A 68,087-nucleotide genomic window follows, 5' to 3' on the forward strand; every position below is an offset into this window, starting at 1 on the left:
TGGGTTACTCAAATAAAAAATTATGACACAGAAACAAACACCCAATTACTACAAAGCATGACTTATACATGCAAATGATGCATGCTTTGACTAAACTGGATTAATATCTAGTGCTTGGGTACAATATTAGCTAATGAATCTTGCTAGGTAGTGAGAAATTGGTTCACATCCAATTAACAAAAGTCAAGTGAGTAATCATAATAAGAACAATAATTGTCAACTTTGGACACTTCAGTTTTTCAAAAGCTAAATTAATTATACGAGCGACATAAGCGATGCTGGAGTCCCTTTCAGCTCGCAAATTATTTAGACTTGGTGCTTAGCAAGTCATACGCAATTGGAATATATGTATATAACTAGCTTCAACACAAACTTGAAACTATTTTTGGCATTTAACTTGGATTGATTGATGTAAAAAATTGGACAGCAAAGCTTCTTGCACCCTGCCTTTGATCTTCCTGTTTTTCTTTATTTGTTTTTTATTTATTAAAAAGGTGGGTTTTGAACGTAAATATTCTTTATGTTTAATAATAAATATTTAAATTCACGTTCTCCTGTATTTTGCCTGCCACCCAATTCCATAAAAAAAATCCTCAGGTTCAGCAGAACTTTGATGGGTTAGGGTTCAATTTGCATCATGTAACTGGGCTAGCCTGAATTAAAAGGAATTGGGCCAACACTTACAAAATTTTGTTTATTGTTTATGATTTGTGGGTCAAATAATTTATTCCTCATTTTTTCTGAGCTATTAATTTGTGGGTCAAATACTTTATACCTCATTTTATTTAGCTTACTTTCCAGGCTCTTAGCAACAAAAACCAGCCCAATAAATACCCAAGTCTTGTGGGCAACCTTTAAGGGCCGAATTTAGACTATAGGCCACAAATAATTAGCCCATTCATTTTCCCAGATAATCTCCTCCTGTTCCACGGTTTGCTTTTAATACCTAGGAAGTCTCCGTTTTTCTTAAAACAATACAATCAAATATTTTTTTTCCTTTTTATAAATATTACATTTAATAGTTCATTCCCGAAATTATACATTGATTTTATTAATTATTTATTTTATATTAAAAAATCCTCTCGATTAAAAGACTTAACCTATTAAATAATATCTTATAAATGATTTTATATTATTTTTTAATAATAAATAATGACGGGTGTTTTAACTATTTGGAATTAGCCCAACAGAAAAAAAAAACTGCTACAGAAAAGGTTAGAGTCAAGGTTGTAAATGCTTAGGATAGTGATTTGATTTTAGAATTATGAATAGAATTTAAGGTTATAATAAAATCTCATAACTTTGAAAACAAGTTTGTAATATGGGCAATTACGCTCAAGGGAGGCAATCGCATATCAAATTTAGAGAAATTTTATGTTTAAATCTTGAAGTTTTAATTTTTTTAATTATATTCTTTAAATTAAAGTTGATTTCATATGAAATATATATTTTGTTCTCCTAGAAATTTATATGGATGTGTTGTTCATAGACTTCATCAAAGACAAAATTAATTTTGATATATTAAGTTTTTTTCTCGGTGAAATCAAGAATACATATAAAATAAAATAAAAATTTAATTAGTATACAAACAGAGTTTTAGCTACATAGAATGTAGTTTAGGTATCAATTTAATTACATGGAAAAAAAACAAGGAAACATAAAACTTTACTAATAAAGTAAACAATATAAAAACCATACGAAATCAAAACTTAAACAAATTAAGTTGAAATATATTCATGATTTTTATATAGATCCATATCAAAATAAAAAGTTTAAATATTTGATTCAGCCTATAGCAAAGTAAAATAAATGCTATAAAATCACTTGCTCGATCAAAAGGAAAAAATTAAAATAACATCATGGTCCGATTGAGCTTTCTACATGCCTCTTTTTATTTTTCCAATCAAAAGTACTTTTTGTCTCTCTATTAAAAATTAATAATGTGTGGCAAGGTTGTTAAAATCGTGATTTTAACACGGCACGGAAAGCCGCACGCAAACTCGGATCGTAAAAACGGATCGTAAAATCGTAAAAAAATCGTAAGGAATTTTAAAATACATTAAAAAAAAATCATGTTTCAAATAAAAATTCATACATAGTTCAAGCACCTTGAAAATTTAGCAGAGAGAAGAAAAATAACTGCTTCAAAAGAACAATTGCTAATCTGATAAATCTTTTTGCAATTATGCCAAACATATATGCGGCACCGGATTTATTAAGATCATTTCCTACAAATGATTCCCTTACCATCACTATTGTCATGGTCCTTGTCATCAGTGCCCTCTGGAATCTCATTGTTGCCTCCATAGTTATCTTTATTAGGGCTAACTTCCTCAACTTGGTGTTCAGTTTTTTCTCCTGTCCAACGCGAAGCAACAAGGCGCTTTAGGCACTAAACAAGTCTCCTATCTAATTCAAACTAATCCAATCTCCTACCAGTCAAGACTTCTAAATCCAAGCAAGATACGCACAACACACATGAATTTAGACTAAAATAATTTTACATAAGAATGATGGTTTTCTCATTGCTGAAAAGATCTGAGAATGTAGATCGAAGTTCAGCATCCACGAAATAAAAGTAAAAATTCTCTAAAATCCCTAAAAAGAAACCACCAGAAAAAGAAACACCTCCTGAATCTCTAGACATTGTTCCTATCTTCTATTAATTGCTTCTTCCTGCTTACAAAGTAATAAGGATTTTTCCACATGGTTTTGTCGAGATTTAACAAAATTATTTGCCATTAAAATGAGCAAGGGAAGAAATTGTTATGCATGTTATAAGAAATCAAAATCACTTATTACTTTGACTCCTCGGCTCCCCCCTAATTAGTTTCCCAACTAATAAAACTAATTCAGAACTCAAAAGCTCCATATACCAAAGCCACCGTTTTTTCAAGAATACAAGTTGCAATTTCAAGAAAATATCATCTTGTGAAGTCAGATTCTGGACTAAGAAAAGCCTCAGCATTGCCTCTCTGAATAAACTAAAAACAACCAATTTTGGAAGTAAAAGCTCAGTAATACAAGCAAGATGCAAAGGCATGTAATCAAACTCACAGAGTATTGCAAATGAAATGGGTAATAGGCATCATTGAAAAGAAGACTCTTCAACATAGGCTTCTTACGAAGCGTTAAAAAAGTAGGATAGGATATTACCTGAGTCTGCAAAATCGCTTGCAGATCCGGTTTCTTCTTGGCTTCACCCTTCTCTTTCATCTCCCTTGAACCCACCGCAGCTGGTATCTCATCCCAATTCTTCCTACTACTCTTTGCAGACCCAACCAGCGCTTCCGAAACTTTTGAAATCCCAGCGACAATATTTGCAATCTTCTTCTTTCCAGCAGAGTTCGAGACAGCAGGTGAAAGCTTCACTCCAGAAAGCCTCTTCCCTGGAGAAAGCGAAGCCCTTTAGGGATTTAATGTTCAGAGTTCAGACGTTGTTCTCATTATGTCACTGAAGAGAAGACTGATTCGGTGAGTCACAGACTCACAGTTACTTTGCCTTTGATCTGTTCAATCCAATAGGCGGGTGACACGTGGCAACTACACTGAATTTTGTTCTCCTGCGGGCAAACTCGTTCAATCGGTGGTGAAATCGCGATTTTAGACGATTTCACCCGATTTTAACGATTTTAACTGTTTTTGACCCGATTTTACTCATTTTCGATTTTTATAAACGATTTAGCACGTAAAGTCTATATTAACTCGTAAAATCGTACGATTTTACGACTTAAATCGCGATTTTAACAACCATGATGTGTGGTAAGTGGATATGTAATGCTGCTTGTAAAAAAAAGGGTGTGATTAACAAAATATTATCTATTAAAATAGTGTTTTGTGTTTTATTTTATTAATTTTTTTTAATTTAATCCTTTAATAATCCAATTGTTTTTTGATTTTTTTTTATTTTCATATTTCAATATTATGATGTTTTAAAATTGTGCTTAGTTTTTTCATAATGGGTTATATATCAATATTATAGATTTAATTTTTTTTTCTTGATTTCAATATTAGATCTGTTGAAAACGAGATTTTATAATTTTTTTGATTTGATTTCTTTAAATTCATCCAAACTTATAATATTAGTTTTTCTTGATTGAGATTTTCTTTTCTCTATGAAATTATCTCAATCTCAAAACATTAAAAAGTGTGGCTACATCATTGTAACCAAACCCACAAAACACTATTAATTAGAATAATTTTTTTTAATTTAACCCTTTAACAACCCAATTTTTTTTAATTTTTTTTTAATTTTATCATTCAATATTAGGTTATTGTGAAAATTTTGTTTTGTAATTTTATTTTTTAATTCATGTATATTGGTTATATACCAGTCTCATGGATTTAGTTTGTTTTTCTATTTCAACATTAAATCTGTTGGAAGTGGAGCTTCATAGTCTTTTTTAATTTTTTCCTATGAATTTATTCTTACTCATGATTTAGGTTGTTGGTTTAACAAGTTATCTCAGATTGAATCGGGTCATTTTTTTGCCACTTTTTCTATTTTTTTTTCAATTTTATCTTTTAACATTGAGTTGGTTGAAAATTAAGCTTTGTATTTTTTATTTGCTTTCTATGAAATTATCCCGATCTTATGACTCGAATCACGAGTTTGGTAAGTAAACCTGGGTTGATTCTATTTATTTTTTTTAATTGAATATTTTTTTATTAGGTTTCATAATTTTTTTTTTAATCTTCATTCTATAAGATTATCCTAATCATGATACATGTTGCGGGTTTTACAGGTTGACCCTATTTTTTTTTTTTGGATTTTTTTAATTGGGCTTTAATTTTTTTTTTGATTTGCTTTCTATGAGGTTATCTTGATCTTATCATCTAAGTTATGTATTTGATTATATCTTATAAGCATGATCATCCGACTTCACTTTTTTTAATGAGGCCAAACAAAATATTAAATAAAATTACTGCTTTCTGCTTCTCGAAAAGCCGCCCTACCTGGTTATCACCTTCCTATGTAGGAGGAGATGAGCAATACTACTGTTGATGTTGAGACCTATAAGGAGACAGAAGCAACCGAAAGAGACCTGATAAAAGGTCTATGATTCAAGAGTCGATTCGAGTCATTAAGCTGTAAGTACCAAACCGTAGTCCCCTCTGTTGTGACTTCTTCGTATTATTATTGAGGTTGACTTGAGTTGTCTTGGTTCATTTATTTTATCCTTTTTCACACACACACACACATTTTACCATCTAACAACTCAATCTTTTTCTTTGTTTTTTTTTTCAATTTTATTTGTTATGATTGGCCTCAACGCTTGGTTGAGCCCAAAAAACACTGAGTCTAATAGCTTTATTAGACAAATGTATGTTTGGGCTCGACACTTGGCTGAGCCCAAAGACGTTGGGTCTAGTTGTCAGACCCATGTATGATTGGTTGATTTTATCATAGAAAAATATACCTAACTTTATAAAAGGAAAATCAGAGCTTGGTTGAGCCTATAGACATTAGGTCTGATGACCTTGTCAGATCAATGTATGATTGGGCTTAGTGTGTGGCTTAACCTAGAGATGTTGGGTTTGGTAGTAGTCTTGCTAGACCCATTTATAATTGAGTTTGGTAGCCTTGCTAAACACATGCGTCCAAGGTTTGTTTGGACCATCTACCTGATCCCTAATTCTTCTAAACGAGGATTCAGGTAAAAAAATATATATGAAAAATATTGACCCATAAAAAAACATGGTTAATTTGGTTTGTTTTTATGTAATAAAAGTAAAAAAATACCCTTATTATATTAATTTTGTTTTCTTATCATTTTTCTTTAACATTTATTCTTTTATTTTTAATAAAAATCATCAAATAAAGAATTAATTCATTGTGATTAATTTTCAAACTTTTATTCCTTCATGGTTTGAAACAAAATTAATTATAATTTAAAATCAATGTTTTGTCATAAAGAAAAAAATTAGAAAAAATAGGAGTACAAATCTTTCAATAGAAAACAAAAATATATACAATCACTCAAATTTTAAAAAATATCAGTACAAATATTTTAATAAAAATAAAAAAATGAAAACAAGCACCCTAACAGGAAAAAAAATCAATAAATATAAGCACCGATTGGATCAGTAATTATTTTTATAATTACATAAATGGGATATAATGAGGTGTCGAACACAGTGCTATGTGTTCACTAATTAACAACCACAATCAATTTTTAACAAAAAGATAATTGAAGTACTCGATTGATAAAAACAAAACATCCATACCTTTCAATACAAAAAAATAAAAATACAAGCAGTTAATTTTATTTTATTTTTAAATACCAACACAAGTACTAATTTTATAATTAAGTAATATATGTAACGGTCAAAAGAAGCCCACCCTAAGGAGGTGGTGCTCAGAATCTATTTGGGATTTATGTTCCATTTTAAATGCCAGGTCGAATGACTTTAAAACCAAGTTAACCATTTTCAGATTTCTAAGCTTTACTGAAAAGGTTACTTTTATAAGAAAATGATTTTGAACGCAAATAGATGTAACTACACGAAGATACTCCAACAAATACGAGGAAGAAAATAAACAAGTTTTTAGGAGTGCGGTAGATGTGTGTATTTTACTTTTAAAAAATATTATATATATACCACAATATCAAATATACACATATAGCATGATAATACAGGAGGATTAGAAACGGGTACAATTCTCAATTGCCAACAATCATAATTAAAAAAAAAATGTTAATTTGTTCAATTCAAACCTTGTGCTGCCATGAAGCCAATTTGTCTAGCTGAAATTAGAGTACTTTAGCTTGCAAAATTCATTCATTGCTCCTTCCCTTCCCCCTTTACCTAGTAAAAGCAAATGTCGTGTACCAATGCGAACGAAATTAACAAATATGAAAATGTACTATATAATTCCTAGAGGTGTACAAGTTTGGAACAATAAGGTCCTCGAATTGATGACTTGAATTAATAATATAAGCATAGAAAACTAGAAAAATGTACGAAACCATAACTTGGAATTGGGAATCACGTGATGCCATTAAGACAAAACCCCCCGATCAATTGATTAATTAACTTAAGTTGATGAGTGAAGAGAGATGATGAGATATTGAGAGCGAGAACATTTTGAACGTGAAGGATTCAGTCCAAATATCCAAGTAAAACTAATTAAAATTTTAGTAGTAATAAATAAATTTTTTTGTTTTAATTTATTTTCCTAACATAAAGGAGATCGATGAGGAATGCCTTTTCTCCTACTCATGCTCGAAGCAATGTCCTCATCAGAAACCTTATTCATCGATCTTGCACATACGTATAATCCACTTCTCTTCTTCCGTACAATCTCACTGCTGGCCATGCTCATGTTTTCGGAGCCCGATGAACTCGAAGACCAGCTCATTGGCTCATCGGAGTCCACGATTGTTGAATGAGGTGTCTCATTGGTCATCTCATCATCTGCTAAATCTTGGGGGATAAAGAAGTCAGGCCCAAGAGTTAATGTGTTGCATCTCCTCAAGTATGGAGAAAGATCCTTGTAATGTTTCAGCACGAAGTCCACCTACAATAAACGTAGAAGGAAACTTTTTAATGTTATATATTAATTGTCATATAGCTAGGTTATTAAGAATGAATGATCATAATTAAGACTTCCCTCTAGAAATTTGGTTTGTCCTAGAACACGCACGCACACATGTATAGTTCTTTATCTCCTTAATTATATATCATTTAAGTTGAATTAACTTGTATTATTAGTGTATGCCACATTTTCTATCTCGTTTGAAGATGATCTATGGAAATTTGATCATAATTGAGTGCAACTTTATTATGATATGCTCTTTAATTAAAAGGGGTAGTAAAAGGAATATATATTTCACCAATGGTGGAAAAACCCTAATTGGGATTTAGCATGAAAATTGAGTGGTGGAGTACCTTGCAGCCAAGAGAGCAATGGGTAAAGGGTTCTTGAAGGCTTCTGTCACAGGAAGTACAATAGTTTCCGGCCCCTTTGAATTGCCTGTTCTGAGGTCTCTTCTTGATAAACACCACTTTAGCACTATTTATAGTATAGGCCTACAGGCAATGCTAATAAATTAATATCTAGCAAACTACGTACTGAATTTTGCTAGAGCAACATATCAAGACAGAAAATTAAGATTGTTTAGACTACTGACCTGAACATTTGAGCAATCTATGAGCTTTTCGATGTCTTCTAATCGGACAACATCATGATAAACATAACGACGAACTTGAAGGAGCCTATGGAAGCGATGAGATGGTATACAATGAGGGCAAATACTAATGCAACAATCCAAACAACACACGTTCTTTTCATTCTTCTTCGCAGTTTCATGATAAGAGCACCCCACAAAGAACTTCTGTGCGTAAAGAGCTTCCAACCATGCAGGCTTTTGAGTTCCCTAAAAACACACCATGTTCACAAAAATTAACAAGAATTAAGCAAAAGAGACACTTAAAAATTCAGTACATGAATCAAAATTCAAGAGAATTTTGCTATAGATCATAGAGATCAAGAACCAGAGAGAGAGATCAGTGACACACACCATGATCACAAAAACCAACAAAAAAAGACGAGCCCTCTTGAGCTGATATCAAGATAGTGGTGTAACAAGAGAGGAGAGAGAGAGATTAGGGTGAGCAGATAAGAGTATTTATGGAGTTTCACAAGAGATGAAAGGGTATATATTTATTCCTTGGAGAAATAGACAACATTTTGTCAATTGGAAGGGCTTGTACTTATATGTGTGAGTGTGTGAGGGGAGGGGGAGGGGGAGGGGGAGGGGGGGAGAGAGAGAGGGAGGGAGGAGGGAAAGGAAGTATTATTAAATAAAGAAAGTAAGATATGAGGAGAACGTGGGAGCTGTTTCTGTGTCTCCCATTCTCTACCATCCCTTTAAACTATTTTTTCTCTCATCTTCTTGGCTCAAGAGCTCTAATGCTAAACTAACTAAACTCTTCTTGGAGCAGCTGCCCTAGCATATTTTTTTTTTGCCCGTTTCTTTCTTTCTTCAATTATCAATATCTTTTAGATGAGCTACACACTTGAATTTGGACCTGGAGATGGGAGAGATGCAGCAATTTGTTCAATATATATACTGTAATAGGTTATAAATGTATGGTTTACTTTGTTTACAAATGGTCATTTCTGAGTTGTTGATAGCTAGCAATCATAGAAAATTGTTTGATATATGTCATTAGAATAGTTCTTTTAATCTTATAAAAAGATTCTTCCCCAAATAGTGTTTCGCAAAATTAATTTCAACTATTGAATTTATAAGATTTATTCATTCATTTTTTAGAAAGTTATTTTCGAAAGAATATTCTGTAAAATTGACATAAATCTCTTCATATAAGAACAATTTACGTACTATTCATTTATCAGCCTAAGATCATTTTAAAATAGGGCTATAATTATTTCCTTCTATGCATATCTAAATCAAGTAGCCGGCAAAAAGTTAATTAGTTGAAGTTAAGAGCACAACTTAAAGTGGGATTCACTATAAAATTGCACCTTTTCCATAGAACTTCCTTTTGCCTTAAATATTGCCTTTTGTCACATGTTTTTCATCGAGTCTAATATTACACAATTTCTCTCATTCTTTTATTTCAAATCTACTCCAAAAGCATGCAGTAAAATCATATAACAAGCAGCTGGGTGGCAATATCAACAGCATAAATTTAATTTATAAGAAATCTTGTAATTAATTAATTAAACCTTAATGATGACCTGAACTTATAAAAGTATGGCATGCCCACATTCTGTCTGAATGCACGATCCTCACACGAGTGCTTGACTTGCTGGGTTCCCAACTGTATACACGAGTGCTAAGGGACTGACTATATATATACAAGTGGTTCTAGTTCTAAAAATAATCATATATTGATTAATTCTTTTAAAAAAATGTATATTCTTAGAACTATTTAAAAAGAGATAATTTAATCTTAATTAACATACAAGTTATTCAAAAAACAAATATATCCCTTATCATTAAAAAAATAAACATATATGACTTTTGCTATATCAGCAGATCGATCAGAAAATCTACTTGTCAAGGTAATTATTACTTCTATGTATCTGGTCGGTATTTACGAATTTAACATTACAAAATATATATCAATTGGACTTTGAACTGATGATACAAAGCTAAGAACCAGACATGTACGAGGAAACCCGGTTTTTCTGGAATCAAACATGGCAACATTAAGCAACCAACCACTCCACTAGTGAGCTAGCTAGAAGCTGTGGTTTGAACAATAATTTGTGGTCTTGTAACAAACACCAGACAGACAAACACAACTCATTGAGCACTTGCTAGTAAGATTTATTAGGCTTATTAATTTGCCCTTTTACTAATTTTGAGAGAACTTTTCTTTGCCTTTAGGCTCTCGCCAAGAGCTAATCTTGGGTTTTGCCACTCTTTGTATCATTCCCCTTATGCCCTTCTAGTTTATCCCTAGCTAGACCATATATATTAAATCTTTCGGTTGTCAATCATAGCATGCCATATTACAGCACCGATGGCTCTTCTTTTGGTAAACATATTTACTCAAAAACAGGAGAAGGTTTGATTATATATTACTTTACTTCTGTAGAAAAAATCAACTCTCGTTAAGAACTAGTTATATGCCTAGGCTTTGAGTCGGCGTTGGACAAGAACTGATAGCAAATTTGACAATTCCTTGGCCATATCTCTTTTACAAGAATAATTAATCGCTTGACATTTGCTGTAAAGGACATTAATAATTACAACAAGCATAATCAGATTCTTGAAGGCAAAATCTCAGGAATAGTAGCACTCAATGTCATTTATTTGCTAAAGTACCATAACAAATCTCAAGGTGATCTGTGTAATTTATCCTGAATTAAGCTGTTTAGACTTGGATTTTTTTCATTTTCTGTACACAAAGTGGCTCGAATCTGAACATTATTAAGAGTAGACAACATGTAAATTGAACTTATTGGCTAATGATCATTTCCTATACATAAACCATCAATTGATTTTATGACTTCCTTTTTTGTAAAGTCTGTCCTAGTGAGATTCATACCGTTCACAGCTTGCCATGTTGTTACTCGTGTTACACTGTGAGCAACCAAAAAAAAAGTATGAGAGTGAAAAACATTTGTCAAGAGATCACATATTTGTTTTACAAAGGTAAGAAAAAAAAAATCATGATTTAGGTCATAGGCTTGGCTGGGTCGAATAAACATGTCTTGTATAATAATATCAGATGCATCGAACTAAGAAAAAAATGACTAATTATGATAAAAGAAAACTATTAAAAAAAATCGATGAAGATATATTTCAATCTAATTGGGAGTATTACAAATAAATTCAAAAATAATAATAAAAAAATGATCCAAGTAAATCCAAGCGCACTTGCCGACATGCGACCCATGCATGAGACCGTTACAATTTTTCAAGAATATAAAGTGTCGAAGGATAAGGTTAAAAAAGAAAATCAGTTAAAAGAGGAAAAAAAAGATCAATATCACTTGGGTTAACTTTTAAAACTCGTTACCTCAATCATAAGTCCGATGTAACCCAATCGGAGAAAACCACAACCCTCAATTTTCAACCAACCTAATTTAGAGGAAAAATTAAAAAAAAAACTAAATTTGAAAAAAAAAAGTTACATAAAATAATGAGAACCAAATGCCAAAAAAAAAGAGGGAGGAAATAACATTAATTGATTTGAGGGTGAAGTTAAGGAAAAATCAAATATTTTACAAAAGAAATCAAAACAAAAACAAAAAAAGAGGATCAACTTTAAAACCAAAACAAAAATAAGAGGAAAATTAACATTTTAATATTAGAGGATTAAATTGAAAATATATTCAATTTGACAAAGGCCAAAAAAATAAAAATAATAAAAGAATAAGGATCAAATGTCAAATAATGAAACAAAGGGGGAATAATATCCATTGATTTAAGGGAAATTGAAAATATTAAAACATTTTACAAAAAAAATAAAAATAAAAACTCAAACTCAAAAGAATGAATATCAAATCTGAAATCAAAATAAAATAAGAGGGCAATAGAATTTCAATCAACAGTGAAATCAAAAACAAATTTTAAATTTACAAAAGAAATCAAGATAAAAAATAAAAAGAGGACTGAATCAGATATCCCAGGAAAATAAGATGACAGTGTTTTTTTTTGTTTGGGCAACACTTTTTTCTAAGCAAAGAGATAGAAAAAAAGAAAGAAAGAAAGAAAACGTCGTCGGAGTCAAACTGCCACACGTAGCACTACACACGCCACCAAATATAGATGGGGATGCCGTGAGATTTCGAACACTGTTGGGATTGCAAAATTTCCACCTCATAACGTTGTCGCATGCTCTACATTAATCATGCGGAGGCGTCCCAAACGCTGGCGCGAGCTGCACACGAGTCGACAACTTTTCTGTTGAATAAAATTTATGATTCTAGGGGTAACCAAGTAAATTCACTTTGCATTTATTCCTAAAATATTAATATCTCTCTTTAAAATATGGAATGACCCCTGCATTTATGCCACTACTACAAAATAACCACATTAGCTTATTAGACCCAAGTTTAAAAATTTCTGATTCAAGATGTAACCAAGTAAATTGAATATGGGCCCTTGTACAATTACAAAACTACCCCCGAAGCCTAGCAGATGAGTTTTTTTTAAAAAAATTTAATATGTGTTCTTTTTTGAATGCTGTATTCCACAGAGAAAATCTGTATTAGATGATTGCAAGAAGGAAAATATCCAGTCTTGACTGCATAAGATATTTACCCTCTGCTAGTAGAAAATCTGTCTAATACACACTCACACTCGACCTTTTCGAAGAAAGTATATTTCCTAATCACTGCTTGACTTCATGTACAATTCCTACTTAAAAACTCGATCAAGGACGACTGTTAGGAGATATTCCTTGCAACTTGCAAGAGGAGAGATCAGCCCTGGGTGCTTTAGAGTTAAAATATATAATAATAAAAAGATATTTGGGACTAAAACTAAACCATTTTTTTATATATATTACTTCTTAAAATATCCATCACACCAAGTGGATTCCATCGATGATAATTGTGATTTTGAGGGGGTGATTAGGGAAAGATCTTCGATTGGAAGGAACATGACGAGTAAGAATTTGAAGCAAAATAAATAAATACATAAAATGCTAAAGGGATACCGACCCCCACGTGCCATGGAAAGCAAAATGGGATTACAGTAGGAAAGAAGGTCACGTGCAAGGGATCCAATGGCCTGAGCCTGACTTCGAAAAATAAACCAAGGGAAACCCTAATAGGTACTTGTTCTTGGACTGGCCAAATATTCCTCTTTATTTTTCTTTTGTAGCTGTGCATTTTGTTGGCTGGTCAAAGGTCAAAGATACAGAAGATAACAGAGATTATATGATGGGTTCCTTTAGGGCAAAGAGCATAGTAGAAGAACAAACAGAAAGCTGGTCAGCTTGTGAGCCGCACGAGGGGTTCTCTCTGGCCATTTTTTAGACTTCACAGACCCACTTTGCCTTGTTTAAAAGGGCTTCTTTATTGGTCGAACCACTTCCTCGTGGACTATTTTATTCGCTTTTGCCCTTATTTTCAAGGACGGGGTCATGTGCGAACCCTTTCCACTAGACCCTGACTTAATCATTTAATAACCTCACATCATGTGAGTTCATGAGTCATGCCTGCATGGATTATATGTTACAAATATCAGTCCAAAACCATTAGTCCATTTCATCAGTCACAAGAATTGTATTGCAGATTGATTCCACTAAACTATTCATGATCCTACGATAGAACTCTCCTTCAAGGTGGTCCTGTCATGAGGAAAAACCAGTTTACATATGGTGCAGAACTGCATATGTGCATGATTGACCTGATAACAACACAAAGCTAAAACCAATTTCATGAACCAAAGGCGGGCAAAAAGTGGGTTTGATCTGCATATCAAGACCTGACTGATCCATATTTTGCCCAACCATCGCTCGTTAATTAGGTATTTGTTTGTGGGGATCATTACAATGATTGTGGACTCCAACCATATCAGCAGCATTAATTGCTTTCAGATCACTTTCGACAAAATCTAACAACAGAAAGGCCTCGCCTGTGATTAGTGACAACTAGCCACTGATGAGGTTCTAATCAGACAGTAAAAGATGGGACTTTTTCATCAACAATGACACTTTACATCTCCCTAGGTTTATCACCTTTAAGGTCTTTCTATTATTTAAAATGTCTATACAATATTCTGTATCCCAAATCAGCAATGAATGATATAGCCAGTCTAGATCAAATGATGTTCAAATGAACTAAGCCTTGTTTCATGGCTTCTGAGCAGAGAACATGATGAAGGATCGCTGAACAATTCTTGTGTAGTTGGTAAGACCACATCTTGTGCACAAGTCTTCGATTTCCTCCTCTGTGAAATAGTTGTAGTTTTGCATAATCCTCTGCCGGATGCATCAACAATTTTCGATCCAAAGAAAACAAAATATAGTCAGCATAGACCAAATGATCCTCCAATCATTTAGATTCAATTATACTCGTTAGTATGGACTACCCAGCAGTTTAGATGGAGTTCCACCTATAAGTAGACACACCACAAGTAAAAACCTAAGTTACAAGAAGAAAGGATACCGCACTTGCAGGTTTCACCTTCGTAAAGCTGAGCTACCTTTTACTGTGCATATCCAACTTTCCCAACAAACAAGCAAGCAGTAGCTTAGGGTTGAGATGGTCAATTAACAGACCTGAACCATCCTAGTTTAGCACTTTTTGTACTCCAAGTTCTAAATAAATGCTGAAGTCTCCACGAAATGACATGGAATATAATTGAAATGTGAATTTAATATGGCATAGGAATGGACAAACAAAATAGAAGTAAAAGGGTAAGCTTCACTAACAGATAATGTTTTAAGAAACTTGAAAATTCTAAAACTTCAATGCTTTCCACTGCCTACTGTAAAATTCACAATCTAAATTAATCTGGACAGGATTTTCACCATTGCCAGTTTGGCAGGTGAGTATACCAGAGCAGCCAACATTTAAAGGGGGAGATGCACAAGCACATACTGTATTGCTAAAGGAAGTATCTCAAGGCATAGTAATTAATGCAAACAGTTAATGTTACGCTTACGATTTAACCAAAAGAAAGTAAAACACTTGATGAAAAGTATTACCTCTCGGAAAGGTCGTTCTATCCAGGAAGTGGTTGAGCTGTATTGAAGAAAAGTGGTCCCAACAAAGACTCCACCACTTCGCAAAGCACGGCAAATTTCAGCAACCTGATATTAGTAGACAGTATCACTATTTGAACAACAGGCTTCTGAAAAAGTTCTATATACATCCAATTGGAGTGAATGTGTTAAACAAAAACACACACACAAATAAGAAAGAAAACATGTGCTAATTGAACAACAGGCTCCTGAAAAAGTTCTATATACACCCAAATGAAGTGAATGCGTTAAACAAAAACACACTCACAAATAAGAAAGAAAACATGTGCTTTTGGAGACAAGCTAGAATGGAACCTATACTTGCTGTTCGTATCCCAAACCACTTCTATGCCTCTTTCCAGAACTTGGGCGATCAATTCTTGATTACTGGACCAACAATGTAAATTTACCCTGCTCACAACCTGATGATTGGTGCTTATGCACCAACCACATGATGGGCACCTAACATAATTGATTTTGTCATATTAACCATATAACTTAAAATGATCAACTATGTAACTGCACTTATCCTCTACTTAAGGATCTGGCTGCCGGGATACTGCTGTTTAGAAATATCTACTACATTCCTAAACAAGAGAAGACGATAACTAAGGTATTGTGATTCTCTACGGTTACCATCTAGAATTTTTGTGGGGTGCTTATGAAAGGTCAATTTCCTTTCAGCTACTGCTGTAATTGTTGAAGAAAATCTTGGTAACCAGATATCAAACAACCTAAGCTGTAGAAAGTGTACAGTCCCTTGTGAGGCAGAAAAAATGGCTACAATCTTAATGTTTTTTAACTCATCTTGTCTAGCAAGCTCCATTCACCACTCAGCATTCCATGTCAACTTCTACCCTTTTCTGGCCAGATATGATACCTTAAAGAATTTTAGTCACTGTGTTTGGTAAGCATAATATAAGGAAGAACTGACTTCCTTGAACGTCACATTATTTTAGCCTCTACCTTTGACGTGAACCATACCATCAACCTTGATAAAAGACTGATTCTGGAATCAGGCCCTTGCCGGTTAGAATTGACAGAAATCAACCCTGGTCAAACCAGTTATTCTAGCAGCCCTGCATCATAACAAGGCTAAAACTTTCTTTAACTAACAACATATACCAGCATGACATCTTACACTCCAATGGTATATTCAATGTGGGGATCACCCTAAACAGAGTAAGATGATGGACAAGATCAAGACACCACCAGACAGCAACATAGCAGGGACAAATTGCATTAGTTATTAGACATAAAGCGGGTAAGATTTCACTGCCTATTTTCAAATTCAAAGGGATTTTGGCAGATTGGTTTAGAATATCCAAAAGCCTGAGTCACCCATAAGAAAATGAAAGGAAGAAAGATCACTCACAGCATTGGAAGCAGATGGCCAGCAATGCAAGGCAGCACCAGCATGAATAGCATCAACTGAACCTGAAGCAAAGGGAAGTCTTGAAACATCTGCCCTGACGAGAGCAAGATTTCTGAACACCATCCAAAAGAATTTGTGAATCAGTTCTCATTTTTTAAAAGAACTATGTATAGGAATAAAAACATTGATGTTCGAGCACAATTGCTGATCTAACTTTTGAGATTTTAATTCAGGAAAAAAGAAGCTTACCTCGTTGAGATAGTATCATCTTGCTTGATGAAATCATAGCATTGGCGAAGCATATTTTCAGAAAAATCAAGTGCAATAACTTTAGAATAGGTTCCAGATTTGGCAAATTTTCTGGAAAATAAACCACTACCACAGCTAACATCTACTAGAAGACCACCTTCTGTGGGTTTGAAGTACTCCCGAGCCATTTTGAACTGCAGTAACATCAAACTATTACAAACTTAATTAATAATTATGGACTCAAAAGCAAATTTCAGCAGAAATGAAGAACAAGAATGAATATTACTGCCATTTCCTCAGGTGTTAATTCCATTTCACAGTATATCATCTTCCATGTTATCCAAGTTTCATAGAGAGAATTCATAAGTCAGCTTGCTATAACTCATCTTTTCAGAATGACCTTAATTAAACATTCTCAATAAAGAAAAGACCTTAATTAAAGATTCCTCCTTGAGCTAGTGAATTTGAATTCCTAAACACAGATGAAGGAAAACAAACCTCTTCATCAGGACCAGGAAAGCCACTTTGATTAAAATTTTGACGCCAGCCACGTTCATACAAGAATGAAACAAGTGGATTCCTGAAAAAGGTGAAAGGAACTGACATGAGACATGACAATTTCCCCAAAACAATTCAATCCCATCACAAAATGTCATATTCAAAAAACACCCACTTTCCTATTTTTTCATCATAACTCAAAACCAAAGAAAGGATCTTGGAAATTGGGATAGAATATAACCGGCTACCTCTCTCATTAACAGAAACTAAGATGCAGACTGCTAATAGAGACAGTGGAATAAGATAAGCATTATTTCAAGGGTTAAAGACTCGTGGGGTTATAAATGGGAGTGCATGAACTTCATACGCTTATTCATGGATGCATCAGCATAGTGCCAAGAATGAAACAACAACATCAGTATCAGTAATGCATGTATACCGGAATAGCTCAGTACGAACTGGTTTGACTTCAGTGTAGTCCTTCATTCCAGCAGTAATGGTAAGGTCTAGATAGTTTTCTTTGCTGGAGTATGTTTTGTTGCATCTATTACACTTGAAACCAGACCGGTAGATTGCTGGCCTGCAGGTTTTGAGTTATTATTCTACCAGACCCAACAGGAAAAAAAAATAAAAAATAAAACGGATTTATACCACTATGTGAACTCAACTTACAAGTTAAAACCTGTAGGACCTTTTCTTATCAGAGGTTGGTAGCATATTGGGCATGCAAATGGGTCAACCTCTAAAGTTTGACTCTGCTGTGTGCTTAATTCCTGAAAGCAAAAGTTCTTAGAAATTCGATATGCAACTGAACAAGGATAAGATGTGACAATGGTCAGAAAAAAATCACAGGTGGACAAAGAAACCTCCAGTTGGAACTCAGAAGAAAATCCTTTCCTATGAACACAGATTCAGTAGTGCCTCACTGTTAATTACAAGGACTAATTAAATGTCTATATTTTCCGAATTCTCATATCAAACAGAACACTCCTATCTATAACTAGCAGAAAACTACAAAAGCCACCCAGCAATAGCCAAACTCTTTGATCACACAGTTCAGCAATAACTTCAAATTGCCAAAAGCTATCATGAATAATCAAATGTGACCTTTGATTCTTGAAAGCTCAATCTACTGAGCTATTTGCGAATGTCTACCAATTTGGGTCATAAACAATGACAAAATTGACATTCAAAATTCTAACTTCTCTCAATAATCCACAACTCAATCTACTAAGCTATTTGCGAATGTTTACCAGTCTGGATTATTAACAATGACAAAACTGACATTCAAAATTCTAACTTCTCTCAATAATCCACAACCATCCCATTTTTCCTAGAAAAACGCCAAAGATAAATTGAAAACCTTTTAGAGCAGCTCAATTTTGATTCTTACTTCACACTTTTATTACCTCCATAACTGAATATAAAAACCCAGAATAGCGGAGAAATTAAAACGTTTATTTTTTTTAATATCCCTCCATTTTTCAATCATTTTTTTCTCAGCAACCAAACAAGACGACCCTTTTACCAGTACTTCATTTTCACAACTCACAAGTATCCAAAAAACTATAATTAAGTATTCCAATTCACAAAAACTTGTAGTGGCAGTGGTGGTTTTAGTGTTAAAACAAAAAAACAGAAAGCAATGAGTACAAAAAGTGAAAAGAGAGAAACAAGAGATGATGGTTTTACAGGTTCAAGAGAAACAGCTGAAGTGGCGCGAATTGTAGAGGGAAACCGAAGGGAGGTGAACCGGAGACGAGTGGGAGGAAACCCTGAATTATGAAAAAGATGAGGATACTTTGGAGATAAAGATTGGTGAAGAGAAGTGGAAGCCATTGCCATGAAAGATTTGCTTAGGCTTTTAGCTCTCAAGAATTCTCACCCTTTCCTGGTCTAATTTCTTGTGTTTGTGCGGTGTTCCGTGGAGCCGAGGCCATGCGTTTGTAATTTATATGAGTGATGAGGGAGTTTTCAATTTTTTGTGGAAATGGTGGGACCACGTTAGTTTAAAGTGCACCTCTCAAATAACAAATATACCAAGGAATGGTGATTTTCCATTGCCATAAACACACTTCGTTAAGAGTAATGTTTATGCCCTAAAGCTAAAAACAATTTAATTGTTTTTGAGTCAGGAATATTTTGATATTTTTACCTGATACATTAGTTATTATTAATTTATTTAAAATATTTTTATTTATTCAATATTTTAATAAATAATAAAATAACTAAAATACTCCTAAGAGTAAAAAAAAAAAATCAATTGTTTCAAGTATGGTTTATTCAATATTTTTGTTTTTTATACACAAAAGAATTACACATGTAGCCTTAAATTCAAAAATAATAATTATTTGAGGTAAGGGATATTAGTGTCTTTTAGCCTCAGTTTATTTCGTGAGTTGTTGGTTTAATTAAGGATAGTGATGTAATTAAACATTAAAATAATGCTATTTAATTGAAAAAGTTGTTGGCATATGAAAGTCGCCGTGTAATTTGATCATCTCATACAACAGCTCCTAGTGGTAAAAAAAAAAAGCTTTCCCCGTATTATTTTATTCCTTGTTGTCTTTTCTTCTATTATGAATGAGGCATGTAGTCTGAATATGGTTGGTTTATCACAACCCTCTCTTTTTTCCCCTTTATTTATATCTCCTACCCTGATAAATATATCATGGTCCTTATGGTTATTGATATTTCAGATTCGGTCCTTTTAGTTCTGATTTTTGTCATTTTTTCTTTTGTCCAAGTTTTATTTATTTTCAATTTAACCATTGGTTTCAAATTTGTATATATAATGTTTCTTAATTCAGTCCTTCTGCTTTTAATTTCTTTGTTCTTTTGTCAAAATCTTTATGACTTTCAATTTTATCATTTAAATTAAGTTTATGATTTTTGTTTTTTCAATGATAATAGTAATGATTTCAATTTGATCCCTCTTCTTTTTGATTTCTTATTATTTTTCTTGGCTATTTTATCAAAGTTTTTATAGTTTTTAATTATATCCTTCAAATCAAGTTCATGGTTTTTATTTTCTCAATAGTAGTAGTGGTAGTGGTAATAATAATAATGATAATAGTAATACTAATAGGAATAATAATAGTTTATTATGATAGTTATAGTGGTGATAATGATTATAAGTTTGATAATAACAATAATGATAGCCATAATTGTTGTTGTTACTCATTTTTGGACCCCATGTGATGGAGACGTTGTATACCTTTTTTGAATTGAGTGAAGGAGTTTAACTAATGTTTGCTGGAAGATTGACAAAAGCAGAGAAAGAAATATTTTTTTTCTAAACCCTGTTTGAGTTGTATTCTGCTCTCTTCATCCTTCCCCTTTTGCTGCCAAAATCATCAGGTTTCTTAGACTGACTAGGGGTCTTCATAATGCTAAATTCGTTCCTTCGTTATCTTGTTTTTAAGGTTGGATAAATTCATCAAATTTTGCACTAAAAAAAAACTGATTTTGCTGCTGTCGCAATTTTTTGTTCCAAATTAGATTCTGACTTGGTTTCGTACGATATCTGATCATCCTAGCTATATTCTATCACTCATGACATGTTAAAAAATTAACCTACACCTTTATTGGGTCCTAGGGATCACTAATCTTAGACTAGACTCTCAGTCAGATTTGAATGCTCGGCATTGTTAGATCAAGAACCTTTTTGACCAACGAGATTACTGCCAGATTCTGTTCTTTAAAAAGATTTTATCTCAATTCGACTCCTTCTTCAAAGTTGTAGTCCTAGACATGTAGATAAATTTGGGCTTTTGAATCGCTTGATTTCGATATCAAAAGCTCAAGATATTCCCGTTTGAATATCTAGTGTGAAAGCAGGGATTCCTGCCGCGAGAAGGATCCCGACCTGATTTTTGCACTAAAAACTCTATTTCCATCACAAATTGTGATGATTTGTTCTTAGTTCATACTCTCAGTCATATCAGGATTCGCGACATTGTTAGTTTCTAAATCAGATCAGGAGATCCTTTTTGATTAACTAGATTACTGCCAGATTCTGTTTTTTAAAACAATTTTATCTCCCTTCGACTCCTTCATCAAAGTTGTAGTCCTAGACGCGTAGATAAATTTGGGCTTTTGAATCGCTTGATTTCGATATCAGAAGCTCAAGATATTCCCGTTTGAATATCTAGTGTGAAAGTAGGTATTCCTGCCGCGAGAAGGATTTTTTTTTGCCCGAGTTTGCAGTGACACAATTGCAAGATGGTTAAAGTTTGAAGACCAATTGTAGGCCAATTTGAAGCCCTTTTTATGGACCAAGGACCAAATGGAAAAGGTGTTAAAATAAGGGAGTTGATTGAAGATAAAATTAGAAAAAATTTTACCGGGTGACGAAATTGAAGAACATGAATTAGATCAGAAAAGGAAAACAATGCCTCCCCGTCTGCAATTCTTTCTTTCCTTTTTCTCTGCACAGCTACCCCATTTATCTTCTTTCCTTTTATCTGCAAACCACATTTTTATTGCCTCATTTTAAAGGGAGCAACTGGCTCTATGGAAGGAAAGAAAAGAGTCACACCATCCTCTAACTAGGAAAGAAATCACTGCTGATCACAGAATCAGAATCAAATATTCTGGTTTCCTATTTCTGCTCACCCGATATTACACCCTAGAGTTAATGTAATATTTGTTTCCTAAATAAAGCATGTATAGGCTATATAGAAGCCTCGGTTGCTGACCTAAAGAGAAGGGGAAAGATAGAAAAAGAAAGACAAAAAACGCAAGAGAGGTAGGCAGTTAAGAGAGAGAGAAAAAGCAGAGAACAGAGGGAGTTTCTTCCTTCATCCTTGCGTTGTTGTGAGATCAGGAAGGCAGGCAGTAGAAGAGAAAAGAAAAGAAAAAAAAAAGAGAAACAAGGAAGAAGCAGGGACTGGTTTTCGATCTTTGCTCCATTTTTTTGCAAATAAAATCTGCAGAACATGGGAGAAGAAAGTGCAGGAACTAGTGGAGAGAGTGACCAAGACGCAGAGGAAAGATAAAGCAAGAAACAGATGCAAATACAGAACAGAAGGAAAATGTTTGAAACAGATGAACGCAGACCAAACAACCACCACGCTTTCAACGTTGTTGCAGCTCCTTCATCTCCAGGTATGTTCTCTTCACCTCTTGCATGCATTTGTTTTCTTTGTGCTTGCACTGTTCAAGTGAATTTTAATTCACTTGAACAGTAACGTGGTCTCTTTGCATGCATTTTACTTTGTGTATGTATTGTTCAAATGAATTAATTCACTTGAACAGTAACCCGCCAGCTTTGATTAAACTGTAACCGCACCTTTTTTGCGTCCAGCCGGGTCACTTGCTTGGGCTAGTGACTAGGTCAGACCTACTTTTTTTTTTCTTTTCTTTCAAAAAAAAAAGAGAAAGAGATTTATGATTTTCTGGTATATTTATTTTAAGGTCTGGATTTTTTATGTTGTAAAAAATATCAATCTCGTGTTTAGAATACCTGGTTTTTTACGCAATGTGACATATATATATATATATATATATATATATATATATATATATATATATATATATATAATGTTTTCTTGTGTGTTGCATACAGCCAATACCCTAACATGTTTTGAACGCTCTTTTTTATACTAAAAATAATGAAAGTTTCAAAAATGTGTTTCGCATAGATTTCTTAAACACAACAAAAATTATTTTCTTGCATTTCTGGATTTTACAACATGTTTGTAAAACTCTAAAGGGTATTGGTCAATATTCCAAAAAAATAAAAAATCTTATTTTATGGAGAATTCATCTATTATTCACCATTAATGTTTGGATAAAAAAAAATCTCAAATGGATGAATATCCAAAATATTAAGGGGAATAACTTGTTATTATTCACTATTAATATTTGGATAAAGAAACCCTAAGTGGTAAATATCCAAAATAATTTTCTAGGGATAATAAGTCATCACACATCCTTGAAAGAAGCCTTGATTATAATCGAGGACATTTCAATTTTTACTCCATGGTTTACGAGCCGTGAGAGTATAATTAAAACACTAAGGCAAAAATAAGCTTTTAAAGCGCCCTAGATTTCTAAATTTTTGTCCCTCCTCCTTGCGATTTACGAGTCACAAACTCTTGAAATACTAAAGGGAAAATGAGCTTTTAAAGCACATGGAATCTCCTTGGATTTCTATCTTAATAAATTTAGTTTGAATCAAACCTAGAAAAACTGATGGGATTAGAAAACACCAACATAATAGCAATTATAAAGCAAACCAAACACCAAGCAGCTTACCTTAGGCATAGCGTACTAGGGGTGCTAATACCTTCCCTTTACGCAACCAGTCCCTTGCCTTAGAATCTCTGAGAGACCAGTTAGGATTCCTAGTGACCAAATTATTAGGCGGCGACTCCTTTATTCACAAAACAAAACAAAAAACCCGAAACCAATCAAGGGTCGTCGCGACGCCAAGCTCCGCCGCGAGGGTGCGACAATTGTGATAATAATAGTAATAATAATACAAACAATAAAAATGATATTAGAAATAATAGTAATGATAATGATGATGATACTAATAATATTACTAACAATGATGATAGTAATAGTAGTAATAATAATAGTGATGATGATAATAATAATAATAATAATAATAATAATAATAGTTGTAAAAATAGTAATAATACTAATAAGATGCTATTATTATTATTAATAATGATAATGTTAGCAATAATAGTAGTGACAACAACAACAACAACAACAACAATAATGTTATTAATAGTAATAATGTAATGGTAATTTTAATAATAATATAAATAATAATAGTGATAATAATAATATTGATGATACTATTTATTAATAATAATAGTAATAGTGATTTTGATCCTCATTCTTTGTATTATTTTTTTTAAATCCTTTTGCATGATTGAATTTTTTTTTCTTAATTTTATCGTCTAATATTTAATTTATTGAGAATTGAACTTCATGATTTTTCTAGATTAAATATTTTAGGTCTAATGACTTGGATCACAAGTTTAGAAAGTTAATATAATTTGTTTTTAAAAGGCTTTATAACTTTCTTTATTTTTTTATCAGGTAATTCTAATTATATAATCTGGATCGTGGGTTTAGCGGGGTATTTCATGTTGGCTTAGCTCTAATTGGTATTGTTACACATTTTAGGATTTCTTTTATGTCATTTTTTTTAAACTCCATTTCAATATATAAACACTATTTTTTGTAAAAAAATATATCTTTTAATAAGTTTTAGAGATTAATTTATCTTTTTTTTTCCCTAAGGTTTTTAAGGTTTATTTTGATTATATTATTACAACGTCAAATATCTAGATGATTTTTTTAGTATATAAAACAATGTTAGACAAGTTAATATTTTGATTAAAAATTAGATTAATTACATAGGTACTATATAATTATCGGTAACATCTCCTTAATGCCAAGCACATTCTTCCTATTTCTCCTTTTCTTTTTTTTTTCTTTTTTGTAAATTACTCATATCTAGTACATTTTAATTACAAGTATTATTTTTAATTCATATTTGGAATTTGTATCATACATGAATTAGACTTTTTAGCATTATCCTCACAATGCATGGAAGATTTGTCTAGCTATTTCGATAAAAACACATACATTAAATGATCGTTGCCGATTCCTCCATAAATTATAAGGAAAAATCCGCGAGGATAAATGTATAAAACATGATATCTGGGCCAAATGAATTTTTTTTTTTGGCATTGTTAGTGAGCTTGATACAATGATTTAAACTTGAAGATTCTTAATCCAATTCTTTACTTAACTCGAGTTTCAAATTAAATCGTGTGGGAATTGCATAGACAATGTAGCCTTTTGACTTGGATGATAAAAAAAAAATCAAAGCAAAAGAAAAGAAGAAGATATAACACAAATTAACCCGTGACCCAGTTCATGAACTTCATTAGATTCAATTAATTTGTTTTATTATATTATATGATAAGGAAATGAAAACCAATAAATGTGAAGGTTTAAATTGATTAAATTAAGGACACAATTGAAAAGAAAAAAATGTGATTTATAAATCTTAGGAAACCAAGGACTAAATTGAAATGATAAATTAATTCAATTAATTTAGGGTTTAAATTGAAAGAAATTCCAAGATTAAATATCTTAATTGAATGGAATTGAAAAATCCAAAAGCAAGGGCTACAATGAAAAAGAGGAAATATTCTAGGGACCTATTAGTTTTTATCTAATTCATATTCATAGTCCAACTGTTTCCAATTGAATCAATTCAGTTCAATTCTTCAATTCAAATTTGTCCAACTGATTCAACTTAGTCCTAAAGTAATTCATGTTTTATTTAAGTCCAAATAAGAAAATCAGTCTCTCAACTCGGCTTTTCAATCCAAAATACCAGATGATTTTGCAAGATCCCAGCTCAAGTTGATTGACTACAATGAATTATCCAACAAATATAGCCCAAATTGAATCAATCCCCGAAATCTTGCCTTCAATTGATTTTCCAGATCGTTAAAACTCCAGAACCCTAGCCTTTCCTCTTCATAAAAACACCAACAATCTTGAAACAAGGGGGGAGACAGATCCAACACCAGCCTCTCATTCACCCAGGATAAGAACAAGACTGAGAGGTTAAATCAACAACAACAAAAAAAAACATTACACACACCGCCTCTCACTTCTTATCCAGAAAGATAACCACTGTCCATGAACCAGAACAATCATTATAACCTCATTGTTTCTTCTCCCCCAATAATTACTATCACTTCTACCAAACATAAGACGATCTCCCTTCCGAAAAGAGGAAAACCCCATTATCAGAGCCCTCAATTCATCAACCTCCGCCATCTCTATTAGCCATCGTGAACCAACACTAACAACCCACCACTCAGAAGGATAACAAATCAGTGCGTGAGATACGTGGGCTACTCTGTATTTTCCCACTGTCTGTTTTTGGGTGTTTTCGCGTCAATTTCAAACCCCTAATAAATGTTTGTGTTATCTATGTGTTGTGTATGTTGATATTTTATTTGTGAATGAATTTTATATATGTGTGAGTACAAATATTATCAGTAATAAATATTTTTCATAAAAATATAAATAATTAATAATATAAAAAACTTGTTTATTGATGTAAATTTATTTGCTGCACAGATGATATAATAATTTGAGCTGGGTTAACATCATCCATCAAGGCATATTATTGATTAAAAGTTATATCTTTGAGGTTCATTTTGAATTTTTTAATGAATAACCAAAATAACAAGTCTTCTTTTTATAGAGATCAATATCAAAATCTTGCGATAAATAAATCTTATTTTTAGAGGATTAATGATAATTTTTTTATAGATAATCAAAATAACAATAATTTTTTTTTAAAAAAAAGACCGATACCAATAAAATAAAGATTGAATCTTGTTACCAGGTCTGAATCCCAAATCATTGTTTAGGTCTTAATAGTATTTTATCTGTAGTATCAAATATGTATATATTAGTTTAGACAAAACTTTTAACATGGAAATACAATAGATATATTTATCATTAAAAACCTTTGATCCCTGTTATATAATTAATAACAGGGAATATCCGCCCAAGTACTTTATATACAGAAATCAAGTTATGTGACTCTAATGCAATGTGCCAATATATCTGTGCTCATGGGCGAGCTCCAATATGGAAATGTAGAAAATTAGTGCGCGACAAACAGATGTTGCCATGGCCTCAACGCCACAGCAAGAAAATTAGTGCGCGACAAACAGATGTACAAGCAATGATTGGCTTCTGTCAAAAGTCCTAACTCCTAAAAACTATAGGATAAGCTTATCTCAATAAACAGTCCAAGCCGGTGCTATAGTTGACCACCAAGACTTTTGCAATCACAAAAAAAAAAAAAAAAATTATACAAGGAATTTTAATTTAAGTGGTTAGATTTTAAATTTATTTTTTTTAATTTATTAGTTTGAGTTTTATAAATTTTAAAATCATTAAAAATTTATATAATTATTAATTTTAAAACTTATAAGATTAGTCAAAGTATGAAAAAGTTAGCTCAAACACTAATATTAAAAAATATATATATCTTTAATTTTTCCTATAAAAACAGACACATTTCTTACAATTATATCAAACTTCATTCCTCCAGCTAACCAGATGCAAGAACTTGACCCACACAAGCAATATTAATAAAAAAGTTTTCTACTTGTGTGTGCAGTAGATGATTCAAGATTGTTTGATACTATGTAAAGTATTTTTAATTTAAAAATATATTAAAATATTTTTTTAATTTTTTAAATTAATATATTAAAACCATTAAAAAACACACAAAAAAAAATCAATTCAACCATATAATAAAAGTTACTGGAATCCTAAACATTTCAATTGATATGGTGGCGGGTCTATTCATAGGAACAAAAGATTGCACTTTTACATTATTGCTGTGAAGAACACGAGCCTTTGATGGATTTTGATATCACTACTAATTAATTAGGATTTACCTAGACTGGTGCCCGCCCTATCCTATTAGATGGTATTATTTTTTAGTAAAATATTTATACATTACAAGTACTTTTTTTTAAAAAATTAATAATTCATGTTATAATCTCGATCAACTAAATAAATAAATTTTATTTAAATTATATTGATAAAAAAAAGCAATGATAGCAAATGAAAAAAATACATATATAAAAAAAACCATAGTTATAACATAGAAAAAAAACCTTTATTCAAAAGCAAAAAAAAATCATTTACCTGATTGTATTTAATGAAATTGTTTTTATTAAAATTAATTTGTAATATAAATCGACACACACATAAAAATTATAAAATAAAATAAAATAAAATAATTATGCAAGGTTGCACATATTAAAAATATAATAAAAAATAAATGTTTAAACTATAAAAAATATAAAAAAGATTTACAAATGAATCATATTAACCTCTTAAAAAACTAAACACACCTAATATAATTAAAAAATAATTGCTATTTAAAAAGGATAAAAACCAAAAAATAACAGAGAAGATGTATTAATTAAAGTATAAATTTAAAAATTATTTTACAAAAATACATATAAAAAAATGAAAGAAAATAACAATTTTCTCTCTCTAAACCGAAATCCAACGACCTCATCTTTCTCCCCCACAAAAAAAAAACTAAAAAAATAAGAGAAATGAAGTTTGGTATTAAAATTTATTTTTTAAAAATTACAGGGATCGGTCACCTAATAGCTAAAAAAGATAAGAAACGAAAATGAATTTTTTAAAAAAACCTCAAAACCACCACTTATGTTACCTATGTTTTTCACTTCATTTTTTTTTTCAATTCAACCATTTCTTAAAAAAATATAAAATTATGTTCAAATCTGGACGCCCAATCATACAAAAAAAAATAAAATTTAAGGATCAAAATAAAAGATTTTAAAAATTACATTACTATAATTCAAAATAAATAGTAAAAAAATAAACAGTAAAAACTGCTAGAATATTTTACCCACAACCTTTAGTTTTTGTTAATACCTTGGAGTCCTGGACCTAAATGCATCTCACACTAAAAAAAAAAAAAGTTTTGACCCTCTCAAGCAAAAAAAAAAAAATTGCAACTTTTGCAGACATCAGACAAGGTGCACGTTTTATATTGTGGCCGGCCTTATCAGAGAAGAACCAAAGATTCCAATTTTACATCATTGCCCTGTAGAGCCTGAGCCTTTGATGGCTTCTGATATTACCTCGCAATATATTACTAGTTAATGCAATGATCCTAAATGCATATCTCAGTTGACCCATGACAGATGGAAAAGCAGATTGTTATCATCGGAGCAGGAGCAAGTGGCCTTCTTGCCTGTAAGTACGCTCTCAACATTGGACTCAACCCGATTGTCTTTGAAGCTGAAGATAGAATTGGAGGAGTTTGGTCACATACTTTGGAGTCAACCAGACTCCAAAACACCAAAGAAATTTTCCAGTTTTCTGATTTTCCATGGCCTCCCTCGATAATAGACACGTATCCTACTCACACTCAGGTGATGGAGTATTTTGAATCTTATGCACAACATTTCAACCTCTTTCCTTGCATCAAGTTCAATTCCAAGGTCATCGGCATAGACTATGTTGGGGTGTCTGATGAAGAGATGGAGTCATGGGCTCTTTGGGGTGGGACAGGCAAGCCCTTTGGCACCGAAGCGAAATGGCATGTCAAAGTTCAAGACACAAAAAATGGCAGCATACAAGTAAGTTCATTTTTTCAAGAAGTCAATTAATATATATATATATATATATCCATGTTGTTATGGACTGTGGTTGTGGCTATTTTTTCATAATAACTAATGAATTATGTTGGTCAGGTGTTTCATACAGAATTTGTTGTTCTTTGCGTTGGACAATTCAGTGGCCTTCCAAATATTCCAGAGTTCCTTCCAAATAGAGGGCCTGAAGTGTTCAAGGGCAAGGTGATGCATTCAGAGGACTTCTCAGCCTTGAACAATTCGACTGCAGCAGAGTTGATCAAAACAAAGAGAGTTACAATAGTTGGTTCTCATAAAACTGCAGCTGACATAGCAGCAGAATGTGCCAGTGCAAATGGTAAGAAAACTTTCTGTTAATGCAAATGTTCCTACTTGAACTCTTTTATCAGCTTAATGAAAAGACTTGCGTGTCTCGAGTGATTCCTTTAAGAAGCCTCAAGGTCTATGCTATGTTCAAAAAAGCCACTTTATCTAGTTAAATCTGTGGATGGAATGCTTCATTAAAATCTGCGTTGTCGTCATTTGAAGTTTACTCTGCCTTTCTATAATCTATGATTTAGGAGTCAAGTACCCTTGCACAATGATTCAAAGGAATGCTCACTGGTTTTTGCCTAGTGACAAATTGAGTGGACTTCTACTTGGTTTCTTGTACTTCAATCGATTCTCGGAATTCTTGGTTCATAAGCCTGGTGAAACATTTCTATTAAGTTTTGTGGCCACCATGCTTTCACCCTTGGTAACTTCTATTTCACTCTCCCACTTGCTTTTGTTCATGATTGTTATATATGTGTGAATTGCTCTGAATTATTATGCCAATATCTTGCTTTTAACTTTTTAGAGATGGGGAATTTCAAAACTCATTGAGACCTACCTTAGATGGAATCTTCCACTGAAGAAGTATGGAATGTTACCAAAAATCAGCTTTCTTGAAGATATGTCTGCCTGTCAGACTGTTATGCTGCCTGACAAATTCTACGACAGAGTGGAAGAAGGAAGCATCATTATCAAGAATTCCCAAATCTTAAGCTTCTGCGAAGAAGGTCTGATCATAGATGGAGAAAATCAGCCAATAGAAACAGATGTTGTGATTTTTGCTACAGGATTCAAGGGTGATGAAAAACTGAGAAACATTTTTGAGTCTCCTGTTTTCCAGAACAACATAATGGGGTCACCGACCTCTACAGTTTCCCTCTATAGGTCTTTTGTTAACTTCTTATTTCTTGCCATCTATCTTTCTATACGTTCTTTAAGTTTCTCTATGAATGCATCCAGCTTGATATTTCATGGTTAGTACTAAAAAAATCTCTTTTGCATTCCCCTCAGACAGATAATTCATCCTCGAATTCCTCGATTGGCTATCATAGGATACAATGAGAATTTCTCAAATTTGGGTCGCTCAGAAATCAAAAGTGTATGGCTATCACAATTCCTTGATGGCAACCTTGAATTTCCAAGTATAAGAGACATGGAAAAGGAAGCAAACATGTGGGCAGATCACATCAAACAAGTTACAGGCCGCTACTTTAGGAGAGCTTGTATTAGCAACGCAAGCATATGGTACATTGACCAACTTTGCAGGGACATGGGATGCAATCCCAGAAGAAAGAAGGGATTTCTAGTAGACTTGTTTATACCATATGCTCCAACAGATTATGCCGGTCTCACTAGTAAGTGAGGTTGTCCAAAGTTTGTGAAAACTCCATCACAAGTTGAAACTATGTAATTTGATATGCTTGCTCCTGCAAGCTGCTCAAAGCAGAATAACTAGTTCAGGGCAATGATATTCTCTGGGTAGCAAAATAGTAATGGATTTATATTTCCGGTTTATAATTATCCTTCTGGTTTAAATTTAAGCAGGAGTCGTGGACATGACTGTTATAATTGATATGTTTCCTAAGCCGATGCAACATTTTCTTCCGTATTCCATGACCTTTGTTAAGGCATATACCAGATGAAGATTTATTTGTATTAGAACTGCTCCCCCATTATATAGTTTTTGGTTTTTCTCTGAAACTTATCAGATTTGACTAAGTAATTTTGACATTTCAGTGTAAATTTGCATATTTCAATGTCACGAGGGTTCCTTTTAGGCCATGGTGTTATATCAGTTAATGGATACCAATGTAGCACCACTTTTTTAGTAAAAGATAAATGAGAGGACCACAACAGTTGTTACGTGATACGACTGGGCTGCGTACTATCAAAACCAAAAAAGATACGAACTTCTTAAAGACAAGGCCACAAAACAATAAAGATAGATAAACTGAAAAAACAAGACAAAGCTGCCTCATACCATATATTATAAGACATCCTACATAGTTGACCACCATGGCTACAATCATCAAACCTTTTTTGCCAAATTTTCCTTTGCAAAAACAGACACTACCCTTGAACTCTCAACGGATTTCTTGCAAATCAATCTCAGATTCAGTGACTACTTTGCCGGTTTCACACTTCAGACAACAATGACAATTTGCAGCTTCTGTTGCTTTCAATCCCTCTGGAAATTTCGACCTTCCTATATATTATGGAGAAGAGGGTAATTGTAATGGTCTTGGTAATTTCAATGGAAAAATACTGGAGTTCTTATTATAGATTTTCTTTAACCTGGGCTTACAAGTAACGTTGGGGAAAGAAATTGAATAGAAAGAACGATGCAAACTTGATAAACCCTAATCTAGATTTCTGGGCAGCTTCGAGGTAGCCTGAGCCTCCTGGGTGAATGAGATTTGCTTCAAAGCAATTTCCTGCCTATCTGCTGCCCCTTCCTCCCTCTTTTATTGTAATTCTCGGTTAGTTGAGAATTAAGAATAATAGATAGAATTGACAGCTGTTTTATTTATCTGTGTTGTATTTGGAATCTTTTTTCTTCTCCCAAACGGTGCTATATTTGGACTCCTTTTCTTCTCCCAAACAGTGCCGTTTGCTTTGAACTTACTCCCTTGCCAGCTGTCAGCCGCAAAAGCTTCTTCATATCAGCCCTCACGTAAGTGCTTCTTGTCCAATCTTGACCATACACATGCTCACCTTATCTCTTTGCTGCAGGTAAGTCTTCTTCAACAAGCCTCATTCATTTCTTTCTCGGCCTCAACTTGGTCTTGCTCCTTTAAGCACTGCCGGACTGTTACAACTCTCTCCCCCTTAAAAAACCTTACCCTCAAGTGAGGGTAGGAATCTTTTAACCACTATTCATCGACCCAAACAACGTCTTCTTTGGGTTGTCCTTCCCATCTTAACAGTACTTCTTCCTTCGTCTTTCTCCTTGAGACTTGGCTCCTTCGGTCAAGTATCTCTGCTGGTTCTGGCTGAGAATTCATCTTGGGTTCGAGAGTGGGTAGCTTTGGTTCAGGAATGGTACCTTTCCCCACCCATTTCTTCAGTAGCGAGACGTGGAACGTGTTGTGGATTCGGGCTTCCTTGGGAAGATCTAACTGGTAAGCCATTTCTCCCACCTTTTTTAAGATTTTGAATGGCCCGAAGTATTTATATGCTAACTTCCCATTTTTATTTCTTGGCATGCTGGACTGTCTGAATGGCTGGAGCTGGAGGTAAACCCATTCCCTTTCTTTGAACTGGGTCTCTTTTCTGCCTTTATCTTCTTATTTCTTTTGTCTTTCCTGAGCTCGAGCTAAGTTGTGTTTAATTTCTGCAATTTGTTTTGTCCTGTGTTGTAATTGTTCCTCTGCTGCATGATTTTTTGTTGACCTGGAAATATAATCTGTGAGGCTTGGGGGGTGCGTAACCGTAAATTGCTTCAAATAGGGTAGATTTGAGGGATGTGTGGTAGCTGGTATTGTAACAATATTCAGCCATGGTCAGCCAATTAGACCAACCCTTCAGGTTATCACCTACATAGAATCTCAAATACCCTTTCAATGTTTTGTTAGTTGCCTCTGTCTGACCGTCGGTTTGGGGGTGGTAGGCTGTTGACATCAGCAGCTTAACCCCCTGAATTTGGAATAACTCTCCCCAAAAATTGCTAGTGAAGGTAGGATTCATGTCTGATACTATGTTGTCTAGGAGTCTATGCAGTTTCATTATATTCTGTGAGAACAGATTGGAGATTTTTGTCGCGCTGTAGGGGTGGGATACAGGGATAAAATGGGCATATTTGGTAAACCTATCCACAACTATCATAATTACTGAGTATTGATTAGATTTTGATAGCCCCTCTATAAAATCTATAGATATGGATGACCATGGTCTGATGGGTATAGGTAAAGGCTGTAAGAGTCCTGAGGGTTTTGTGTTTTCTCATTTTGCTCTCTTGCAGACCTCACACTGTTTGATATAGGTTTGTATATCTGATTTCATTCCTACCCAAAAGAAATCTCTCCTTGCCTTTTTTAGCGTTCTCTCGAGGATGGGTTATCATGAATATAATTTAGGATGACTGTTTTTATAGGGCTAGATTGACTTATGTAAACTCTCTATTTGTAGTATAGTATCCCTCCCCTAAAATGGTATTTCAAGAAGCCTATGGTTTCTTGGTCTAGTTGTTGCATGATAGCTTGAATTTTCAGATCAGTTTTATAGTTATCTTTTAATTGATCATCCCAGTTAACAATTGGAGTAGAGATAGCCCATAGTGTACCTTTTTCTATGGTGTCCTCTTGTCTAAAGAGTGCATCAACTACTATGTTCTCCTTTCCTGCTCGAAACTCGACCACGAAGTCATATCCAATCAATTTGGATAACCATTTCTGCTGTGTGGGTGTTCCAACCCGCTGCTCCAATAATTACTTGAGGCTCTGTTGATTCATCTTAACCTTAAAGGCTTAGCCCAAAAGGTAAGGCCTCCACTTCTAAACAGCAGTGACTAGTGCCAAGAACTCCTTCTCATAGGTGGATAGTGATAGTTCCCTCCTCTTTAGACTCTTGCTGAAATAAGAAATGAGTCTGCCTCCTTGCATTAACATAGCACCGAGTCCTATACATGAGGCATCACACTCTACTACAAAACTTTGGTTGAAATCTGGTAGTGCTAGGACTGGGAGGGTTGATACTGCCTGTTTTAATTAATCAAAGGCTTGTTCTACTTCCGAATCCCATTTGAAAGCCCTTTTTTTCAATAGTCTAGTTAAGGGACCATCAATCGCCCCATAACCCCAGATGAATCTGCGGTAGTAGCTTGTTAACCCTAAAAAACCCCTTAGTGATTTGAATGTGTTTGGTTTAGGCCACTTGATCATTGACTCCACTTTGCTGGGGTCAGCATGCACTTCTTGATCTGATACGATATGCCTCAAATATTCAATTTCTCTGCTTGCAAATTTACATTTGGACTGTTTAGCAAATAACTTATGTTGTACCAGAGTCTCAAATACCATCCTTAGATGTCTCTCATGCTCTTCCACATTGTGACTATAGACTAGAATGTCGTCGATAAAAACCAGCATAAATTTTCTGAGATAGGGTCGAAAAATATCATTCATCAAACCTTGAAAAGTGGAAGAGGCATTTGTGAGGCCGAAAGGCATCATAAAAAATTCATAGTGCCCTTTATGAGTCCTAAAAGTTGTTTTGGGGACATCTTTTTCCTTCATTCTGATCTGGTGAAAGCCTAACCGCATGTCTAGCTTGGAAAAAATCTAAGAACCATGAAGCTCGTCTAGTAGCTCTTCCACAACTGGTATGGGAAACTTGTCTTTCACAGTTTCCTTGTTGAAGGCACGATAGTCAACACACATTCTCCATGACTCATCAGCCTTCCTAACTAGTAGGACTGACGATGAAAAAGGGCTTTGGCTGGGTCTTATGGTACCTCTTGCCAACAACTCTTTAATAAGCCTTTCTATCTCAGATTTTTTCTAATAGGGGTACCTGTAAGGACATATACTTATTGGGGAGGTACCCTCCTTCAATACTATAGAGTGAACATGTGATCTGCTAGGTGGAATTCCTTTTGGCTCTTGAAAAACTTTCATGAATTCTAGCAACAGATTCTCAATCTGTTCTGGAATTTCATTCTGAATTGATCCCAGCTCCCAGATTTGCAAAATCAAGCCTTCCTCGACTCTTCTCAATTCTTGTAAGAAGGTTGGGTTGCAGTCGACTTCTGATTTCTCCACTCCCATTCCACAGATCAGGACCTTCTTCCTCTCCTTTTGGAATTCCATTTTTAAGGCTGAGAAGTCCCACAGAATGGGCCCTAGACTTTTAAGCCACTGAATTCCTAACACCATGTCGCATCCTCCTAGTTGAATGACATAAGCCCGGGTGACAAACTGATCTCCTTGAATCATCAGTTTGATATCTGAACAGCTTCTCTCACTTCACAGCTGGGAACCATCTGCAATATTCACCCCAATAGGCTTGTGTTTTAAGACTTTCATCCCTACCCTTCTTGCTACCCTGGGATGTATGAAATTATGTGTACTTCATGTATCAATTAAGGCCATGAAGTTATGACCACTCAGCTTAACTTCCACCCTCATAGTTGTTGGATTGGGACTCCCTATGATTGCATGACAAGATATGCCGATTCGCTCTTTGCCTTCTTCCTGAGGTTCCCCCAAATCAATAAGATCTTCAGGGACATAATTTTTCTCTTCCACCTCCTCCTTTACTTCCTCTATCAAGAATATCCTCGGTCCTCCACACTTATGGCCAGGTCCCCATTTACTGTCACATTTAAAGCAAAGCCCCTTGTCTTTTTTTTCCTTCATCTATGCTGGAGTGAGTCTCTGTATCTGAACTAGTTTATTTTCAGCTCTGGGCTGAATTGGTGTTGGGTTTCGGACTTGAAATCCTGTAGCACTAGGCCTCTAGGACTTCCTCATGATTGTCAGATTTTCCTCCTGCATCCTTGCTAGTCCATAAGCAACCACTAAATTCTGGAGGTTCAGCATTCTGACTTTTATTTTTATCTCCTCTTTCAATCCTTTTAGGAAACAGCTGAGCTTATGAGAGTCAGACAGTCCTCTGACCCGGTTCGAAAGCATCTCGAATTGGGTTTTGTAGAGCTCTAGTGTTGATGTTTGTTTGATACTTATGAGGGCTTCCATGGGAATCATGGGATCATCATAAGATGATGTTCCAAAACGGATTTGGAGGGCCTTAACGAAGGCCTCCCAACTGGTGAGAATTTTGGTCTCTTCTAGTTCTTGATACCATGTTATGGCCTTTCCTTCCATGAGAAAACTGGTTATAAACAGCCTGTGTTGAGCTGGGGTATTGTGAAAGTTAAAGAATTGATTGGCCTTGTATACCCAACCAATAGGGTCATCTCCATTAAACCGGGGAAACTCTAACTGGATTAACTTGAGTTGAACCTGTTGAATTCCTTCCTGTGGTACTATTTCATGCCTTGGATTTCCATTAACTGCCCCGGTGGGAGAATTAGGAGGGGAGCCCATGAGCCTTTTCCCTTGGGCTTTAGTCATCTGATCCATCCTGGTAGACATATTTCTCAACTACTGCACTATGTCTTCCAATATTTGCTGTTAATTCTGCTGGTTTTGTTGTTGTAACTCCTATTGTTGTTTCATCCCTGACATAGTTTCTATCAACTGTGGAACTCTTGTTCCTTTAGCCATCCAAGAATTGTGGCTCTGATACCACTTGTAATGGTCTTGGTAATTTCAATGGAAAAATACTGGAGTTCTTATTATAGCTTTTCTTTAACCTAAGCTTACAGGTAATGTTGAGGAAAAATTAAAATAACAAATTGAAGACAAATATCTTAAAGAAACTGAATAGAAAGAACGATGCAAACTTGATAAACCCTAATCTAGATTTCTGGGCAGCTTCGAGGTAGCCCGAGCCTCCTGGGTGAATGAGATTTGCTTCAAAATAATTTCTTACCTATCTGCTGCCCCTTCCTCCCCCTTTTATTGTAATCCTCAGTTAGTTAAGAATTAAGAATAATAGATAAAATTGATAGCTGTTTTATTTATCTGGGGATGCCGGTCATGCCATTTTTATTTTTATCATTTTTTTCCATCAATGACAGGATATGTTACTGCATAAAACCATGTATGACAATCTTATCGGATGCTAAACTTTATATATATAACACTTAACAACCTGCATCCAATTAAAAACAAAAAGCATATCTTGCACTAAAGTAAAACTACAATAGATTCCTTTCTTTTATGATAAATCTAAAAAAAAATCAAAATCATAAAAAAAAAACACATCTAAAGTAATATCAATTTAATATTAACAAAAAAACATTTTAAAAAAATTATAACCACTACAAAAATACAAAACAAAGAACTCTTAATCTCTTTTCACAAGTATAAAGAACTCATTATTATTAAGTGAATATAAAATATATTAGAGCCCGTTTGGACCAGTAGAGTAACTTAAATTTCATGAAATTTTATTTTTTTTACTTCAAATTATTTTTTTTATATTTTTGAATTGTTTAGATATGTTGATATGAAAAATAAATTTTAAAAAAATATTATTTTAATATATTTTTGAATTATTTTTTTTATTTTCAAATACAAAACTACTACCACCATAATAAAAAACTTCACTCGGTTGAAGTATATAAAATGAGTTTGTGAAAAAAATAATTCCAACCTTGACTTAAGTAGCTAGATGAGTGGGTTATTAATTAAGTCTAAAAAAGTGGCTAAGAATATATTTCTTTTTATATAGAGATTATGTATTTTACAGAGACTCCCTTCGGGATATCTCAGTCTGCTTTTGAATTATATTTGTGGGGGTAACTACTACTCTATTACAGAGGCTCCCTTTGGGATTATCTTTATTTTTAGTCAAATTAATCTAATAATAATAATAAATAAATAAATAAATAAATAAATCAGAGCGTGAGATACATGAGCTAGTCTATATTTTCTCGCTGTCTTTTTGTTTTGTTTTGGTGTTTTCGCGTCCATTTCAAACCCCTAATAAATGTTTGTGTTATCTATGTGTTGTGTATGTTGATATTTTACATGTCAACGAATTTTATATATGTGTAAGTACAAATATTATCAATAATAAATATTTTTCATAAAAATATAAAAAAATTATTTATGAAAGTAAATTTACTTGTTATACATATGATATAATAATTTGAGCTGGGTTAACATTGATTAAAAGTTATATCTTTTGGGTTCATTTTTAATTTTTTTACTTGCATCTTTTGGGTTCACTTTGAATTTTTTTTTTACCAATAACTAAAATAACAAGTCTTTTTCTTATAGAGATCAATATCAAAATCTTGCGATAAACAAATCTTATTTATAAAGGACTAATGATAATTTTTTCATGAATAACTAAAATAATAATTTTTTTTTAAAAAAAACCTATGCAAATAAAATGAAGATTGAATCTTGTTACCAGATTCGAATCCCAAATCATTGTTTAGGTCTTAATAGTATTTTAATATTAGTTTAGACAAAACTTTTAACATGGAAGTACAATAGATATATTTATCATGAAAAACCTTTGATATAATATACATGATGATTATTATATTCCCTGTTATATAATTAATAACCAGAATATCCGCCCAAGTACTCTATATACAGAAATCAAGTTATGTGACTCTAATGCAATGTGCCAATATATCTGTGCTCATGGGCGGGGTGTTCTCCAATCATGCCATTATCTCTTATTTGGAGAAAGATCTTTGGAATTCGATTATGCACTTTCAAAAGCTACAATATGGAAATGTAGAAAATTAGGGCGCGACAAACAGATGTTGCCATGGCCTCTACGCCACAGCAAGAATTTGGTTCATGTCAAGGGCCTATCATCATGATCTTTGCCTTCACAGTATGGTTTACGTGTTATCCTCTGCATGTATCACAGCCATTATTGGCTACTGTGTTTCTGCTCAAAAGTCCTAACTCCTAAAAACTATAGGATAAGCTTATCTCAATAAACAGTCCAAGCCGGTGCTATAGTTGACCACCAAGACTTTTGCAATCACAAGTAAAGAAAGTTATCTTATGTGTATAACTTAACTTATTAAATTCTAAATTTATTTTTTAAAAATTATTAGTTTAAGTTATACATAATTTAAGGTCGTTAAAAATTTATATAATTATTAATTTCATAACTCATAAAATTAATCAAAATATAAATAAGATAACCCAAACATTTATATTAATAATAAAACAAAATTATCTTTAATTTTTCCTTTAAAGGCAAACACATTTCTTGCAATTATATCCAATTTCATTCCTCCAACTAAGTAGATGCAAGAACTTGACCCACACAAGCAATATTAACAAAAAGGTTTTCTACTTTTGCACGCAGCAGATGATTTGAGATTGTTTAATATTGTGGTATATAATATTTTTTATTTAAAAATATATTAAAATATATTTTTTAATTTTTTATATTAATATATTAAAACCATTAAAAAAACACACAAAAAATATCAATTCAGTCATAAAATAAAAGTTACTGCAATCCTAAACATTTCAATTGATATGGTGAAACAAAAGTTTCCACTTTTACATTATTGCCGTGAAGAACACGAGCCTTCGATGGATTTGATATCACTTCTAATTAATTACTATTTACATAGACTGGTGCCAGCCCTATCCTGGTACATTTTTTTTAAAAAAAAATTAATAATTCATGTTATAGTCTCAATCCATTAAATAAATAAATTTTATTTAAATTATATTAATAAAAAAACAAAGATAGCAAATGAGAAAATACTTATATTAAAAAAATTATCGTGATAACATGGAAAAAGAACTTTATTCAAAAGTTAAAAAAAAATTATTTACATGGTTGTATTTAATGAATTTTTTTAAATTAATTTATAATAGAAATCAATTATTATATAAAAATTATAAAATAAAATAAATTATGCAAGACTGCACATATTAAAAATATAATAAAATTTAAATATTTAAACTATAAAAAATATAAACAAAGATTTATAAATGAATCATACTAACTTTTTAAAAAATAAACACACCTAATATAATTAAAAAATAATTACTATTTAAAAAGGATAAAAACCAAAAAATAAGAAAGAAGATGTATTAAATACAGTATAAATTTAAAAATTATTTTAAAAAAGACATATAAAAATTGAAAATTTAAGAAAACATAAAAGAAAATAACAACTTTCTCTCTGTAAATCGAAATTTAGCGACTTCATCTCTCTCCTTAAAAAAACTAAAAAATAAGAGAAATGAAGTTTAGTATTAAAATTTATTTTTAAAAAATTAAAGGGACCGGTCATCTAATAGCTAAAAAAACAAGGAACGAAAATGATTTTTTTTTCTAAATCTTAAAGCCACCATCTATGTTACCTGTGTTTTTTACTTTAATTTTTTTTCTTTTAATTTAATCATTTCTTAAAAAAACATTCAATTGTATTCAAATTTGGACCCAAATCATAAAAAAAAAAAATTTAAGGATTAAAATAAAAAATTTTAAAACATACATTACTATAATTCCATAATGAATAGTAAAAAAATAAACAGTGAAAACTGCTAGAATATTTTACCCACAACCTTTAGTTTTTGTTAATACCCTCGTCCTAAATGCATCTCACTGTTAAAAAAAAACGTTTTAACCCTCTCAAGCTAAATTAACCAAAAAAAAACACAAGAAGAAAAAAATTGCAACTTTTGCAGACATACAAGGTTGGGCATTGATTGTAGTTTTTTAAAGTGTTATTGTGGTTAGTTTTTAAAATATTTTTTATTTAAAAATGTATTAAAATAATATATTTTTTTAATTTTTAAAAATTATTATTTATATTAACATACTAAAATAATATGAAAATATTAAAAAAAATTAATTTAAAATTAAAAAAAAATAAAAATTTTAAAAATATTTTTAAAATAAAAAAACAAACATTATTGTCATGTAGAGCCTTGGGCCTTTGATGGCTTCTGATATTACCTGGCAATAAATTACTATTTAATGCAATGATCCTAAATGCATCTCTCAGTTGACCCATTACAGATGGAAAAGCAGATTGTTATCATCGGAGCAGGAGCAAGTGGCCTTCTTGCCTGTAAGTACGCTCTCAACATTGGACTCAACCCGATTGTCTTTGAAGCTGAAGATAGAATTGGAGGAGTTTGGTCACATACTTTGGAGTCAACCAGACTCCAAAACACCAAAGAAATTTTCCAGTTTTCTGATTTTCCATGGCCTACCTCGATAATAGACACGTATCCTACTCACACTCAGGTGATGGAGTATTTTGAATCTTATGCACAACATTTCAACCTCTTTCCTTGCATCAAGTTCAATTCCAAGGTCATCGGCATAGACTATGTTGGGGTGTCTGATGAAGAGATGGAGTCATGGGCTCTTTGGGGTGGGACAGGCAAGCCCTTTGGCACCGAAGCGAAATGGCATGTCAAAGTTCAAGACACAAAAAATGGCAGCATACAAGTAAGTTCATTTTTTCAAGAAGTCAATTAATATATATATATATATATATATCCATGTTGTTATGGACTGTGGTTGTGGCTATTTTTTCATAATAACTAATGAATTATGTTGGTCAGGTGTTTCATACAGAATTTGTTGTTCTTTGCGTTGGACAATTCAGTGGCCTTCCAAATATTCCAGAGTTCCTTCCAAAAAGAGGGCCTGAAGTGTTCAAGGGCAAGGTGATGCATTCAGAGGACTTCTCAGCCTTGAACAATTCGACAGCAGCAGAGTTGATCAAAACAAAGAGAGTTACAATAGTTGGTTCTCATAAAACTGCAGCTGACATAGCAGCAGAATGTGCCAGTGCAAATGGTAAGAAAACTTTCTGTTAATGCAAATGTTCCTACTTGAACTCTTTTATCAGCTTAATGAAAAGACTTGCGTGTCTCGAGTGATTCCTTTAAGAAGCCTCAAGGTCTATGCTATGTTCAAAAAAGCTACTTCATGTAGTTAAATCTGTGGATGGAATGCTTCATTAAAATCTGCGTTGTCGTCATTTGAAGTTTACTCTGCCTTTCTATGATCTATGATTTAGGAGTCAAGTACCCTTGCACAATGATTCAAAGGAATGCTCACTGGTTTTTGCCTAGTGACAAATTGAGTGGACTTCTACTTGGTTTCTTGTACTTCAATCGATTCTCGGAATTCTTGGTTCATAAGCCTGGTGAAACATTTCTATTAAGTTTTGTGGCCACCATGCTTTCACCCTTGGTAACTTCTATTTCACTCTCCCACTTGCTTTTGTTCATGATTGTTATATATGTGTGAATTGCTCTGAATTATTATGCCAATATCTTGCTTTTAACTTTTTAGAGATGGGGAATTTCAAAACTCATTGAGACCTACCTTAGATGGAATCTTCCACTGAAGAAGTATGGAATGTTACCAAAAATCAGCTTTCTTGAAGATATGTCTGCCTGTCAGATAGCAATGCTGCCTGACAAATTCTACGACAGAGTTGAAGAAGGAAGCATCATTATCAAGAATTCCCAAATCTTAAGCTTCTGCGAAGAAGGTCTGATCATAGATGGAGAAAATCAGCCAATAGAAACAGATGTTGTGATTTTTGCTACAGGATTCAAGGGTGATGAAAAACTGAGAAACATTTTTGAGTCTCCTGTTTTCCAGAACAACATAATGGGGTCACCGACCTCTACAGTTTCCCTCTATAGGTCTTTTGTTAACTTCTTATTTCTTGCCATCTATCTTTCTATACGTTCTTTAAGTTTCTCTATGAATGCATCCAGCTTGATATTTCATGGTTAGTACTAAAAAAATCTCTTTTGCATTCCCCTCAGACAGATAATTCATCCTCGAATTCCTCGATTGGCTATCATAGGATACAATGAGAATTTCTCAAATTTGGGTCGCTCAGAAATCAAAAGTGTATGGCTATCACAATTCCTTGATGGCAACCTTGAATTGCCAAGTATAAGAGAAATGGAAAAGGAAGCAAACATGTGGGCAGATCACATCAAACAAGTTACAGGCCGCTACTTTAGGAGAGCTTGTATTAGCAACTCAAGCATATGGTACATTGACCAACTTTGCAGGGACATGGGATGCAATCCCAGAAGAAAGAAGGGATTTCTAGTAGACTTGTTTATACCATATGCTCCAACAGATTATGCCGGTCTCACTAGTAAGTGAGGTTGTCCAAAGTTTGTGAAAACTCCATCACAAGTTGAAACTATGTAATTTGATATGCTTGCTCCTGCAAGCTGCTCAAAGCAGAATAACTAGTTCAGGGCAATGATATTCTCTGGGTAGCAAAATAGTAATGGATTTATATTTCCGGTTTATAATTATCCTTCTGGTTTAAATTTAAGCAGGAGTCGTGGACATGACTGTTATAATTGATATGTTTCCTAAGCCGATGCAACATTTTCTTCCGTATTCCATGACCTTTGTTAAGGCATATACCAGATGAAGATTTATTTGTATTAGAACTGCTCCCCCATTATATAGTTTTTGGTTTTTCTCTGGAACTTAAAAGATTTGATCAAGCAGCATTGCAGACCAAGAAATTGACATTGTAAATATGCATATTTCAATGTCACGAGGGTTCCCTTTGAGGCCATGGTGTTATATTAGTTAATGGATACCAATGTAGCACCACTTTTATAGTAAAAGATAAATGAGAGGACCACAACAATTGTTAGGTGATAGGACTGGGCTGCGTACCATCAAAACCAAAAAAGATGTGAACTTCTTAAAGACTAGGCCACAAAACAATAAAGATAGATAAACTGAAAAAACAAGCAAAGCTGCCTCATACCATATATTATGAGACTTCCTGCATAGTTTACCACCATGGCTACAATCATCAAACCTTTTTTGCCAAATTTTCCTTTGCAAAAACAGACACTACCCTTGAACCCTCAATGGATTTCTTGCAAACCAATCTCAGATTCAGTCACTACTTTGCCGGTTTCACACTTCAGACAACAAGGACAATTTGCAGCTTCTGTTGCTTTCAATCCCTCTGGAAATTTTGACCTTCCTATATATGATGGAGAAGAGGGTAATAATCTCATTATAATACTAGTCTTGAGTCATTTCCTGTTATAGTTATGCGTCCTTCAATTAAAATACTGCTACAGAATTGGTGTGTTGTAGTACTAGCTCAGTCTTAACAATCATCCCATTTGAAGACATTATCAAGAAGAAGAGCGAAATATAAGGCTATTTTCTTAATTTAGCTGTTTTCCTTTGGAAGTTTTGGGACATGTTCTAGCTTAGGTCTTGTAGCTTCTAGGCGTTAATTTTGATGTGAAGCAGATGAGACCTGCATTCTTGGAGATATTATTGTTTTAGATATCAAGACCCCAGCACCAAATTTCACCTTTTCCTGCTTTCTTCAGCTAAACTTTATTAAATTGCCGAATTAGGCAGTCAGTAATGTCCATGACTGGTGATTAGTTCAAGATAGTTGAGTTTGAACAATGCTATGAATAATATTCCATTAGTTATTGAACTTTTCAGTTTGCATTAGCTGTGGTCTAGTAATTCTGTTTAAATTGTCTTGGTATTCAATTCTGTTTAATTTAATCTGTACTGATTAACAGATTCAACTGAAGTTAAACCACCTCCAATGCCCCCAACCGAAGGCAGAATCGAGATTGTAATCGATAATGATATAGTTCGCCGTCTTGACTTGTCCCCGTTTCAAAACGTCACAGGGTTTGTTTCACCCCCGCGAGGTAAGCACCGTATAATCAAAGCTTAAACTATTGTATCTGGGACTATTTATATGCCATGTAGCCTTGATAAGGCCTTCGTGGCAACCTTTTTGTAGTGGAGCCGAAAGAGTTTCTTGAGCGTACAATTGGATTTACTATTAACTACACGAGAGAAGATCCGATGGATCCTCGAGAACTATCAGAGTTCCCTGATATAAGACTCTGGTTTTTGAGGCTTGATGCTACTTATCCTTGGTTACCTGTATTGTTGGACTGGCGAGCGGGAGAACTGGCTCGTTATGCAGCAATGTTAGTCCCTCACCAGGTAATAGATAATGGATGAGAGTACTGCATATGATTTAAGCAGCTAATAGAGCATGATGGGAAGGCCTGACTTCTGAATTTTCTACTGGCAGGTGAATATGAAATTGGGAGTAGTTTTTAATCCTGAGGCACTGGAATTGTTTGTCATGAAGAAAGTTTTCGTCGTGTACTCTTGGTTGCAGCAGCAGAATGTTCCAAAGCCTAGACTCAAGACTAGTGACATGGCTAGGATGCTTGGATTTGGGATAGGAAATGAACTCTTTGACTTGATTGATCAACATTCTTCGGCTTCATAATTATGGAAAAACTTTGCTGTCAGGCTCATCCAAGATTTCAGACAGGCTTAAAGTTCCCCTTGCGATGACCAATTGGTGTCACTTGGGATCTTAGAAGAGCTGCAACCCACCAAAGGAAATCGACGGAGCCTGAGGGGGACAAAACCTCAAATTGCATTCTTGCCGTGGAGCTGCACAGAAAGGGGTCCCTAAAGTCCCAACAGAACAAAATAATGATATCAAGTATTATGCACACCTCTATTTTGCTGTTCAATGTGCCTTTACTAGTAAAATTATATTAGATTTCTGAGTCCAGATATATGAGGTGTGTTATGCATTTTGAAAATTTCCCAGAAAGTAACCTGAAATGATAATGGCTTAAGTCACCAAATTACAGTATGTGCAAGATGTTTGCGTCAGTAACCTGCTAATGCTGTGAAGCTCTCGCTTTAAGAAATAATTTGGCTTCACTTTTCTGTTAACTATATCTCCTTCCTCCTCTATAATCTATGTTTAAAATTAAAAAAAAATACATAAAAATAGAGGGAAGTTATTAACTAAAAAAATTGCAATTTTTTTTTTAAAAAAAAAAAAAAAATATCGTTGTTAAGCCTGAAAGATCACATCCGAGTACCTGACCAACTATACCAGCCTAGGTGTGCCTTGGCACATAAACCCAAACTCGTGCATTTGGGCTTAATCTTTTTTTTCCCCTACAATAAGGGGTAGATGAGTTTAATTTTTAAAAATTTAAAAACAAATGATGGTTTGTTTGATGTTGCAACCTCATGCAATGTGAAACTCACTAAAAAGTCGAGTTTTCAACTTTTAGCTCAAAAAATCTCATTTTCAACCAATCTTTTCACATTCAAACATCTTAGAAACAATTTAGAAACCTTACTAAATTCATTTATGTTATTAAAATGGCAAAAGAAAATCATTTGAAAATCACAGAAACAACCTAAAACCATAAAACTTTACAACGGTCGATCTACTTTTCTAGGTAATATGAAAGCCAAATATCAAACTTTTCTCGTGAATAAAACCATTTGATACTACCCTAGATCATTTTAATTTTTAGAATTATGACAACTAGTAACTTTATCTCACTTCAGATATTTTTTAGTGACTTTCTTTTTTTAAAAAAAAACTTAAAAACTAAAAAATTAACAAAATGAACTTCAGGATTAAAATAAAAAGTTTTGTAAATTTAAGATTAAACATATATTATATCTATGTTTAATATTTTAGTTCTTCTTTTAATTTGGTATCTCTTACATAATTGCAAACCCAATTTTATCTAATTAGGCTATAAAGGGACTAAATAAAAAAAATGATATAAAATTGAAAATAAATAAATGAGGAGTTTAAAGAGTGAAACTCCATAATTCTTTTAGTAAAGAGAGTAATTTTTTTTTTGGGATTTGGGGCATGAAATATATATGGTATGCATCCTTTGGAAACCATAAGGCCTGGCAAGCATGTAGTTAGGGCCTCTTAGCAAGAGCCCATAACTTTATTATGGAAAAGGCCATTCATGGGCTTTTGATTTGAATGTTGACAGTTGACACCCTTCTCTTTGGTTGCAGAGAAAGTTTCTCCATTATTATGGAAAAGGCCAGTCATCTTCCTGCATGATCGCTTGCCCTTCTCGATAAAAATGAATTCTTTGAAAAGATCAATTTCAAATCAGCCCCGTCGGTAGGGAAAATATCATTCAATTATGTCCAAAATTATTCCAACTGATCATTTATTCGTTACTAGCTAGAGATTGTTCCTCTGGGGATGCCTGTCGTGTTGTTTTTTTTAATCATTTTTTCCCATCAATGACAGCATGTGTTACTGCATAAAACCATGTATGACGATCTTATCAGACGCTAAACTCTATAAATATAACACCTAACAACCTGCATCCAATTTTATATATATATATATATATATATATATATATATATATATATATATATATATATATATATCTTGCACTAAAGTAAAACTACATAGATTCCTTTCTTTTATGATAAATCTAAAAAGAAATATCAAAATCATAAAAAAAAACATCTAAAATAATATCAATTTAATATTAACAAAAAAACATTTTAAAAAAATCATAACCACTACAAAATATAAATAACTTTTAATCTCTTAATCTCGTAATCTCTTCACAAGTATAAAGAATTCATTATTATTAAGTGAACATAAAACATATAGAGCTTATTTGGGATCGATAGCAATGTAACTGAAATTTCATGAATTTTTTTTAATTTTAAATTAATTGTTTTTTATGTTTTTGGATTGTTTAGGTATGTTGATATAAAAATAAATTAAAAAATATTATTTTAATACTTTTTAAATAAAAAATATTTTAATACTACCAGTACCAAAATTTTAAACCTCCTCGCTCAGTTGAAGTATATAAAATGACTTTGTGAAAAAAATAATTCCAACCTTGACTCAACTAGCTAGATGAGTGGGTTGTTATTTTTTTTTTTAAAAAAAAAAAAAAAACTAGAAGAGTTGGTGAGACGGTGCGAAGAGCCACCACATTGACTTCAAATATAAGGTTAAACTGTCAAGCACATCAAGTGAAGACATGTATATGTTGTATACATGGCACTTCATAGACGGGATCAAGTCTAATCAAATGGTCGGTGAATTTGATGGCAAATCTTGACGAACCATCCTAACCCTATTGAATTAATTGATCACGAGCAGCCACTGCTGGCGGGGCTCGTGCCCATGTGAAGGTGTTAGCACAAGAACATGCATGTGAGGGTTTTCACACATCGGCATGGGAAAGCATAGAAATACTGAACAAGAAAGGGATGTGTATTTGCATGAGATAACTTAACTGATTATATTTTATATTTGATTTTTAAATAATTATAAGTTTAAGTTTTTTTAATGTCATTGGAAGTTTACATAATTATTAATTTTAAAATCTGTAAAATTAATCAAAATACATGTAAGTTGATACAGACACCAATATTAATTAAAAAAAACCAAAGGGATGTGTATTGACAGTGTGAAGATACAACAGGGCCAATTTATATCTTCGTGTTGTTTGTTTGCCTTGCATGCATATATGCTTTGTGAGACAGGTTAACAAAAAATTCAACGTCTGTGCCTCATGGAATTTTGTTTACTTGTGTATGAGAAGATGGGTTCCTCCCCTTGCGTTGACGAGCATGTTCACGTTGTGAAGGATGTGGGGACGTTGTACTAGACGCATAATTTGTTTCATGCATCTCTCGTCGTGGGATTTTCTTCTAATAACGTGTGCAAGACCTAGAGAGTAGAGACAGCTGATGTTGTTGCAACTGTACTCCGGCGAAGAAAATTAATTCTCAGTTGTGTGTTTTAGATATATGTGCCAGTTATAGCTCCCTTTCGGATATCTCAGTCTGCTTTTGAATTACATCTGCGGGGGTAACTGCAACTCTATTACAGAGGCTCCCTTTGGGATTATCTTTATTTTTAGTCAAATTAAACCTTTAGCTACTTCGAATTTAAAATGAATTGAGTCCTATCCAACTCATGCTCAACTAAATAGCATGTATTATGTATTTGATCTAAAAATAATATATAATACTAATAATAAATTATTCATGAAGATTTGATTGAGATTGGTTTTTTATGATTAAAATTTGTAAATAGATTTTAAACATTATTTTGTTATATTTATATTCTTTTTTAACTTTCGATTATATAAAATATAGACATAATATTTTGAGATTATTTGTTAATATTCTTTAATAATGATAAAAACATTGTGTTGGTCAATATAAACAATAGATACGTTCATAGAAATATTTATCTTGATGAAATTTTTTAAAATAATTGTATTTTCTAGTTTAATAATAATAACAAGAGATATGCTAATAGAAAAATATATCTTGATGAAAAAAACTTAAAACAACTGTATTATCAAGTTTAATAATAATAACATAGTTTTCTAGACCTTTATTATTTTTATATTTTTACAAAAATTTAGGTCCCTCTGCAACTTAATTAACATGTACATACAAATTAGTAATATCTAATATAGTTGCATTTTATTGATCATACGAGACAAATGCATATTAAGATTAGTGTTTTTTAACGAAAATAATGTACAAATAAAATACACACAAATGCAAATATGAATCACGAATGACTTATTGTATGCGTCGAAGACATATTTTCATACACTAAACTTCACCCTGTGAGTTGGAAATAAAGATCATGAACACAATTGACTCAATTAACAGCTATACTAAAATTTAATTAATTATATACGTATAAAAATCCCTGGAGTAACATGCATCTCGAATGATGCAACAATTGTTTTTGTTCTTGTATATAAGTAAATTTTGTGACAAAGTTGGTATATAAGCAATGACTATAAAGAACAGTTGATACTGGCGGAGCTAGCAGAGGCTAGCTAATTGTTCTCTCTGTTGCCCTGCCATCATTTTCAAGGATGCATGTGCATCAATAAAAGCAGTGGAACCTGACAAAGTTAATAAAAATTCTCCATATTTTGTGGATATAATTAGAAGTGGTCATAAATTCGGGCCATCCTAAATTCCACAGGACTCTTAATTATTCAAGTCAACTTTATCATGCATATGAGCATTTTCTCTGAATTTGAAAACATTTCAATGAAGATTCAGGAGAAAATCGTGTAACAAAACAAATTAGAGACCAGAAAATTAATAGCATGCAAAAACAATCACACAATTTTTTGTGGAAGACATGTTTTCAAGGAAGGGGCGTGTTGAATTATTTGCCTCTGGTGCCCATTTACTGCTACACCGGCATGTTCTTTGCATAGAGGTTGGTATCAATGGAACAACGTCTCTTCATTTTCCGAGAGCTGGGGACACTTCAAGTTAAAGGGATTTTAAGCTGATCTTGACCTTAGGACCCGAAGTACATGGTGATTATTTTTTGTTCAGTTCGGTTTTTATTAAAAAAATAATTAATTTTTTTTAAAACCAAAACCAGTTCAAACCGACCGGTTTCAGTTCAAACCGACCGGTTTCAGTTTAATTCAATTATTTTAGAATAAAAACTGATTTTTTTATTTGACTCGATTTTTTTCTGATTTAACTCGATTTTTTCTTTTAATTTAAAACAACTCAGGTTAAAGGGATTTTTATGCAGATCATGACCTTATGACCCGAAGTATAATAATTCAGATTCACAGGCATAAATCTGCAAGCACACTCAAGCATACTGGTCAACAATGTCTGCGAAATTGTAAAACATGAAATACTAGCTAGCTATGTCGCGAGAAAAAAAAAGTACGCTAAAAAGGGTATATAGAAGTTTATTTGTTGGAAATAGTAATAAAAAAATGTAATTAATATTTAGGAAATAATTTCAATGTTATTTTGCATGCATTAGACATTGCTATTTACAGTCCAATTTCTTACATCAGTATTCTATACATGATATATATTTTTTGAAATTTAAATTATAATTACACTGCATGAACTAAGGCTATGAATATTGTTTTCAACTTTGAATATCATCTCCTGAAGATTTGATTTTGTTATCATTTGTATGATTTATGGCTGACTTGAATATTAATTAAGAAGATTGCTCTTGGTGGATTAGTGCTTGATCTTTGATTTTGTTGTTTGCAGACTTGGTGTTGGAGTCAGTGCTTGATTACAGCTGAGATGATGTCTTTCATAGTCTCAACAGGAGTTCATGAACATTGAGAGAGGTTCGTAGAAGGCTGAACCTAGGGTTCTGCAGTTGTTTGGTAAGTGTATCAACAAGTTGATCTCCCGAGCAAGTGAATTTAACATGAAGAGCATAGGCAACTAGATCACAAACAAAGTGAAAGACGACTTCAATGTGTTTTATACGAGCATAAAACACTGGATTGATGATTAAATAGGTAATAATAATGTTGTCATACCAAATAGCAGGTGATGAGGAGAGTGAAAAACCAATTTCATGTAAGAAAGATTAAATCCACATAATTGCAATAGTAGTGTTGGATATAGCTTGATATTCAACTTCAGCGCTATTGTGAGTGACTATTAATTGTTTATAGATGTTAGAGAATAATATAAATCATATCTTGAAATCTCGCCTAATAGCTTAAACTATTGGATTGAGATGGTTCTTTAACATGGTATCAAAACCTTGATGACCAAGCGGTCACGAATTCGAATCTTATCATCCTTATTTATTTGATAAAAATGAAGCATATGATACTGTGGGCCCATACAAGTTTCAAGTTCAATGAGCTTTCACTTGAGAGGGTATGTTAGAGAATAATATATAACATATCTTATAACCTCACCCAACAACTTAAGCTATTAGATTGAGATGATTCTTTGACAATAAAAGCTCCAAAAAATAAAAGTTTGATCAAGAAAAATACAATAACTATTGGGTAAAGCATTTATCATCAGTTGAATCAACCATATGAAAAGGTTTGAATATGAGTATGTTGCTACGAGTGAGAACCAAACCATGATTTGTAGTTTGCTTAAGATACCATAGTATTATTTTAACGATACTCCAATGATCAGTAATTGTAGAATGCATTAATAGACAAGCCTTACCTAAAACACAAGAGATTTATATATTTATAATTCTCGGTATATATTGATGGAATATTTTCATCAGTATTTATCGATGGATATTGCGAAGATATATTTTGTTGGTAAAATTTACTGTAATTTACCATCGAAAACATTTCATCGGTGTTTTCATTTGTATTTGCCAATTGTTTTTTTTTAATGGACATGGTCGTGCTTCCAACGACACAATAAAAAGGCTTTTTTTTATGCAAGGAGGCTTTGCGCTCATCATTTGAAGTGCATGGATGTCCCCCACATGCCTGTTATTTTTTTTATATTTAATCAAATACCAAATTATCTCTAAACTGATATGGTAATAACAAAAAAAAAACTTTGTGAAAAGATGAAAAAAGCCTTGAGGCTAGTTTTAATTTTTTAACTTCCAATGATATTTGAATCGTTTCATTATGATTTTTTATTATTTTATTATTTTTTATATTTATCCAAATACAAATTTGCTCCTTACCTTAAATGATAATATCAAAAAAACATTTTTAAAATATCAAATTGTCCTTTGTTTTGTTTTTAAAGATACTTCATGCTTTTAAAATAAAAATATATATTTATTCCTAATTAATTTAATAATAACTAACGTGATATGTAAAAACACCTTAATGCCCATACTAGTTAGTTAATTTTAAGTTTTTTTTGGGTGAAAATAGCAAATACATCTTTACACCTTTATAGTAAACAATGCCAATGAGTATGCATCTATAGTATTTTTCAATCATCATTTAGCTTTTGATAATTTTCCTTATATGATCTTGAATTTATTTATGTTTTTCTTAAAACACCCTAATTTGTATTTTAGGAAAAATAAAGAAAGTGAAGTAAAAGAAAATGAAGATGGATGTGCCTCGTGTGTCTACCCTGACCAATTTTTAGGATCCGTCTCAGCTACAGCCCGTGATTGTAATAAATGAAAGTGGACCCACACCAGCAGTATGGGACACAGTAGCCCTCAAGATGTTTATTTGCTGTTCAAAGCATGAGCCCACCTCGTGAACCGGCATTGACCACGTGGCACGATGTCTTGCCACGCCATACATTACGGGGCCCTTGGATGTGGACGTCCACGTGGATGACCACCCATTTGAGCATCAAACGGACCAAATTGGCCAAGTTGTGATATGAGATCAGACAATTGGTGGTGACTTCAGCCTTTGTCTGTCACCAGTCACATTAACTCCTCTTGTTCTCTCTTCAACATATTGGCTCATGACCCACGACGTTCGATCTCTCAATTGCCTTTGCAAATGGAAGAAACTCCTTTTATAAAACTCTCCATTTATTACTTTTCCCATTCTACATGGAAGAAATTTTGTTTTTATAAAAATAAAAGTGAAGGTGGATAAAAAAAACACTCAACTTGTTTAGTACAGAGAGGATGGTAATGGATATTTTAATTAGATCCAAGTCTGTCATGCTGCATCAAAATAACTTAGTTTCACGGTCATATTAAATCAACGAGCTTTGAATTTGATAGTCATCTCAAACCCATGAACTCATGTACTTTGGGTTTGGGTCTAGCAGCTATAGGAAACCCGAGATAATCATGACTTGTTAATTTTTTTTTATTTTTTATAAAAGATATTTAAATTATCCTTAAAGTATTCTAAACAGAAATTCTAATTAATTCTTTTATTAAAATAACATTTAAATTATCCTTTAAATATCTTAAATAGAAATCTTACATAATTTTTTTAATATTTTTTATTTTTTATAAAAAAATATTTAAAATATCATTGAAGTATTCTAAACAAAATTCCTAATTAATTGTTTTTATAAATGTTTTTTTATTTTTTATAACATTTAAACTATCTTTGAAGTATCCTAAACAGAAATCTTAATTATTTTTTATTATTTTTTATATAAAAAAATTAAACTATATTAGAAGTATTTAAAACAGAAATCAAAGTCTAGAAATTATTTATAAACAACAAATCATCATCAAAATCTAATCTAACATTTTAGATCTAAAATTTAAAATCATACCTTCCTATTGAAATAATTTATTTTTTATTTTATGAATTTGTTATTGCTTCAATAGAAATTCTCTCTTCTCTTTTTTTTCTCTTTTTTTTATGAACTTGTATTTTTATATATATATTTTTTACTCAAACTTGTTGCGAAAAAAAAATTTATTTAATGGGTGGTCGTTTGTGATTTTTCATTGACAACAACATTATTTCATATATTTTTTTTAACAATACTGGGATATATATGTTTAGTTTCATTATACAGTTTATGTAGTTTTTGAACTTTTTATAATGTTTTTCTAAACCCTTTATGTGAATTTATGTTGCAAAGAAGGTTTTTTTTTTAAAAAATAAGACTCAAGTCTCTTGGGTCTGAAAATTTATCAAACCCAAAGGTCTTGGGGCTAGCATATTAATTAGCCAGCCTAAGGTTTTTAAGTATGGCATGACCGCCAGATCCAAGTAACGTAGGTCTGACATGATTGTCAGGCCCATGTGCTTGGGTTATGCCAAACCCAAGCATATATTGATTTAAAAAAAATAATTGAAAAGAAGAAAAATAAAAGAAGAGAAAAAAAATAGAGAAGATAGAATTTTTGTTGAAGGAAAAACAAATTCATAAACATAAAAAAAATAAATTATTTTAATGGAAAAATATGATTTGAATTTGTTTTTTCATCTAAAATGTTAAATTAGATTTTTGTGATAATTTATTGTTTATAAATTATTTATACTTCGTTTATAAATAATTTTTTGACTTACATTTCTTGGATCTGACAAACATGTCTAACTACAGTTTACTTGAATAATCATAATAATAACAATAATAATCATACTAATAATACAATTGATAACAACAACAACAACAACAATCATACTAACAACAACAACAACAACAACCACCATGTCAAACCCAAGGTGTTTGGGTTTGACAATCATGTCTGACCCACGATAGTTGGGTTAGCAGAACCAAGCGCCTAGAGTCTAGCAATTATGTCAGATCCTAGCGAATTAGGTCTGACAGCTATACCAGACCCGAACATATTATGTTTGACAAAGATGTAAAAATATTAAAAATGCTCTCATAGTCCTTTTAATTACACAAAATATTTATATAAAAATACCAAAATACCTTTAAAGGCAAAGGCCCCCCGTCCTTTTTTTTGTCTTTTCTGAGGCTAAAAGCATTATTCACTTGCACTTGAAAATTGAAAAAAACTTAGATCCTCCTATAAAAGAAAGTTAAAAAAATGTTTATCGGCTCGTAAAAAAATGAGAAATTGAAAAGGAAACTACTATTACAATTCATATTAAAATATCTCTTAATTTATAATGATTTCTTCATGCTATTTAGCTTATGTTAGAATTATATTTTTCATATCTTCCAAAAAAAAAGTTTGACCATCTTCATTGCTATATATCGAATCTCCACAAATGCACGAGAGCAACTAAAATGAACACCGACAAGTATATACATGTTCAGACAAATTATAAGGTGAGATTAGTTTACCCTTGTTCAATTGACAATAAAGGACAAACTCCTAAACAGATTCTCTACAACCCTTCTATTGTTCTTTGTGGACGAAATTGATCTGCTAGTAAATACCGATATGGAAGAATAATTTGCAACCTTAAACAATGTCATATCATATGATTATCACGGCGAAAAAACTAAAAAGTTTTCCGAAGAAGGTCCAGCAAAGAACAAAAAAAATGACTACAAAACTCGTGCATACAGAATAGATTCATCAAGATGGCCCGTCTCTTTCAAAATCAGCCATGTCGTTAACAATTAACATTTTTTAAAAAATTATAAATCAAAGAAGTTGATTTCTATTTTATTTTTGTATAATTTTTAGAGAATGACTTTTATTTAGAATTTTATTTTTAAAATTTAAAATAATTTTAAACATGAAATTTTATTGAAAGTTTGAATTAAATTCAATTCAAAGATTCCAATCATGACTGTAAGTATTTTATTAAAAATAATATATATCTATATTTTCATAATTTATAAGAGAATGAAAAAGGTAGAATAAATAGAATCCCGTGACTACTTAAATCACAATCCTTGAAGGGAGGTCAACTAAAGATTTCTAATGTTGGTGAGAGTTTTCAAAGAACTGAAAAAAAAAATGACTACAAAATTCATGCATACAGAATAGATTCATCAAGACGGCCCCTCTCTTTCAAAATCAGCCATGTCATTTACAATTAACATCCTATCATCGAAAGCCAGCGTGCGTTAAATATAATTAGCAATCTGATATGGATCAAATCACTCAAGAGGGAAACTAGCTACCTATGGCTATAGCCATATGATGATCTGATCAATCGTCTATGGGGATATAGGGCTTAGTGGCTAAGATCTAGAAGATATATGCATGCAAATGATGGTGATAGTAGTGCTACCGAATTGCCAATCCAATTCTTAGTCTAATCCGAAATAACGAGACCTAAAACACAATGGGACAAAAATTACTCATGTAATGGAGTGGTAGCGTGCATTTGGGAAGAACAAGTTGTGCTCGATGGGACAAAATTTGAAAGAGAATTCTCAAGATATCCTCATTCTACAGTAAAGGAGTAGGGGGCAGGTCCTGAAATGCACAAAAAAGAAGTCTAGCTGTGCTTGTTTACCTACTTTTAACTAGTTTCTAAAAGTTACATTTCTTTTGAGCACTTGTTTGCAATATCACCTTTTTTTTAAAAAAAAACAATGTATTATTGAAGTTCTAGTGTCATTAAATAAATGGCCATGTGAGAAAAAAGAAAAAGAAGTTTCAAAGAATATAAATCAAACCAAATCTAATAAAAAGCAACAAGAAAAACAAAACAAAAATAATTTAAAATATCAGTTACTTCAAAATAGAATGTATTCTAATTTATTAATAGATTTAAATCTGTATAGAAGAATTTATTATTGAAGTTTCTTACTTATAATATCAAACGATGAAGAATGAGCTATTCCAATTTAGTTCCTCATGTTTATAGCAATCCAAATATCCTAGCCTAGGAGATACCATTACACAGAAGAAGAAATGAAAAAATCTTGCAATATCACAATCTAATATATATATATATATATATAGAACAACAGCAGCATCAGGCACGCGTGGTTTACAAAAATACAGTGAAATGTAACAAAAGAAAATGACTACTCAGGTCTCTTTACAATGAATTCCATAACCCTTTTATATATATATATATATATATATATATATATATATATATATATATATATATATATTGTCAAAGAATCATCTTAATCCAATAACTTAAACTATTAGTGAGGTCTCAAAATATGATTTATATTATTCTTTAACGTACTCACTCAAGTGAAAGCCCTTTAAACTTGAAACTTGCACAAACCCACATTACTTTGTACTTAATTTTTATCAAATAAATGAGGATGATGAGATTCGAACTCGTGACTGCTTGGTCATCAAGGCTCTGATACCATGTCAAAGAACCATCTCAACCCAATAACTTAAACTGTTAGATGAAGTCTCTAGATAGATTTATATTATTTTTTAACATATATATATATATATATATATATATATATTATTCTGACAAGAAAAGATAAGTTGTTTACAAGGAAATTAGACAATTTAGGAAATTTTATTTCTCATGATATGATTTGACATAACATTTGAATTTTGATAGCTAAAGAGATAGTGTATTGTACCCTAACCATTAGACCAATCTTCAAGTTACATTCTTCTCGAATTTAACCTTATTTTTGGAACAAACATGCTTTTTAGATTTATTTAATGAATGACAAGGAAAAAAAATACATTTAAGTATACAAGAAATATAAGATGCTAAACAACTCTTAACACTTTCAATGGGAAGAAAAAAGAAAAAAGGGTTGAAAGTGACAAAAGGAAAAAATGGAGAAGCCGTCTTCTGAAATTACAAATCTAACCCCATAGGCTTTTAAATTAACCCCATCTACTCGTAGTTAAACCAAGCTAGTCCCACAAGCCCCTTCTTATTTTAACTTCCTGTTGGAGAGCTTGCTTGTGGACCCAAAAGCTTTGTCTCTATATATACATCTAACACTCATTCACAGTATCCACTCAGAAGTTCTGCAAAGAATTACAAGCAAACATTAAGAAAAACCCACATTAGTTCTGTCTCTTCTTCTATATCTGACTTGAAAGTACCAAAACCGATCATATCCTTCCCCTTCCCTCGCTCTAATCTCTTGTTTGAAATCTTTTCTCCAAATGAGGCTTTCTGTAGTAGTTTCTCTTCTGCTTTTGTCCTTTCTCCTTCAACAGGCTCAAGGTATATATGTGCTAAGAATATCGATCATTCCAAGTTGGCAAAGAGTCTTATTTTTGCATTTTATATCATCAGGTTTTAACATCTGTTGTTATTAATCTTTTGCAGGGATTCGTTTAGAAAAAGGATTCAAGCAAGTTGGAGCTCAAAAGGTCCAGGTGGGTTGCATGTTCAGCATCTTGATCATCCATTGTGATGTATTCAAATGAATATTTTTTATTATTTTTAATTTACCTTCAGTTCTGATGGAAAGTAATTAATGTGCAGGCGGAGAAGAGTCCTTCGAAAGAAAAAAGTAATGATGGTGGTGTACTGGGAGAAGCCATTCTCTGCAAAGAAGGGCAATGTACAGGTACCATGGAGAAAAGAGTTTCTAAATCAGTTTCCAAGAAATCTTCACATCACTGGTTACCAAGCATTCATGAAGATTACTATGGTCCTAGGAATCACAAACCTAAACACCATTAATTCTCTCTTCTCTCTAATTATGACTGCCCTTTAGTTCATGTCCATGGCAATTAGTACTCCTAATGTCTTTTCTTTTTCTTTCTTTTTTAGCTGAGATTCTGACATGAGAGCTAGCTTCTGGGTTTTAGAAGATTTAAGCCCTTGATCATGTACTACTAGTATTCTCTAAAGCAAATTTATCCCCAAGAAACATATTATAAAACTGTCATTCTTCAATCTTCTCACCGATTTAATTAACTTCGATCCTTAAATGGGGTTCTTGTTTTGAGTATAAACTTCATGAATAACGAGAAATGGATCAAACTGTTGGTCCCATTTCATCCAATCATAAGTATATCGTAAATCATTCTCCATATCTATTTTTGCAGGAATGAATAGGAAACTTATTGCTGTGACAACCACTACTTCTAGCAGTACTACTATCACCATCTCTAAGGTTGGTTATTGCGTCGAAACTCTATAGTTTGCAATAATAACTAATTAAATTTGCTTAGATAAATAGGGAATGAATAATAAGACCTCCAGCTTATCTTTCTTACTCTCTTTATATGACTGTACTACAGAATGAGAAGAATGGAGAAAATAAAGCTGACCACATAACCAAGGGGAGATCAACTAATGGAGAAATAGTAGGAGAAAATGAAAAATTATCTGTTAATTCTTCGCCGAATTCTGAGCATCGAGTTACCAAGGATCATTATGAGGAAATTATGGACTTGACTGAAATGGACTATTCTCCAGCAAGGCGAAAGCCTCCGATACACAACTAAGTATAGTAGGTACAGCACTGAAGAGAGAATTAAAGGCTTCTTGATTAGGATATAATAAAGTGAATAGAAGTTAAACAGCATTACAGGAATGCTGCAGGTTTTTAGGGTTAGCTAGGAATGATTTTGTACATAAGATATCCTATTTTATTAATATTATAGAGATTCTTATACCATGATGTTGATGATTATTGAATCATCATGAGCACCTTGTGGAAGCTGACTAAGCTTTGTAACCCTTGAAGTTACATGAAAGGATAAAATAATATCATATCGTTTCAATGCATGTCAAGCGTCTGTGCTTTTTTTGATTTCTTAGATGCCTTGGAGCCTCGGACAGAGGACAGCCAACAAACTAATTAATGAAAATTGCCCCTGAATCTAATTTTAAACTCGGATTAAATAACAAATTTATCAACTTTTAAAACTGGGTTAAACTACTAATATATAACTAAGTAATTCAGCCAAGAAAATCTTAAAAGTGGCACCCAAAAAGATCAAAATATTGTATTGGAAGCATGTGCTAGCGAGGATCCTATACTATATAACTCCGATTTAGGCACCATAGGTCATTAAAGCACAAAGGGTATGAGAAACTAGAAAAAAAAAAAAAAAAAAAAAAAAAACACAGTAGAAAGGCCGACATATTTAATGAAGGAGGTGTGACCACAGGTAAGCTGCAGAGCTCTGTGGGTGTTTCCTTTCTTAGGCAAATGGGATTCTGGGCTGGGTCCACCATGTTTCACTTATTGAATGCCCTGTATGACTTGTCACTTTTGCATGTGGGCTCACATGTTGCCTGTTGGGTCGTGTAGGATTGTGGCCCAACAGAGCCGAGATTGCGGGGAACCATGAAATTCAAACAGAATTAGGGAATGCTTTTAGGTAATTGTCTTATTCGATCCTACATCGTATTCTCTCACAAGTTTATACTTCAATTGGTGATATTATTTTCTTAAAATTATCTAAAAACGCATTTCTTACATTAGTTTAGTGCATTTAGAGCTTCGCATATGTATTATTTAACCCTTTTTTCTGATTTTTAATAGAGTGTTTAAAGTTACTGTAAATGAAAACAATTGGATGTTTAATTATTCAATATGCATGTTTTATTTTTAAATAATTTTTATAAATATATTTTTTTGAATTTTTACTAGATTTAAGTGTATATTAAGTCATAAATTGAACTATATTTCAAGTTTTAAATAAATAAATGTATATATATAGCTCTTAAAAATAATTATTATTAGAAATTCTCACTTAAAGTTACATTATTAAGAATTTTCTTATTTTAAACAGCCCTTTTCAATTATAGGTGACGTGAGTTTAAATAAAAATGCATGCGTGAACAAAACTTGTAGAAATTATTTCTTAATAAATCTTGTCATTTTTAATATTTTCAGTGTTTGTTCAAAAGAGTAAAAACATAAAAAAAATAAACTATACAAAAATGAACTAAGGATTCAATTTTATAATTCCATAATTAGATGCAATTCAATTCTTTATGGATTTTAATACTTTATGTTTTTATTGTATTTTTAAGAATTCTTAGAGTTTTGATAGTCAAAATATAAGTACAAATTTGATATTATATAGTTTAGGAGTGATTTGAGTAGCTTATTTTATATTATTTTAGATTTCATGTGGTCTATAAACAATAAAATAAAATTAAAATGATTAAAGTATTTTAGGACTCATTCTTATTTATTAGGAATTAATAAATTTTTTTAAAAATCATCAATATTAATATTTTTTTTAATAAGATATAGGGTTATTTTACTGTACAAATAAAAATTAAAAAAAAACTAATCGTCAATAAAAAAAATTATTATTTTATTATGAGAATTTATAGTGATAATGAAATAATGTGAACAATAATTAATATACAGTAACATAGGGAGGTCTTTTAATTTATCTAACAAGAAAGAATGAAAATTAGGGGGTTTTTAGTAACTTATGGGCCAAAGGCTATAGGCCTAAAGCCTAACAAAAAAAGAAATTTGGGTTGTGGGCCCAACCACAAGATCGCACAGTTTATGTCCAATCAAGAAGTTAATTGGGCTAACGGCCCAACAGCACCTCTACATTAAAAAAAAAAAAAAAAAAGAGAGAAGACAGAACAACAACCCAACTATTCGAAGAGAAGCGCATGGGAGAAGGCCTAGCTACAGTAGCCTAATGGAGTAAAAATCCCTCCCAGCAAAGTCGCTCCCATCAAAGAAACCGAACAGCAGGAAAGCATGAGAGAAAAAAATGATCGGTGAGCAAATCGAGGGAGGAGGGGGAAAAAAAAGGATAGGCCACTGGATTGCTATCAGAACTCCAATCAATCAGACCATGTCTCGTAAGATAAAAAATATCTTGATAAATTCAATAACATCAAGCAAGAAAGGCCGTAGAAACCTTGAAGGCTCCTTATGCGTTGCCATAAATGGCAGGCTGGTTTGCATGCTAGCAATTATATTACACGCAGCAACAATCTTTACCTTCCATCTATCTACTTCAATTCCTAAATTTTCTATAACTTTTCAATTTAGTCTTTAATTAATTTACTGGACCGAATAACCTTGGAGGGGAAGGGAAAAAGAAAGAAAAAGGAGAGAATATTATTAAGTTGTGGAGAGAGGGATGGAAAGAAAGGAAATATTCTTCTCAATTCCTAATTGTTTGATGCCTCGGCCTAGATGTTTTTGTTAATTCAGTAGCCCTTTAGCTTTTACTGAACGCTGCTGTTTTAGAATGCTTGGTGATTCTTTTAGAATATGGACTGCCTTGCCGTGGTAGCAATTTGCTGTGACCTAAAGCATGGCTAGGTACGTTGAGCAGCTGGTTTCGTCAGGCTGTCAGGTTTAAGTTAGTAGCTCCTAGATATTCGTTTCCTTCATCCTTAAGCTCAAGAATAGAAGGGAGTGATGAGAATTTGACCCCTAAGCTGCTAGAGAGACTGTGAATTCAAGTGGATGAGCTTTCACGAGTCATTGTATTTCACACGCTGCGCGATTGTATTGTCATTAACACAGAAGCAAGGCATGTAGAAAACTTGTAGAAACTCATTCAAGAATAAGCTCATATCGAATTCCTCGTGTCAAATCTCAACTCTGGCCTTTGCTTGTCTTGATGATTTTGGTGCTAATTCTATTCGTTTACTTCTATTTTCTATTTATTCATAAAATTCTGACCCTATTTGTCCCAAAAAAAAAATCATTCCCCCATCAGCACTCCAAGATATCCTTGTATCTTTCGTTCTGAAATCAAAGTTTATATATGTTTCCCAATTTCTTTTGTTTCTTTTAGCTTGAGTCGGCATAAAAAAAATGATCTATCAGACTCAAGTTCCACTCTCTGGAATTACTAATAGATATGCATTAAACTAGGTCATATATATTTGATTGCCTCGTTCACACTCCTAGATTTTATTTTGAGAAGAGCTGGATTATAATGCTCTTTCTACCAACATACTGGACTTAGCACAACTGTCAGTACTCTGCTTTACTCTTTTCAATTATTTTTTTCCCCCCTTGTGAATTCTTCAATCCATCTACATGACACAATACCATATTTTCTTGTTTCCCTTTTTAACACAGCACAAACTGTAGCAGTGGCGATATCAGCCATTGCAAAACCGCTGTCTAAATGACAACTCTTAGCTATTAATTGGCTTGCTTATATTGGTTTTACAGGGTCAATATTTAAACTTGACCTGTAGTCAAGCTGACATATATATGGTGCTCTTAATTAATTATTAGTTAATTATTTGTGTCCTGTCATATGCTCGACGTCTAATTATTTTCTAGGATCGATCATAACCGATGTCTGTGTGATGTGTCTGTTTGTTTTAGGTTACGTTTGACAGTAATTATAATGCAGACATGGGACTTGATACGATGTTGTTTGATGATAAATATATTAATTACAAATTCAGCATTTTATATATATATATATATATATATATATATATATATATATATAATCTGTTTTTCCATCCCATCCTCACTAATTTGTGACTTTAACTTTGTTTCTTTATTGAGAACTGTAGATCTTTTGACAGATAGTATTCTTTGACAAATCCCAGGTATTGCTGGATGCTGTACTCTTTTTTGTTCTTCAAAGCCCAAAAGGAGATGATCTTGCACTGCACTAAATATTAGTTCTAAAGAAATGTTTCCCAAGTAACATCACCTCTTGCATGCCCCCCTGCAATGTCATGCTGGAATAATCTTAATATATTATTTGGATTTGAGTTAATTAAAAGCTAGCTAGGTAGATAGTACTCGCTCCTTGTCATTAATTAATTAAGAATGTGGAAATATAGTGCATAGTTTATTGCAATTATAGAGCTTTGCTAAAAGTGATACCATCTTTTCTGCTTTGGATATTCTATTATTAGCTAGCTTAAACTCTTCTCGATGACTACCAATGTCAGCTTTCCATTTAGCATAACAAGATAGGAAAACTGTCTAGCAAGCATGTTGTAAGCCCAAGAAAAATTACCAGTAGTGCTGTCTTTGTGTCAGCCTAGCAAACTCAAAACATGTTCTACTAATTAGTTGAGTGATTGTCGATTCTGATCAAATTCAATTTTCTTCTAGCAAATGTTTGATTAGTTTCCTCCTAAGTCCTAATTAAACTTACTTGCTGAGAAATAGTAGTGATCATATATATCAATCACCCTAAGTTTTTTTCTTGTCTGAAACACGTAAATGCAATAATATGCATTCTTCTACAAGTGGAAATCGATCCATGAATATTAATGAAACGAACAGTACATCACCAAGTAAACAATTTCAATGTAGTTTGCTCTAAAACAACACATAGAATTATAATCAAGGTTGATTTTATACTGAAAATTAATAATTGACCCCATTATTATAAGCTTTAAAACCCTAGCAAGCTACTCACATTAACCTTGTTATTTTTCTTGCTGAATTAATTTATTAGGGTGCCCTAATGAATCAATGACTAGTCATTTCCTTCGACAAACTTTTGCACTTTACACTAGAAAGACAAGGGAAAAACAAAAGATATTGGAAGAAAAATCCCCATTTTATTAAAGTTCATGTTGGAGAACTGCGTGCTTTGTGGCCCCAAAAACCGTGTATATAATTAACCTGTTATACCCCTTCTGCTATAGTAGCTAGCTATAATCCATTCATGCACAATCTCTAAGGAATTATAAGTTTCAAAAGAGATACTTAGAAACCAAACCCACATTAATTCTGTATCTTCTGTACCTGACCTTAGAAGTACCAAAACTGCTCATCCTTTTCCCTTCTCTTAACTGCTCTAACCTCTTGTTCTCAATCTTTTGTCCAAATGAGGGCTTCTTTAGTAGTCTCTCTTCTTCTTATGCTCTTTCTCCTTCAAGAGGCTCAAGGTATGTATGCCAAAGATATCATAATCATGTTAAGTTGCCCGAAGAGACCTTGTTTTTTCCTTGTCTGGTTTAAATTAACATGAGTTGTTATTTGGTGTAGGGATTCGATTGGAAAAGGGGTTCATGCAAGTTGGAGCTCAAAAGGTTCAGGTGAGCATTCAGTTCTTTACACACTGTATGATGCATTGAAATTAAGGAATATTTATATATAGTTCTTCACATTAGCTTCAGTTCTGATGGGATTTCTTGTGATGTGCAGGCTGATCAAGATAACACTTCTTTGAAGCAAATTAGTACTGAGGTTCTTGGAGAAGAAGTCATTCTTTGCAAAGAAGGGCATTGTACAAGTACCCTGAAGAAAAGAGTTTCTAGATCAGTACTGTCCAAGAAATCTTCACATCACTGGTCACCAAGAATTCATGAAGATTACTGTGGACCTAGGCATCACAAACCGAGACACCATTAGTTTCTCTTATCTAGCAACAATGACTGACTTTTATAATTTCACGTCCTTGGCGAGTACTTTTTGAAGTCTGAATTTTAAACCCATGATGATCATATGTACTATAAAGCACTCTTGTTCCCAAGATGCTTACTAAACAGTTATTCTTTACGGGATTAATTTTTAGTACGAAGTACATTTTCAATCAGCAATTAATGCTAAGCATTTCTCAAAAGAAAAATGCTGAGAAGCTAGTTAGTTTTTCTCTCCTAGTACCACATATCCATTAATATCCAATATTGTTGCAGAAATCAACAGGAAATTATTTATGAACTACCTTTGCTTCTATCACTATCACCACCTCTAAAGTAGGTTATCTCAGAATTAGAAGCTTTTGTGGAATTCGCTGTTGGTTACTACATAATCACAAGAAGTACATTTGTTTAATTAGCTAGCTAGGGTACTGTAGATGTACGAGAGGTACCACCACCACAAAAAGACCAGTTTTTTAGGATACTAGAGTGGATAGGAGCTAGCACGATTACAGAAATGCTGGAGTTCTTTGGGGCTGGGAAAGATTTTGTATACTAGGATATGGTAGTTTAATAATATTATAGAGGTTCTTATACTATGATTTTGATGATTATTCAATCATCATGAGCACTTTGTGGATGCTGTCTAGGTTCTAGCTGTTACCCTGTAAGTTGCATGAAAATGATTTTAAATTCAGCTAGCTCACTGCATGGCAGGAGTGTATACTTTTTTTTATTATTATTTACAAGAGGCCATGAAGCTGATCAGACAGAGAATAGGAAACAAAAAAAAATATATATATATATATATATATATATATATATTCACTCCCAAACTTGCCGTAGAAAATAGAAAAAATATGCATCTGGCATAAAGACAAACTCTCCTACTCGTCCAAATCCAATCACCGGATGTGTAATGCAATAGCGACGTAATTCTATTTGTTATAATACTAAAATAAAATATTTCTGAATTAATATCATCTATTAAGAATTTTAATTTTCATTTCTTGAGCAATAACTTAAATCCTTTAGCAAGATATTCCTGTAATTAAGAATACTGATAAATATTTTAACCTATCATTTAAAAAAATTAGACATTACATGGGTTCATTAATTATGACACAAATTCAATTTTTATGAATATAGGAAGAAAAAGAATAAAACAATATCTTTTTTGTTTTTTTCTATTATAATTATATTTTCTTTTATCCTAGGCTCTTGACAAGCATATTGCCTCTATATCATTTACACGTATAGAGATCTTCATATATCTATCTTGAAAATGAAGTTTAAAATATTTGTATAAATAAAAATACATAAAATATAAAGTTGTCACCCATCAAGAATTAAGATACAATAATCCAAAGTCAAATTCTCTTCTTTTTTTTTTGGTATAAACCACGCGGTGTCCTAGATGCTGGTCCAGACTAATTCACGCTTGTACCGGGTCGGCCCACAAAAAAGTAAAGTGCTCTCCAAGAGAGATTCTTCATACACAAGGAGGGGTCGAACCTCTGACCTTACTTAAAGGATGAGAGTGCCGAACCACTCACACCGTGCACTCTTGGGTTAAGTCAAATTCTCTTGATGAGGTGATCAAACATATTATCACTCAACCAATCCTATTTACTTTAATTTAAAAGAAGAAGAAGAAGAAGAAGAAGAAGAAGACAAGCACGTGCTAGGATAGGGAAAGATCCTCTCTCGATCGAGGGACCATGGATAGTTCAAGAAAACAAAAACGGGTACCTCTTCCATGTTGGGTTGTATATGATGGTGGCCCAAGAGAGCCGATCGAGAATGCGGGGAACCATGATCCATCCTAGCACGGCTAAATGATCTACTACTAAACTGTTGATATGGGTACATAAAATGGGGGGAAAAACCTGTAGTACGGGCTGAGATTTTGAAATTTATGCATTTTTCCCCTTTGCATGCATAAATCAACCAACAGAACACTATATATCTTATTTGTGGATCCAAGGAATCAATATGAAGGTATTAATTTCAGAGATCAGATCCCAATCCACCAATATGTGTATTATTACAATTATTTTTTTTTTATGATAAAAATATTTTCAAATCGAATGCACTAAAATCACAGTCATTGCTCAAATAAAAAAATAAATAAAAATGCACAAACAGGTGTGTTAGTCCTCTTCAATTTGATTATGATCTGTTAGTCATTGGGCTATAGCGAGATAGATGTATTTGGTCTCCATCAATTTAATTGGATCGATTATTATAATAATAATAAGGATGTTTAGTATTGTTGTAATGATTTTTTAAAAATATTTTTTATTTAAAAATTTATTAAAATAATATTTTTTAATTTTTAAAAATTTATTTTTAATTAAAATGATTTAAAAACATAAAAAATTTAATCTAAAGAAAAAAAACAAATTAAAAAAAAGGTCATTCAAAATGATAAACATGTTTTTATTTCATTGCTATGATTGCTTTAGTTGG

General features: G+C 32.6%; 7 protein-coding genes across 8 annotated transcripts; 4 read left to right on the top strand and 3 right to left on the bottom strand.

The window, feature by feature from the left end:
- Positions 1–2,100: 2,100 nt before the first annotated feature.
- LOC133689459 (uncharacterized) lies at positions 2,101–3,661 on the bottom strand. Its single transcript, XM_062109315.1, has 3 exons — positions 3,618–3,661; positions 3,157–3,406; positions 2,101–2,358 (listed from the first exon to the last, which is right to left on the bottom strand). The coding sequence occupies exons 1-3, from the start codon at positions 3,659–3,661 to the stop codon at positions 2,101–2,103; spliced, it is 552 nt and encodes a 183-aa protein (XP_061965299.1).
- A 3,316-nt stretch (positions 3,662–6,977) lies between these two features.
- On the bottom strand, positions 6,978–8,703 carry LOC133690129 (protein RGF1 INDUCIBLE TRANSCRIPTION FACTOR 1-like). Its single transcript, XM_062110325.1, has 4 exons — positions 8,526–8,703; positions 8,136–8,381; positions 7,894–8,034; positions 6,978–7,522 (listed from the first exon to the last, which is right to left on the bottom strand). The coding sequence occupies exons 1-4, from the start codon at positions 8,526–8,528 to the stop codon at positions 7,181–7,183; spliced, it is 732 nt and encodes a 243-aa protein (XP_061966309.1). The 5' UTR covers positions 8,529–8,703; the 3' UTR covers positions 6,978–7,180.
- A 5,346-nt stretch (positions 8,704–14,049) lies between these two features.
- On the bottom strand, positions 14,050–19,238 carry LOC133688263 (uncharacterized methyltransferase At2g41040, chloroplastic-like). Its single transcript, XM_062107691.1, has 8 exons — positions 18,995–19,238; positions 17,975–18,075; positions 17,742–17,882; positions 17,303–17,384; positions 16,805–16,998; positions 16,556–16,667; positions 15,145–15,249; positions 14,050–14,415 (listed from the first exon to the last, which is right to left on the bottom strand). The coding sequence occupies exons 1-8, from the start codon at positions 19,145–19,147 to the stop codon at positions 14,287–14,289; spliced, it is 1,017 nt and encodes a 338-aa protein (XP_061963675.1). The 5' UTR covers positions 19,148–19,238; the 3' UTR covers positions 14,050–14,286.
- Positions 19,239–28,858: 9,620 nt separating this feature from the next.
- On the top strand, positions 28,859–31,435 carry LOC133688432 (probable flavin-containing monooxygenase 1). Its single transcript, XM_062107913.1, has 5 exons — positions 28,859–29,499; positions 29,614–29,851; positions 30,075–30,250; positions 30,353–30,711; positions 30,838–31,435. Exons 1-5 carry the CDS (start codon positions 29,062–29,064, stop codon positions 31,187–31,189), a joined length of 1,563 nt encoding a protein of 520 aa, XP_061963897.1. The 5' UTR covers positions 28,859–29,061; the 3' UTR covers positions 31,190–31,435.
- A 9,938-nt stretch (positions 31,436–41,373) lies between these two features.
- Positions 41,374–43,697, top strand: LOC133690123 (probable flavin-containing monooxygenase 1). The gene is made up of 5 exons (XM_062110317.1): positions 41,374–41,850; positions 41,967–42,204; positions 42,428–42,603; positions 42,706–43,064; positions 43,191–43,697. The coding sequence occupies exons 1-5, from the start codon at positions 41,386–41,388 to the stop codon at positions 43,540–43,542; spliced, it is 1,590 nt and encodes a 529-aa protein (XP_061966301.1). The 5' UTR covers positions 41,374–41,385; the 3' UTR covers positions 43,543–43,697.
- A 407-nt stretch (positions 43,698–44,104) lies between these two features.
- On the top strand, positions 44,105–45,992 carry LOC133690124 (protein CHLORORESPIRATORY REDUCTION 6, chloroplastic). Of its 2 annotated transcripts, none has more exons than XM_062110318.1 (4): positions 44,105–44,416; positions 44,961–45,095; positions 45,167–45,399; positions 45,491–45,992. In XM_062110318.1, the coding sequence occupies exons 1-4, from the start codon at positions 44,206–44,208 to the stop codon at positions 45,692–45,694; spliced, it is 783 nt and encodes a 260-aa protein (XP_061966302.1). In that variant the 5' UTR covers positions 44,105–44,205; the 3' UTR covers positions 45,695–45,992. The 2 variants fall into 2 exon arrangements, with proteins under 2 accessions (XP_061966302.1, XP_061966303.1); XM_062110319.1 differs by having other exon boundaries at positions 44,107–44,416; positions 45,191–45,399.
- Positions 45,993–58,301: 12,309 nt separating this feature from the next.
- On the top strand, positions 58,302–60,053 carry LOC133690323 (uncharacterized). Its single transcript, XM_062110572.1, has 5 exons — positions 58,302–58,535; positions 58,641–58,690; positions 58,800–58,884; positions 59,369–59,436; positions 59,564–60,053. Exons 1-5 carry the CDS (start codon positions 58,475–58,477, stop codon positions 59,768–59,770), a joined length of 471 nt encoding a protein of 156 aa, XP_061966556.1. The 5' UTR covers positions 58,302–58,474; the 3' UTR covers positions 59,771–60,053.
- Positions 60,054–68,087: the final 8,034 nt, after the last annotated feature.

Source organism: Populus nigra, chromosome 3 (assembly GCF_951802175.1).
Source record: "Populus nigra chromosome 3, ddPopNigr1.1, whole genome shotgun sequence".
NCBI classification, from domain to species: domain Eukaryota; kingdom Viridiplantae; phylum Streptophyta; class Magnoliopsida; order Malpighiales; family Salicaceae; genus Populus; species Populus nigra.

Excerpts from the sequence above, each read along its gene's own strand:
- LOC133689459 (XM_062109315.1), bottom strand. The coding sequence starts at position 3,661 with ATGAGTAAAATCGGGTCAAAAACAGTTAAAATCGTTAAAATCGG. Across the intron at positions 3,407-3,617 it reads GTTAAAATCGTTAAAATCGG|GGCTTCGCTTTCTCCAGGGA; the intron begins GTGAAATCGTCT and ends AAATCCCTAAAG. Across the intron at positions 2,359-3,156 it reads AAGCGATTTTGCAGACTCAG|GAGAAAAAACTGAACACCAA; the intron begins GTAATATCCTAT and ends CGCGTTGGACAG.
- LOC133690124 (XM_062110318.1), top strand. The coding sequence starts at position 44,206 with ATGGCTACAATCATCAAACCTTTTTTGCCAAATTTTCCTTTGCAAAAA. Across the intron at positions 45,096-45,166 it reads GTTTGTTTCACCCCCGCGAG|GCCTTCGTGGCAACCTTTTT; the intron begins GTAAGCACCGTA and ends AGCCTTGATAAG. Across the intron at positions 45,400-45,490 it reads CAATGTTAGTCCCTCACCAG|GTGAATATGAAATTGGGAGT; the intron begins GTAATAGATAAT and ends TTCTACTGGCAG.
- LOC133688263 (XM_062107691.1), bottom strand. The coding sequence starts at position 19,147 with ATGGCAATGGCTTCCACTTCTCTTCACCAATCTTTATCTCCAAAGTAT. Across the intron at positions 16,999-17,302 it reads TTCCTGGTCCTGATGAAGAG|TTCAAAATGGCTCGGGAGTA; the intron begins GTTTGTTTTCCT and ends ATGTTACTGCAG. Across the intron at positions 14,416-15,144 it reads TAGAACGACCTTTCCGAGAG|AGGATTATGCAAAACTACAA; the intron begins GTAATACTTTTC and ends TGCATCCGGCAG.
- LOC133688432 (XM_062107913.1), top strand. The coding sequence starts at position 29,062 with ATGGAAAAGCAGATTGTTATCATCGGAGCAGGAGCAAGTGGCCTTCTT. Across the intron at positions 29,500-29,613 it reads CAAAAAATGGCAGCATACAA|GTGTTTCATACAGAATTTGT; the intron begins GTAAGTTCATTT and ends TATGTTGGTCAG. Across the intron at positions 30,712-30,837 it reads TCTACAGTTTCCCTCTATAG|ACAGATAATTCATCCTCGAA; the intron begins GTCTTTTGTTAA and ends CATTCCCCTCAG.
- LOC133690323 (XM_062110572.1), top strand. The coding sequence starts at position 58,475 with ATGAGGCTTTCTGTAGTAGTTTCTCTTCTGCTTTTGTCCTTTCTCCTT. Across the intron at positions 58,691-58,799 it reads TTGGAGCTCAAAAGGTCCAG|GCGGAGAAGAGTCCTTCGAA; the intron begins GTGGGTTGCATG and ends ATTAATGTGCAG. Across the intron at positions 58,885-59,368 it reads CAAAGAAGGGCAATGTACAG|GAATGAATAGGAAACTTATT; the intron begins GTACCATGGAGA and ends CTATTTTTGCAG.
- LOC133690129 (XM_062110325.1), bottom strand. Across the intron at positions 8,035-8,135 it reads TAGATTGCTCAAATGTTCAG|GCCTATACTATAAATAGTGC; the intron begins GTCAGTAGTCTA and ends CATTGCCTGTAG. Across the intron at positions 7,523-7,893 it reads ATTGCTCTCTTGGCTGCAAG|GTGGACTTCGTGCTGAAACA; the intron begins GTACTCCACCAC and ends CGTTTATTGTAG.
- LOC133690123 (XM_062110317.1), top strand. The coding sequence starts at position 41,386 with ATGCATCTCTCAGTTGACCCATTACAGATGGAAAAGCAGATTGTTATC. Across the intron at positions 42,604-42,705 it reads CCACCATGCTTTCACCCTTG|AGATGGGGAATTTCAAAACT; the intron begins GTAACTTCTATT and ends TTAACTTTTTAG. Across the intron at positions 43,065-43,190 it reads TCTACAGTTTCCCTCTATAG|ACAGATAATTCATCCTCGAA; the intron begins GTCTTTTGTTAA and ends CATTCCCCTCAG.